Raw genomic sequence first — 72089 nt, 5'->3', positions numbered from 1 at the left:
TTTTTTGCAAATAGTCTGGTTAAATTACCATTATGCGCTCCTCCCTTAATATGATATTTTTCTCTCTTCTCATTCTTTTCTTTCAGGAGAATCACGTTGAAACAGAGATGGAAAGCTCTGGAACCCTCACCATGTCCTTCGTCTCCGCCCTCTCTTCCTTCGCCATTTCCGGACATCGCCAGCGTGTGTGAGCAGAGATTCTGGCCGTTGATGCATGAAACGCAAAGCTCGAAAGTCTTCCTCTTTTCCTTTGCATTAAGTCGCTATTGATCGCTGCCTGGGAGGGGTGTCCTATCGCACTCAGAACCTTGCTGCTGTCATCGAAGAGCTGAACTAGTCGGGATCTCCCTTCTACGCGTTCTTCTTCCTTGTAACTGTTCTGTCTTCTCTTATTGGTGTTGTCGTCGACCAATGCTGTGGAGGCCGTGGATGGTCTAAAACATTCTTCCTGTTCTTTCTCTGTCTATGCAAGCACTTTGGGCTTCCTTGTCATTTTTCCATCCACTGCTAGTGTTTTCCTCCTTTCAGCTCGTCTGCATAGAGCCTTTTCTCATCTTGCTTCTCTATTCAATTTTCTTAGGATGAGGAGATTTGGAGGACTAGAAATTTAATTCACATTAAAAGATGAATTTTTAAATATTCTAAAAATTTTAAGTAAATGAATATCATCTGGATTGATTTTTTAATAAAATTATCTTTATCAAATATTATATTTTTATGTAAATTATTTTAATAACAATAATATAATTATTGAATATTTGCTAATTAATTTACTTCAATTGGCGAAATTACCCTTACCAAAATTTGATAATTTTTGTTAATCAATATGTGCAAGAAAATATTGGGTTGATATGAAAAACAATTCTCGTGAGTTTGATGTTTGAAACAAAAATTTTATTTTAATATTGATAATTTCCTTGCAAGTTTGAAATTAAATTTAAAAGGGACTTTATATAAAACACTAGTTACTAACGATAATTTCCTTAATCATTGGCCCCTTGGTCAATGACTAGTTAGGTTGAATTTCATAAGCCCTATTCTCACATTTGTTATTCATGGGTTTAATACTTGCATTTGTTTTCAAGGCTCCCTATTGCATTTGGTTAATATTACTCTTATAAACTGTGTGTCTATATTTGTTTTGTAACCCAAGCTACGTTTGGTTACTTATTCTCATGTACTATATATCCACGTTTGTCTATGTGACATAAGCCATATTCGATTATTTACCTTTATAGACTATATGTTTATATTTTTTTAATTGTTCTAATAAATTTCTATAATTATTAATTTGATTATTTGGTAGTTTTATATCCCATGGTTTTTATTTAATACTTTATTTATAAATAGTTATTTCATTTATGTGCTTGCTTAAAATCAAGTAATAATAACATTTGCTATAATAGTTCAATAGTTTAAAATTTTATTTAAAAGTTTGTAGAGTTATTTTATTCTAAAGTTTATTGAATTTTTATAAAAATTATTGTCTCTTTAACTTACATAATTGGTTCAAACTTTTCTTTTTATTTATATTCAATTCTTTATTATTAGGATGTTATTTACTGAAAAATTATTTTTGATCTCAAATATCTTAATTAATGCTAATCCTCCTATTGACCTTGAGAAAGTGTAGATGTGTTGGGTAAAGAATTGATCAAAATTTTTCTTTTGATATAATTATAAATGCTTATGTATTTGATTTTTGGATAAGTCAAGTTAGGTGATCTGCATAGGTTATAACTTGAGCTTTTATTTTAGTATATATGCTATTTATTGATTGGAAGGAACTAAGCTCCTTATTGATATAATATTTTATAAATATTTTTGTATTGTAACATTTTTGTAAAATTCTATTTGCAAGGAAGGTTCTATTAAAATTTCTACAAAAAATGTTGAAATTTTGTTATAATGACTAATATTAAAAATATTAAAATTTCAATATAAATCGAATTAGATTTTAGAAATGAAATGAATTTAAAATTAAAAACTTACAGAAATGTATAATATAATTCACATCTCATATTAATTATTCTCCATTTTTTAAGTGTGACATTTATCTTCCATTTCCTTAACAATACTTGCTTGATTTCAATATTGTCACTATCGATGGATTCAAAACTCAAGAATGTTAAAGGGGTGGAGTGTTTGATGGGGAAAGAAAGGTCAAAACATTTTTTCAGAAGAAAAAAAGATGAGTTGGATGCCACATAAACATGACACGTCAACATGATAAGTCAACTAACGGTTAACCTTTTGTTTCTATCAATTTGGGGCGACAAGACACCACTTTAAAAGACGTCGAGGGCAACATTGTATTTTAAAATACTTCGAGACACCAACTGCATTTGCGAGAAAATTTTGAAGGCAAATTTGTACATCAACTCTAATATTAACCTCAAATTTCCAATATGAGACGTGCGTCAAGTTCTTTGCAATTTGGTCATGACAAAATCATACATTTGTTGTGCTCACAAAACTTGAGACTAGAATTGGAAAAGCTAAGATTCATAGACAGATAAATGGACTGCATTGGAAATTGCAACTGACAAGAATCTCCATCGTGCATATTGGATTATCAACTGAATGTACAAACAACTCAATACATCACATATCCCTAAAATATTGCACCATTGCATGTATGGTTTCTCATCAAGTCTCTAGACGAGAGTATTCAGCCCCAGATTCCAAGGAACTAAGCCGTAATCCTCGACCGACCTTTTGCTATTCTTCGAGCAATGACTCTTCTGCCACCCTTGGTTGCCTTCCTGCTCATTTGAAAGGAACATAATGTCATCTACATCAGCGCAGTCCTCCACCCCCAACATAAATATGCACATCCATTATGCATATAGGTTTACAGTTTTGTCCTTGCTCTATAACCAAGTACTCAATGAGTATGCCATAATCATTTCGTAAAGGCAAGGAGGCAGGCAGGCAGGCCCATCCTTTGGCCTTATGGCACCTACTCAGATTGCCAGGTCATAATCTGTAGTTCCATGCTCCATTTTTAGTCATTAAAAATTTTCTCAAATTATTTTATGCCTGTACAACAGGGACAGAAACCTAAACTACACACCAAAGGAAGTGATACTCAATGTCACAATTCAAGTGACAAACCATATCCCATTGAGGCACACTTTAAATATTCTGTTCAAGCAAAATGTTTGCATACCCTAGATAACTTCCATGTTACTCGTCTATGCCAAAGCGTCTAATGATGACGTTATCAACTAAACTTCTACGGTTCTCTCATATTACAATCAGGTAGAAGAAAGGAGCATAAGAGTTTATATCAGTCTTCTTTCTTCATGTTAAAGGAGAAAAGGAGACATATATGTCAACAAATGAGATATTTACCGAGCGAAAAAGCCATGATTCCTCTTTCGCCGGATAAGGCTGGGTTGGAATGTCCTTTCGGGGAATAAAAGCATTGGTTTCTCTGATGAAGAAGCATCCCCTGCAGAACAATTAGAACAATTTAATCCAAAAGGAAAAGGAGGTAGAAATACAGATTGATTAGAAGAGCTTGACTGCTTGATAAAGATCACTAGCAACATGCAGGCAACATTTAGAAAAGAAAATACATGCAGTCCTTGGTCAACCACAACTGAATGATGGGAAAACAAGATATGCACCAACCAGGGCTCAAAAATGAATCTATAGAAGTTAGTCCAAAAATATGATCCTTCAATTAATCAAATTCATCATAAACTAATCAGGGTACTTTAACTCTCAGACAGCTGAGATCATATGTATCAAGTTCAAAGGGACCACCTTGTTCCCATACATCTTCGTATGCAAAAACTATGTAGGATGTTTAACAAAAATAAAAGTAGCACATATTAACAGGAAAGAAATGATTTCTCCCTCAAGGCAAATGAAAGAAACTGACATGACTGGCTAGTGTTGATTTGCAATGACCCTTTGAATCCATTAAAGTAACTACAGCAATGGAAGGAAAACCTTTTAACATAGGCCAAGGAATTATGTGATTGTATTTAAATCTATACATATTATATTGGCTATTGATCTACAATCTACATCAAACCGCATACTATTTCCCTATCCCTGTTCTTTCAACTAGAAAAGTTAAACTTCCAGGCACATTAGTGTTAACTCTTAAGATAATTATATTAAGAGGAATAATGTGAGCAAAAGTCTGAACATTCTGACTCAAATAAGAAAACCTCTTCAAATGATGCATACTCATTTGGCACTTCAGAACTCTATTACAAAGTCATTTTACAGAGTTCATCCAAAAACAGTACCTCATTATTTCCCTCTTGTATCTATTGAGTTTTAACTTAAAAAAACATCTTTACTCGTCTATGCTTCCCTGTACGTGCAAACAACATAAACAAGATCACAAAACGAGGAACTGAAGTGTGCCACTTCTTCCGATGTTTTTGTCCAAGTGGTAGGAATTTAAATTATTTAATAGATATTTGTCCAAAAAAAGTATTTATTAGATAACAGCAGAACAATGTATCTTATTATAATAAACTCAGCTTTTAAACCAACAAGTCAATGGTAAAAATTGGCATAGCACAATGAACAAATTAAATGCTCAAAATGAATTTTGCTGAACAAAATGCACTGGATATGCTACCATGGCTTCATAACCCATTAGTAGTTAACCCATCAAACTTAACGAATGAATAATTACAACTGAAAAGGTGGTTGAGGTTAAATGGTGGAGCGAAATGTTCAAGGGAATGATACCCCCATGATTCACTGTGATAACTGCTAAGTGCTAACTAAGCAAAGAGATGTCAGAAAATCCGGTGCTCCACTAGAGAACTAAACATGTGGAGCTGAACCTCAAGTTTGTCAGAAAGAAGATAATCGCTTGCTAGCTGAAGTGACATATATTGCTTTCCACAAACACATGGCAAACATCCTAATCGAACCTTTCACCAATAAAAGCCTCCATTGCTTCAGAAAGAAACTAGGAGCAGAAACCTACAAAAATTTTCAGTTCAAGAGGAGCGAATGATGGAGGATAAGGATAGCTCAATCAACCAAGTTTGATTTGATGGAGAACGTTATAGGATGATAGCATATAGAAGTTAGAGAAGTTAACATTGTCAGGACAGTCAACCAAGTTGGTTAAAGTAGTTATTTGCATAATAGGTTATGAATGTGCGCGCGCGCATGTGGCTCTGCTACCTGAGAATCAATCAAGAAAATTGAATTGAATAAAAAAAATAAAAAGAAAAAAGAAAAATATTTTGCATGCTATTCAACATTCAATATTTCCAACAAGTAAAGATAACTAATAGCGTCAAAGAATGTAAGCGTACCATCAGGTAAGAAGAATCGGAGAGAGGAAAGGCCACAAGGGTACAGGAACCTATCAGGAGCGAACTTGTTTGGCGATTCGGCCTCATTTTGTGGAAGTTGGAGAGAAGTAGGGAGCTTGGAGACGGAAGGGAATAGCTTGGGAGCGATTTCAAGGGCAGGCGATGCAGCCTGGTGATTCGAATGCAAACTTCGGTGAAGCAACAAGTTCGAAAACCGCTTCAACAAAGAGATTACACTATTAAAAAGGGCTTTCGATGCCATTTTTCACACTGAAATTTCAGAGCTTCCCCCTAAGCCCTGTTGAACCAGAGCAAAGCGGGGAGGAAGAATTTTCAGGCCGGGTCCCACCTTCCTTAGTTCGGTTCCTAATTTTTTTTTTGCCCGCTCGTAGTCCATTGTGAAAGCTTTGAACGTTCATGGTTTTTCGGCCATCTTCAACTTTCATGCACACTGCATAGCTTACAGTTTTTTTTTTTTAAAGGAAACACAATCATCCACTAATTCAAAGCTTTCTTCGTAGAGTTTTGTTTTTAGTCTTTAGCTTTTTTTTATATTTTTAGTTTCTATAATTTTAAAAAAAATTAGATGAGTTTTATTGTTCAGATCCCTGTAATTTTTATTTTTTAGTGTTTTTAGTCTCTATAAATATTAAAAACATTAAAAAAATTATAAATTATATCTTTTTTTTTTTAAGAAAGAATAGCTTTATGCTTATAGTCACAACAATTTAACCATTTGGAAAACAAATAATAAAAATGGGATGTAAAGGAAATTAAAATCTTATATTTAAAATCAAAACAATTTTTTAACTAACTCTCACAATTAGAACTGCAAGGAGTGTATAGGTCCTGCCTAGTTTTGATTAGAATCAACAAAATGAAATTGGAAGATTTTATCTTATTTACCTTTATTATTTATTTTCAAATACACATTATTATTTTGGTCTATGAGATGTAATTTTCAAATACTTCCGTTGTTTTAAATTATAAGATAATTTGAAATACAATTAGTATACCAATAAAATATAATAATGATACTTTATAAACCTATTTTTTCATAACAAAACTATAAACTTTCAAAAATACTTCTACACACTTAATCATTACTCCTTTCGGATCACAATATATGGCATTTTTTAGAAGCTTTACTTAATTTAATACAAGGCATTGGGTAATTTTTATACTTCTTCCGTTGAAAAATGTAAGGCATTTTTAATTGAATCTCAACCCCTAATAAAGTAGTTATTTACTTTCAAACTAACCATATTTTTTTATATTTACCCCTATTAAATACCTTATAATAAATATAAATTCATCATTAATAAGAGCATTTTCGAAAAAAGACAATAATTATACCTCAAAAGATTAAAAATGCTTTACATTTTTTAACATCCAACTCCTCAAAAAATGCCTTATATTTTTAACAGAAGGAGTAATTGTTTTTCCAATTGTGACTGTACTTCATTTAATCTTTTTTAAAAAAGGATGTATTAAAATTTTAATTATCATCATTAAAGCACCTATATAGAGTATTTAATGTGGGTAAAATTGAAAAAATTTAAATTTTTTTTTAAGAAATTTAAGTTTCAATTAACATTTTAAGCACCATGAATTAGTTACTAATACCTTATATTTTGGCCTAGAGGAAGTATATTATACTATTATTTTAATTCTCTTTCCACTTAAAAGGTATTATTGAAAAAATATCATTAATAAAATTTTATTTTTATCAAATTATCTTATATTTTAAAATAAAAAAAATCCTTCAAAGTTGTCTTATACTCCCTTCAAATTATAAAAGCCTTATTTGATCCAAAATATAAATTATTAAATAACTTTTATAATTATTATTTTAAATATACCCTTACATTATTTATTGCTTCTTTTAAAAAAATGATATATTAAAATTTTAATTACCATTATCAAAACACTTTATAGGATACTTAATGAAAATAAAATTAAAAATATAAGTTTTTTTACAAAATTAATTTTTCAACTTATATTTTTTTAAAAAATTTTAAATTATTGACTAATATCTCATATTTTACTTCGAAGGGAGCAATTTGGCACAAAGGGAGTACATATCATATTTACCCTTCATAACAAAACAAACGACCAATGGGGTTGAAGTCTCTGGACCAGTCTATCACTGATTATCATCCGATTTTATTCCTCACAGGCACGCAACAAAGAAATTCATATTCTAAAAAACCATCGATCCAAGTTTATCTATATTCAAACAGATAATTATATTGAAATTACACCTGCACAAGTTTTGCTAGTAATAACTTACAAGCAGACGAAGTGGCATTTTTAAAATATGCCCTACATATTACAAGAAGCATTTGCTTCACATAAGAAACAACAGGGGCCAAAGAAACAGAAACAATGAAGACGATGAAAAAAATTATACACGAAAAATAGTTGTGCAGATTGAAAATCAACTACTGAATTGTTGTGACTATTCCTTCCTCCTTCCATCTTCGATTAAAAAATGATGAAAACAAGAATAAAGAAAGAATTATCATAACTCCCAAATGTACAGTACTTCTCAGGTTTTCATTGTTCACTCGGAAGCAAAGTAGAGATCCAATCAGAAGCTGCCGTTTGGATCTCCGATTCAATATGAGGAGAAAGAGAGAGTGGGGTTACTGCAACCTGTTCCTCCAAATCCGATGCAATAATCAGAGTAAATAAATGAATATAGAAAATAAAAATATAGTCTCTAAGTTTTTTGTTCGGCCATCATAGTTTACAAGACTAAGACACCCTCAATTTCAATGTCCAGACCCCAAAAAAAGAGTTGCATTGTTCATAACTGGTATATATCATTGACTTGCTATGGATTTTACATCTTATGTATATTGATAGCTTGATTTTCTTGAAAGCATGGCATCAGATTCTCTGATAAAATAAAACGTAATGTGTGAATATTTTTAACAAAGCATTACATAATTGAGTTTTTCAAAAAAGTTTCCCAGCATGTTTTGTTCTTTTACTAGAAAACCTAATGGTAAATGTACAAGGATATTCAGATATACAGTTCAATAAAACGTCAAAAAATGATAGTAATATATATATAACATCAAAAGTTAGTTAAAAACATAACCCCTATAATTTTCATTGTAGAATTTAGATGAACAATTCAAGATGGTCCAATGCTAACACTTACAAATCCACTTTCAAGTGCTCTGTAATCCAGATCATCTTCTAGATCCTCCTGCTGCTTTTCCAAAAACTGCAAATACAAGTAGTGTACGATTAAGCTCACTTCAACAAATAGCAGAACATCATTTAATTGCCACTAAAAGCAAAAATGTATCAAGGTGAAATAGCCACCAGGATCACGTGACGTGAAGATTAAATTCTAGAAGACCATAATTCAAATGAATCTTTCGAAGATTTCAGATATCATTGAAAACAACTTTACAGCCTTGGAATAACCTCTTAACGAATTGATATATTACATATTCAGCACAGAAAAAACAGATCAATATCACAATAAAAGGATTCTCCCATGATGAAAAAGCTAACGTTCAATGAAGGATTTCGGTTTTTCCTCCCTCCTATTTACCTCTAATCTGAAATATTTCTTCACTCTGCTGAAATTAGGCTTTCCTGCAGCTCCAACTGATTCAACAACCTCCAAATTCTCTTTCTGTGTAGTCAATCTGCGAGCTGCACCCTGAAGCAACCAAGAAGAGATTATGATATTTGCACCAGGAATGCACTACAATCCCGTAAGATAACTAAAACACACAAAATAAAAATGTAGGTTACTCACAGCAGCAGAAGCATCTCGGCCAAGCTGCGCCAGCTGAAGGCCAAGGCCTTGTTGATTAGCCATGAAATGACCAGAAGGATAACGACGACTTGAAACAGCTTGCCAGTTTAGAGTGGATCTCCACATACTTTGCTTGGTCAATTTGAAACCCTGTCAATTAAGTAATTAACATACATCCATGTAAGACCATGAACTTTTGAGTAGAGTCAATCAAGAAGCAAAAACTATCATTCCAGAAAAGAATAAATGGAACATAGGTTTACAATGATACTACTCATAAAAAAATGCTGCCAACCAAGAGTAGCCATAACCTCATGAATCAAAAGCAGAATGAACAAGGTATTATGTTCAAGCTGTCCAGCTTGAAAGACGAAATTTAGCAGGAATTTGCAAGATCCATCCATCAAGATCGAACATAAATATACAACAACAACAACAAGCCTTTATCCCACTAGGTAGGGTCGGCTACATGGATTGCAAGACGCCATTGTGCTCTATCATTTATAAGATCGAACATAAATATACCATGTAAATAATAGCCTTAGGAAACAAACAGTTATGTGGAATGATAACCCCATCTCTAAGAAAACTACATTCAAGAAGTCATCTAGAAGACCACAACTCAAAAACACAACTTCTATATATTAGGTACCCATCGATTATGGTACCTTAACTTTTGCTCAGACCTTATAACATTATTTCAACATCATTTTGACAAATATCAGAGGATATGTATTGCGTGAGCTTCTTCAATCTTCATCATGCTCTTGTTAATAGAAGAAGCTTCAAACTAACACAACAACATCCATATGTTATTGCACTGCTGATTTCTCGGGAATAGTCTGATCCTTCCTCTACCATATCTTGAAGGTTGAAGCAGATAACAATGTTGAGAATTGAGATACATTTTAATTGATAACTTAGTAAAGATCCATGCAAACATCATATTGCAACTGGTGTGCAGGTTGAGATTTTTTTTTTTTTTAAAAAAAAGAAACTCATGATAGATTTTATGCACAACATAATCTCCAGACGTCACAATATAAAGAAACTAGTTCAAATGAGAAAAATTAACATTTTCGTTAAAAAGGTCAGGAATTCAGGCAAGTGAAAAGGTGAACTCGTACCAGAAGCAAAGAAACAGGGTAAATATCAATTAACGACAGCCAGCAGCAAGAGGATTAGAATTGGGAATTGAGGGAAGCTTAGGGCTCTTCTATCAGTTATTTAGAACTATGATATAATTGCTCAAGTAGGGATATATTATCCTCACTGGAATCTTAGCAAGATATCTCGAACTGTATTTACAATAATTTGAATTTTTGGTTATTTGAATCATGGTTGATGACAGTTCACAGCATATCACTACAATGAGGATCCTATAGCAACAAAAAACTGCATCACCCAGTGCAAAATTGAATATAGTGCATATAATTATATTATCCATAGTGAAAATTAGATAAAAGACTCGTGTTTAAATTAAAAATATATAAAAACATATCCCAAATGCAAACATGATAACAGGCAACAACTATGCAGAGGATGAAAGTCCATTGTCAAGAAATGATCTCAACCAGAAAGATTTTGAAAAACACATGGCCTAAAACCAAGAGTACAGAATTTTCACAATAAAATTATCCAAATCATGATAAAATTCACAGACCTTGTTACCCAAAGGAGATGTTGGAATTTCTATATTCAAAAAGAAGCTTTTGGGAAAAGTTCCCTTTCCAATATCCCTTATAGCTGCATTTATTATTGGTAAGCAGACTGCTACTGCATCCTTGAAATCTGTTTCTTGACTTTCTTCCTTCTTCCTATAACAGGATATGATACCGTTTCATAATCTCTGATAGAAAAATGCAGTTCAGGCTAGATATAACCTAAAGAAGGAAAAAATTTTAAACGCACCAATTCAATGATATTGACAGTGATGGTGCACCACAAAGTAATGCCTCTCTAGCTCCAGCAACAACACCTGAGTAGAACCTGGAGTACTTAAAGTATAAGATAAACTAATGTCTCCGCCTTAGGGCTAAAATTCCAAAGGATCATATACACACCATGCATCAACTATGGGATGAGATAAACTTACATGTGATGACCACAGCTTGACCCCCTATTAATTCCACTAATAACCTGAAATTCATATTAAATTATAACCACTTTGCTGGTGACAATGAGTTTGTGCATCATGTAATCATACGTAGAAGATAAGGGCTAACCAGCATAGGCTTTGACCATGAAAACAACGACCCTGATAAAGCTAGGGAAACACAATCCACAGGAGTTCCTGATTATAAAATATGAAAGAAAATAAACAATCTGCGAATGTAATGACAAACCTACAAATAAAGATTATGCCTATTTTGGGGAAAAAAATAATATAAAGGCAACTAAATTTTGAGTAAAAAAATAACAGCTAGATGCATTACTGTCAAATTATTGGTATTACTATTATAAAAATTAAATTTTCATGTACAAAGATTCAGTAAAGCGAATCCACTTCATTTAAGCTCCGATTTCACATAATATTGTAACAATAATACATGGCTAGCCACCAGGGAGGTGATATGCTGCAAATTAACAAACAAGTCATATTCGTTAAATTACGTCGATCTCAAGCAAATTCAAACCTTAATAGAATAGAATCCCATCACAAACCCCCTTATGTATTTTTAATAACGGATACCATGGTACGAAAGCCCTAAAATAACCAAAAAAATAAGTACAAGTCGTACCTGAAATTTCAAACGCAATGACACCATCAATTTGAGTAGAACTCGCTTCCACCGTTTCTCTGAGAGTTACAGAATGTCCTGCCGCTGATTTATCCCTAAAAACAAGCATTTAGACATTATCAAATTACAAAGGTAACCTGGATTCGATGACAAACAAGAGATGGGAGTAGAATATTTCCACAATTGAAGGAATGGCGAGATATTTAAAATACATTTAAAACAAAAGAGAACACAGGAACCGAAAGAACATGTGGGTAAAGAGAAACAAAATAACAATCGAGTGAACAATCCAAAAATCCAAGCACACAAATAAGAAAAACAAAGTAGATAAATGGCGTATTAGATCGAAAAATGAATCCAGATTAGAGTGAGAGAAAAAAAAAAACCCACGATTGGGGAACGCAGATATGGACATTGTAGAGGCCCTCGCGAACAAGAGCTTCAACCAGGTAAGTAAGGCCAGGGGACTCAATTCCTTCACTATTGACGACCAGGACAATAGGCTTCGAATTATCAATGAGCTCCGAGGAATCTGGACCCGAAGTAGAAGAAGAAGGTTCAGCAGTTTCAGCACCGTTCTCAGATTGGTCACCTTGTTCGGCTCCTTTCCTGCTGAGTAGGACCTGTTGAAGATTCGAGACGAGGCCAGGGGGCATCATGTTGTTCTTCACAGAAGTAGACGTCATGAAGAATGAGAGATTCTTCGAAACAGGAAACGAATGATGAGAGAAAGGGAGGGAATTTTAGGAATATGGAAGATTCAAAACCCTAAGGAGAGAAGAAAGAGCAGAAAAAGGAAGGCAATAAAGCGATGAAAATGGAAAGGGTAGGGACTGCTTGGAGAAATGGAGAGATAGACCGGTTCTAACGGCGTTATGTTGTGCGGAAAGAATAAAGAAAAGACATCGATGAGAAAGAAAGCTTCAAAGCGCTAAACAGTGCGAAAGATTGCATGTAAAAATGGGATCTTTAAGAGGACAGTCATCGTCAATCTTGAATTCCCAGCTAATGAAACGCGTCAAAGCATGGTTTCTTCCGATTTAGGTCACAGTTACACTTAACTTTTCACCGCAAGATTTGTCCAAAAAAAAAAATAAATAAGGCAAAAAAGTATTACATTTTGAAAAGTACAAATCCCCACACACAAAAATTAATTACTTAATATTTATTAATAATTAATATAAAATTAATAATTAATTTTTTATACAAAATTTTAACATAATTCTCTCTTATATTTTTAAATTAAATCAAAATAAGTGTATTTAATATGCCAATAATATTAATAATAAAAATTTATTATAAGATAAATAATATATAAAAAATTTACATTTCTTAATTTAGTTAGAAATAAATACTTTAAATATATAAATATATATTGTGCCAAAAAAATATACAAATATACTCTCTCCGTTAAAAAATATAAGATATTTTTTAAAAATTTAAATATTAAAAAATATAAGATATTTTTAATCTTTTAAAATATAATCATTACCTTTTATTTTAAAAGTATCCCTAATAAATAAATTATTTTATAATGAAACACTCTATTAAATAAAGATAAATATAAAAATATAGGATTAGTTTGAAGCAGTGTTTTCAGAACCGGACCGGACATTGAACCGAAAAAGTCAGCGGTTCACGGTTCGCATGGTTCAACCGATTGGACCAATGGTCTAACCGGTGACGTAATAATTAAATTAAAAAAATTATATATGTATATAATAATTTAAATATAAGAAATACATATGAAATTGCTATTTAACTTAAAAAACTTAAATATTTTAAGTTTATCACGACTTAACAAGCTATATGATACACTATAATATCAAATGATTAAAAAAATTAGTCATTTTTTTAAAAAAATTTGATAAAAAATAAAAAAAAGTTTTTTTTGAACAGTCCGGTTTTTGAAAACCGGATCCGGTTCCCGGTCCGACCACCGGTTCGAAACGGCTCAACCCGGCTCAACTCTGAAAACGGTTTTTTCCTTTGAACCAGACCGAAAACCAGACCGGTCGACGGTCCGACCGGCCGGTTCGGTCCGGTTTTTAAAACAGTGGTTTGAAGACAAGTAACTATTTTATTAAAGTAATATTCAATTAAAAATGTTTTAAATTTTTTAACAAAATGCGTACGTTTTTTTCTATGTTTTTATATATATATATTTTTTTTTTGTAATGTAAAAAACGATCGAGAAAAGTTTGAACGTTAAAGGTAAAATTGATCACATTGAGAAAGCACTCCCAATTAAATTAAGCAATGCTTGAATTTAATTTAATAACATATCATATAACAAATAATTGTATAAAAAATTATTAATATGTGTAAAACAAGAGCTGACATTATGAATCATAAGAATTAAGACATGCATTTCTTAAAATAAGAGCTCTGTTTTTGCGGCCTTTGAAAAGTAAGCAGTTGCCATTTGTATAAACCTGCTTAATGACATGAATGATTCATTATTATTCATTATTGATGACGTTGATATTGATGAATGGGATAATATATATATATATATATATATATATATCGCATATAAACGCCGGCAGAAACTTTAGTGACGCGTTAATGAAAACGAAATGAAAAATATTAAAAAAATATAATTTTTAATCTCTATGATTTCATCAAATTTTGTTTTTACTTTCTGTAATCTTTTATAGTGTTTCCAATCTTTATAGAGAGTAAAATCACTACAAAATAAAAACTATAAGAGTTGAAAAACAAATATCATCCAATATTTTTAAAATTATAGAGATTAAAAATATTAAAAAAATTATAAAAACTAAAAATTAAAACTCAATGAAACAATAAGAATCAAAGATTATATTTTTAAAAAAAATAAAATGAAAAATGAGGAAGGGGAAGGGACTAAAAGCAAGTCAGAATGATATTTGCCTTGAAATTATTCTTAGAACAAGAATGCTTACCAAAATTGGACAGAAGTTATGGTTGGATCATCAGATAAACTAGAACCGATAATTTGGGCTAGTCAGGCTTATTCAAATTGGATTTAATTTAGGCCAGACTTATTTAAATTGGGCTTGATATATCATACCTTATTAAAAAAGCTCATATAATCAAGCTCAACCCTAACTTTTTTTGCCAGGTTTAGATTGGCTCATTAAGCTTGGGTAAAATTATTAACTTTATATACATATAGAGTTAAAAATTCCAACAATTGAGTTTATTTAGGTCGGGCTCAAATAATATCGGGTTTATTCGAATCAGACTTAAAGTATCTTATCTTCTTAAAAAAATCATATAACCAAACTCGATCCTAATTTTTTTCAAATAAGTTCGAACTGACTTATTAAATTTAACCCAAATTATTGGCTTTAAGACAAATAGCCTTGTTCGTAAAAGGAAAAGAAAAAAAAACAAAGGTGGGTGACAAAAAATATACACCAAAATACGCAAATGATAATGAAAGTACTACCAAATATTAGAATTACCATTGAGTCCTGAGAACTTGTTTGCCATTTTTATTTTTACCAAAATGACATATTTGCCCTCTTTGACTGTCATAGGGAGTGACTATTTTAATTATGCTTTTGAATAGAACATATTAGAAAATAATTTTTTTTTCAAATTTGTGATTTATAAATATAATTTTTTTTACCAAAGTAATTTATAAATAGATTAGAAAATGACTATTTTCTTTCTAAAAGTAACTACTTTAGTTACTTGATTGATAAATAAATTTGCAAAAAAATAAAAAAGCAATTATTCTCTATACTGGTTTAGTCAATAATCCAATCAAAGTAATTATTCTCTATTTTGGTAAAGATTCTCAAGAAAAATATACAATTTGTTTGCATAAAACTTTGTATGTACCGAAACAATCTAAAAGAATATAATATAATCGTCTCAGTGAATATTTCATGAATGAAGGTTATAAAAATAATTCAATCTCTTCATGTGTTTTTATAAAGAAAAGTGGGTCAGAGTTTATTATGATTGCCGTTTATGTGGATAATTTGAATATAATTGAAACTCTTAAAGAGCTTCAAAAGGCATTTGATTGCTTAAAAATAGAATTTAGAATGAAAGATTTTGGAAGAATAAAATTCTGCCTCAATTTACAAATCAAGCACTTAACAAATAAAACTTTTCAACTTACATTGAAAAAAATATTAAAGCAATTTTACATAGACAAAGCACATTCATTAACTACTCCAATGATTGTAAGATCTCTTAATGAGAAAGAAGATTTTTTTTGCATATAAAGATAAAGAACTTCTTAGTCCTAAAGTACCATATTTTAGTACTATAGGTGCATTGATATATCTTACTAATTCAACATGACTTGATATTTCATTTCTTGTAAATTCATAAGCAAGATTAAGTTCTTCCCTAACAAAAAAGCATTGGAATGAAGTTAAACACTTATTTCAATATTTTTTAAGGACAATTGATATTTGATTATTTTATTTTAATGAATTTGAATCACAACTTATTGATTATGTAGATGCAGAATTTTGATTAGATTCACATGAAGGTAGATTATAAACTAGATATTTGCTTGCTTGTGGGGTATAAGAATATGTTTGCGCTCAGCCAAACAAACTTTAAATGCTTCATCATAAAATCATGCAAAAATAATTACAATTTATGAGATAAGTAGAGAATGTGTTTGGCTAAGGTTAATGAACTATTATATTCAAAATGTGTGTGGTTTATTGTTGGGAAAAAAATTATAACAATATTATATGAAGATAATACAGCATGCATAACTCAATTGAAAGGATGATGCATCAAATGAGATAAAACAAAACATATTTCTCCAAAATTCTTTTTCACTCATGACCTTTTAAAAAGCGGTGATATAGATGAACATGTTAGATTTATTATATTAAGTATGCTTAAGGATAGTATACTCTACCAAAATAGTTTAAGCCATTTGGTTAGATACTTCTTAAGCTTTATATATCATAATCCATTTTTTAATTTTTAAATGTTGAACTTTTTTTTACACTCTAATAATCTAATTACAAATTTATTCATGTGAAAATCTTATAGATTTATTTACTAAGATGTTGCCAACTTTCATATTTGAAAAGTTAGTATATGGTACTAGAATGTGCAAATTTAGAGACATAAAGTGATAGTGTCGTTAAGGGAAGTAAAGTAATATTGTTACCAAGGGGAGACCATAGGAAGCAAATATGATATATTCTTTTCCTTTTCCAATGTTTTGTCCCACTAAGATTTCCTAAAAAAGTTTTTATTAAGGCAATTTTAAAGAGTGTTTAAAAATATTGTGTACTTTTTTTTCTTCACTAGGTTTTTGTCTCATTAGGTTTTCTTAGTAAAGTTTTAATGAGATACAATATTTGTTATGAACATCCAAGGAGAGTATTACAAATATTACGTTATGGATATCCATAACTCATAATTCTTAGAATTTCTTTATCCTTAATATCCTAATGAATGGCTTAGAAGAAGTTTCTTATAGTTAATAACCTATAACCTTTAAAATATATATAATGCACAATTATATGTCTTTTTATATTTTTGTAACATTAGGATATGACTTAAATAGTTAGAGGCTTATAAATAGAAGTCATACCCAAAGCATATTTACCTAAGTGAATAAGAATTTTTTTTCATTGTTTTCTCTCCGATTTCTTATCTTGTCTTATTCTTCTCTACTCTTTATATTAGTTATATTTTTTAATATTTTTTATTTGTGATCTAATTGTAATTCTTTCCTAAAATAATTAATTACATGTGGGTAGTGTGAGAATCATCAAGCATAGGTGTGGAACTAACCATTGAACTATCTTGACATGCACTTTACTAATTTTCAAAATCTTATATTTATTGTCATCACTTATCAAAATATTACCACTTATTCTTAAAGTTGTGAACAATGAAAGATTTCATGGCTGACTTCTTGTAATAATTATATGTTTTATTATTATTATTATTATTATTATTGTTGTTGTTATTATTAGTAGAGGTTAGATTTTCATCTTCTAAATGTAGAAATAGAAAAATATGAAAAGAAAAAACTAATGGAGAAGACAATTACAAAAATATGTTTTTTTATAGGACATGAGATAATAAGAAGAAAAGTAAAATGAAAGATTAGAAAAAGAAAATAGTAGGTACAATTTTTATCTTATCAAACTTTTGCCTCCATGCTTTCAAAAATTATTTAGGAGAATTTCATATTAAGACCATGGATGTGACTAAATTAAAAATTAGAACAAAATAAATTTGAAAATACACAACAGGCTATTGGGATTTAAATAAAAATAATTTTCATAGTAGTTGGTTAAAATTTCCTTAATAGAAATGAAGAAATAAAATGTGAATAAGTGCGTAACACGACTTGTTAAATATGTAACATGATTTGTTAAATTTCTAACATTACTTATCAAATTTATAACATTATTTGTGAATTTATCAAACCTCAATTAAATCTATAAGTTGTTAAATATGTTATCTTAACATGTATTTGTTAAAAATATTACATTACTTGTTAATTCTCTTACATTACTTAATAAGTTCATATATTATTTGTTAATTATGTAACTTATGTTAAATCCATTATGACATGTTAAATTATTAACTTAATTTGTAAAATTTACTATGTTACTTGTTGTTATTGTGTAAGGGATTTAATATGACACGTTAAATTATTATCTTAACTTGTAAAATTCAGTATGCATTTAGGAAGCAATACAAGTGATTTAACAAGTTATCTTATGTATTTAACAAGTCATGTTAAGCAATAATTCATAAGAACTTTAACATGACATGTTAAATTATTAACTTATAAAATTCCTTATTATGAATTTAACAAGTAATGTTACATATTTAATAAGCCATATTAAGTAATAATTCACATTCTCTTGTTTCATTTCCATTAAAAGCATTTTAGTCATTTGCCTCATAGAATTATTTTCATTTCAATCCTGATAGTTTTTAGTGTATTTGCAAATTTCTTTGATCCTAATTTTTAATTAAGTCATATCCATGGTTCTGATATGAAATTCTCCCAAATTATTTCAAAAGATACAACACTTGTTTCTAAATTTGTCACTTCTTTTTCTCCTAGTTTTCTTTTAGGGAGACCCATTTTGAACCTCTTTATGGAGTTTTCTTTGAGATTTTGTAGGTCGTCAGCAAGGTGTAAAATCCAAGTCAAAATTTTTTAGGAAAACAAAAATAAAATCTCTTTAAATTATCTAAATAATATTTTAGTTTTTTAAAATGCTATAATTCTTTTAAAGTCTTTAGAAACTTTTTTATCATTAAGAAATTAATATAAATGATTAAATTATTTTTAATTTAAATATTAATTATCATTCACAAGTTTTGTTTTCAGATTCACAATTTTTCTTCTTGAAATCACAAGAATTCAATAACAATTCACAAATTTATATTTGAAATTTGGATAATCCTAAAGTGTTAAATATTGATTATCATTTATAAGTTTTATTTTAATATTCATAACTTTTTTTAAATCATAAGAATATAATAACAATTTATAAGTTCACATTTAAAATTCTGAGTTAAAAATAATTTAGTCATTGATAGTAATTTTTTAATGATAGAAAATTTTTTATAAACTTTAAAAAAATTATGACATCTTAAAAGACTAAAATATCATTTATATAATTTAAAAAAAATTTATTATCATTTTTTCAATTTTTTTCAATTAAACTGAGTAAGGGTCGGATTTTATGTATGATGGTATCTGATCTAATTCTATGTTACTGAAGTAAAAAGTACTTAAAAAAGGTTACCCTCTCCACTAAAAAAAAAAAAAAGAAAGAAGCCTTCCCTCTTCCATCATCGCTATTCGTTGTTAACATCCCATAATCGTCAGTGCTTCACCCTCCACTTCCGCTCATCCTCATCTGCCATCTCTACTTCACTTTCATCATCGACTATGACGTTATATTGTGATTTGTGAACTTTCTTTATCAGTTTCAGGTTCTAGTTCTTTCTCTTACTGTTTAGGATTGTGCTAGTACTCTTATTTCTGTATCTGTATCGATCTTCCTAAGTTAACTTGTTAGTCAAATGTATTATATCTAATTTCCGTTAATTGATAATTTTCTTGACATTCATTTCGTGTTAGCCATTAGGGTCGACAAATTTGTCAGGGGCGTGAGCTAATTGTAAAGTATGATGGGTGTTTGTGAGTCAAGGGAGATGCCGAACTACTTTTCTTGAAAAATTATCTGGCTTTATTGTGTAATCAACATTCAAGATAGCCTAAGGGGATAGATTTGGGTTTTTTGTATTTTCAGAGTAATACCCATTGGGCGTATAATTGAAGTATGTGATCATTTATGATATACCAGAGACATGTAGGAACTTTCACACTTTGTTTCGGTTCATTTTTCCTTTTGGAAGCTTGAAAGTGATGAAATTCTTCTATAAAAAAATTCTTCCTCTCTCATTGTCTTAAAGAGGAGGTAGAAAACTGTGGTTCTCTTTGAGGATAGTCTCCTTCCTTTCTTTGGTGATCATCCATGTCATTAGAAATAGAGCATCTGGGTAATTTTGATGGCAGATATTTTCAGATATATTTAGTTCTTGATTTTTAAGCACTTGAAAAAGAAAAAAAACCCTGTAATTGATTGCTGTAATCACATTTTACTCAGCTGCCTAAAAGTCATCACTAGAACAATTATTTTGCAAGTGAGATTTTATCTCTGCATCATAGACAAGTAATAGCAGTGGCTTGAATACGTTGCTTCAGAATCACAATGTGGGGATAATTATCTGGTACTTCCCTATTGAACATTTCCTGTATTTTGGACAGTCCCCCTAAATGGAATTTAATGAAGATCCTGGGCCAATTGATAAATCTGTACTTTATGATCAAGATAATCATGTCTCTTCAGCAGTTTGGGATGGGCAGGTGAGTGAGTTTCTTGTTACTACTTATATATATATATGTGTGTGTTAGTATGCATACCATGAGATACATATTATTCATACCAATTCCCCAATTGCATATTCAGATCATGATTTTATTAGATGTGCATAGGGATTGGACGGGTCTGCTACATGATTGAGTTTCTTTCCTATTATAGTTTTGATTCCAGTACTTTATCTCATGAAGATACTGTCATTTTCTCATTTATTTTCCCTTCCTTCTTGATAAAATTTCCTCTTGTATTTAAAAAAAAAAAAAAAACACAGGAACGTGGTGTTCTTAGATGTCATGAACACACCTCAATGCTTGATCAGTGGAAGCTCACTCCTAAACAGATTGAGTTGGTTGAGAAGGCTGGTTTTGGTTACCTACGTGTGCTTCCTGCTATGAGTCTTGACAATGCACTGATAGCTGCTTTGGTAGAGCGGTGGAGAAGGGAAACAAATACCTTTCACTTGACTGTTGGAGAAATGACAATAACCCTTGAAGATGTTGCATTGTTGCTTGGATTGGCAATTGATGGAGATCCGGTCATAGGTCCGATCAGTACTCCAAGTTCAGTTTGTGAAAAGTTGCTTGGGAGAGTACCGGAGGATCTGAATGGTGGAATGGTGAAACTTACTTGGCTGAAGGAGTTCTTTTCTGAGTGTCCTGAAGATGTGCCACTGGAAGAGATTGAGCGCTGTACACGTGCTTACCTTCTATACCTAGTGGGAAGTACGATATTTTCGACAACAACTGGGAACAAAGTCCCTGTAATGTATCTTTCTTTGTTTGAGGATTTTGACAAAGCTAGGAAATTTGCTTGGGGTGCTGCTGCATTGGCATTTTTATACAGAGCCCTTGGCAATGCCTCTCTTAAATCCCAGAGTACCATTAGTGGCTGTTTAACTCTAGTACAGGTCACAAACATCATCCTTTTTTAACTTTTGCTTTATTTATTATGTATTATTGTGATTTGTTCTGCTAATGATTCTCATTCTTAACGCTGATAATTGAGTTAGTGTTCTTTTCAGTGTTGGAGTTATTCTCGCCTCAATGTTGGTCACCCAAAATTTAATCAAGAACCAGAAAGTAATTGCTTCCCCTTTGTACTTAGATGGAAAGGGAAAAGTGGTTCAAGAGCTAAATGTAATGTAGTGACCTACAGAAAGGCTTTGGATTCTCTTGATCCTTGCAACGTAAGTTTAATATGGGGTTAATATATTCATCAAGGTGACGATACTGAATCTGCCTTACTGTTTGTATCCAGGTTCGGTGGCTTCCTTATAGGGATATGGACTGTACAGCTATACCAGAAGATATAAGAGCCAGTCTAATGTTACGTGCATCTAGAACAATGCTATTATGTTTTGACAAGGCAGAAAGGCACCTTCCAGATCGCTGCTTAAGGCAATTTGGGATGTGTCAAACAATCCCAAAGGAAGTGCAACAGTGGGAGAGAAAGAGTCGTATAGTGGACCATGGGGTGGACTTGTTGGGGAAAATGGATCTGGCACTCAAAGAATGGTCAGAGCGTTGGCTTTATATCATGGGAAGTGATGACAGTGTTAATGAGGATGAGTACATGCAGTGGTACCAGAAGATTACTCGAAGATATATCGGAAGGGTTACATCATCTCTGGAGTCAGAGTATCAGAGAACTGTAAGTCTGTGGGAAACAATCAACATGTATTTGTCTGTTGATTGTAGCTTTTAAAATGTCCAGCACCAAAACAAAATCAGTCAGTGTCACACTCATAAAATCAATTCAACTGCGTGTTGCTTTTAACTCAAGACTAATCAGATGGTTTGGTTTTCAGTCTTGTAATGAAGCGAACAGAACCATCCGAGGATTGCATTTGCATGTTAGTTCATAATTTAACATTTTTCTCGCCCATGTGCGTGCATACATTCACGTCTTGTTATTTTCTCTGTGAAATAAAACTTCGAATTACACAATTTATAAGCTGCAGGTTTGAGGCTTATCAGCTAAAAGTTGTTTTCTATTAATTTTTTTGTAAGATTAAGCATTGATTAACAAGTAATTACTTAATTGATCTTGATCATATAAAGAGATTAGGACCATCATATATGGGTGGGCTATAATTTTTTTGTCCATCGGTTGCTTCAGTTTGGTCTGCATCTTATAAATGATTAGACTGAGCTGAGGGAAACTCCTGGTAGTTATGTATTATTGACAACTAAATATATTTTTTTTTCCCCAGGTTACTGCAATGAGGGAAATTGCAAACATAGCAGATATAGTGTCCACGGAAGGATTGGATTCTTATAATGGAGAGTTGCTTGTTGAGGTTAGGAATATTGTACATAAATGTTTGGCAGAGCAATTTGAAGACTTACCGAATGAGAAAATGAAAAAGAAGGGAAGTCGTAAACGTAGGCAGAAGGATTGCCTTACTATAGAGTATGAATAGCATGATACAGACAGCGACAATCACTTAGGCTAATTTTGACTCTTGTGCATTGATGCTTTAAAATGAGGTTGGTGAAGGATACAAGACACATCCCTAAACACCACTAGAAATATAATCCTTTAGAAGAAGGATGAGATTTATTTATAATTATGAAATTTCTGACATCGCAGTGCTGATAGAATCTTGTTGCCGTGTAGCGATTGTAAATCTCCATTTGGTCATTTTGTTGTATCCATTTGGATTTGAAATTGGACGAAACAAACGTTGCTTAACAAAATGAGTTATGTGATACATTTGTCTTTCGGAAACACAGATTTCATTCAATCATCGTTACAATAAGATGAACTCATTCTTCTGCTTTAAGATACATGAATATACTTGATGTTCTCCCCAATATTTGTGCAAAAGGACAAGGGCTTGGTAACAAGCCTCATTTTAGTCGAATGCTCTTTAGAAGCAATATAGATGGGAAAGAATCCTCTTAGCATTGAATGAAGTCATTTGATTTTTTTTTTTTTTTTAAATCGAGTAACCACAACTTGAGAGGAGGATTTCTGACATTCTTTTGTCAATCTCCCATTGTCACAAGCACAATTGCAGTTGTAACTTGTAACTGCTGTCTCTTCTTAAATAGAATGTCTTCCCCCTCACTTCTTTTGAGAGGAAAACCTGCTCATAACAAGTTAAAGTGCAAAAAAGAAAATCAATAATATCAAGGTATATAATTAAATTTACAGGAAGTTGAGCTATTCAATAGTACAACCTTAGACTTTGTGCAATGCATGAAATCCATTTTTAATAAACAGTTGTTCAATAAAAAAGTTTGAAAACATGTTCATGAAATTAAGTATACTTGAGAGTAAATGCTCTGATTATTAGTAACAAAGGGATGTTCTTCATTATAATACATGTTTTATCAAAAATCCTTTTCGATCACTAATTTCGCTTCAATTGCAATCCTAATTCAAATTCTGCTTTGTTTAAGAATTTTAGATTCAAACAAAGCTATGAGTTCAACTACATGCTACAGTTGACTGTGAGCAGAAGCTAGCAGCAACGCAATAATAATCACCAAGAACGATATGATGTACCAAACTTTAAACGGGGTCCTTCCTCCCACATGTATTCATGATTTTCACAGATTAAAAACAGAATAAATTAAGGGTTGAATCCAAAGAAATTAAATATGAAGGGAAAAGAAAGTGTAGCATTCTCCTTCAATTTGTATAAAAAATTAGACCAGCCCTAAAGGACAAATACTAGAATAGTTGAGTAATCTAACAAGTGTAAATATTGCAATTATTATTAAATTCTAACCATGACTTAAAGTTTAACTACCTAAAAATGACATTCTACAAAAGAAAACAATGAAAACGGCAATCAGCAAACGCTATAGAATGCAACAAGCCAAAAACAAAGATTTTTATTAGAGACATATCAGCGAAATTCAATTCTTGTAGAAGAGTCATGATGAATTGATGATTCAAGCACATCAATGGACTTGAAGATATGACAAACAAACTGCTTTATACTTGAAGATTTTTAATTCATTGTATATGGAAGAGCAGGGACAGATCTAGAACAAAGTTTTTTTTTTTTTTGGGGGGGGTGGAAATAAAAAACTACATTATAGTGGGGGTGTAAAATTAATTTGACCATTTTTGACAAATAAAAAGCAAGTAATTTTTACTTTCTTTTTTTCTTGGGTATCATTTGGTGGGGTGCTCCCCCCAGCCCCCTAACATAAATCCGTCTGTGTTAAAGTAAAACATTAATTCATAAATTATGTGTACCTTTTTTTAGATATAATAGGGAGATGGATGCAACTATGCATTAAAGTTGAGCTTATAATTAACGAAAGAAGCTAGACGTACCTGTAAAGGTAATCAGAGGAATTGCCTGTGGCGCTTTTCTTTCCGCATTACAGAATCATCAACACATGCATCCCTCTTTCTTTTCCTATCCAGCATGAACTCTGTCTCTGAGGCATATATTGGGCACACTCCACATGCTTTAATGGGGACATCAGAATCGATGAACTCAATATCATCATCCCAATATGTAGCAGAGAATTTACATGCAATCCTGCCATGATTTGGGGTAAATTTCTGATACCATAGAAAAACATTATCCGAAGTGTAGCCCCTCCGACGATAGAAAGTATTTAAGTATTGGGTTTTGAATTTGAGGTTGTTATCATCAGAGTAATTACAGCAAATGGTCAGGCCCATTGGGGTGGGTGGAAGAACACAACAAAACACCATGCCTCGTGATTGTTCAAGATTACAGGTAAATTCAACAGTACCTGAAGCCACTGCCATCTGTTTATATCTGATCCAATTAGGAACTCTTCTTCCTGAGTAACAGACGCTATAACATTTAAAGTTTTTAGCAGCAGCTGAAATAACTGAGCAGTGAATTAATTTATCAATAAAGAGAAGTGAAGGCTCATCCAACTTTGCACAATTTTTGAAATCAAAGCAACGTACATTCTGCTTGAATTCATGTTGAAATCGTGCCGACCGGAATATTGTCTCCAGTGATATGCAGTTTGTGGCTTCTAAAAGTTCAAGAGTGGGAGGAAGTCCAAGTATAGACCTAAGCATCCTACAATTCATCAAGTAAATCCATCGCAGGTTTGAAAGATGCTGCACGGAGGCTGGCAATATCTCCACCCTGGATCCTGCCAATGATAATGCTTCTAACTCTGTTAAGGCACTGATATTGTCAGGGATTTCTGACAATCTACTACAGTTGTCTAAATATAAACGCCTTAAACCACGCCAGGCAGCAAGTAGGGTCTCTAGCTCCGTTTTGCGAACCACTTGGTGGAAAGTGTCAAGTCGAAACCTCACAAGACTTGTCAAGCAACACAACTCATTTATGGGAAGACTACTTAGTCTTGAACCAGTGAGACAAAACTCTCGAAGTTTTGTAAAATGCCCAATTGCTGGCAAACGCAATATTTCGATTTTACTGCTCCATAGATCTAATTGTTCAATGTTTCCCAATGACAAACAAAATTCCTTGATGCTATCACAGCCATCAACTCTAAGGTCAGAGAGAGATTTTAAATGTGCCTCACTTTTAAGACTCTCTAACTTTGAGCAATATGATACATCTAAATTTACAAGTGCTTGAGATAAGATAGAAGAATGCACACTGCGCAGATTTTCACAGAAATCCAGGTGTACTGTCTCAAGCTTGCGTGCCATAGAGAAATCAGGCAACTCTATTAATTGTTGGGATCCGCTTAGATTTATTATCTTTAAATTTGGAAGATCCTATAACAATGAAATGATAAAATTACATAAAAGGTCCTCATAATTTAATTAGATTAAAGATGAACAGAATACTTTTCAGTATATGTATGAAGTACCTGTACTCCATCCCAAAGGTTTTTCACATTGCTGTATTCCATTTGAAGTTCAACAAGGTTCTCTGGACAAAAGCCTAATGGCAGAGACTTCAAAGGATAAACATCCCAATGAAAGTACCTCAAGCTCTTAGGCAAAAAATCAATATCATGGGGAAGCTTTATATGAGATGTCATTTGCCATCCACAACTGGAATAGAACTTGATGATTCTCAACTTTCTCATTTTGGTGAATGTGTCAGCTCTCAATCGCACATCTTTAATTTGAGCCACATCCATTGTGATGCCTTGAATTTTCTTAGTGCCCTGACATAAAAGCAAATTCAAAATGACAATAAAGTTATTAAAAACTGGTTGAAAAAAATAAAAAGAAAAGTCAATGCGTCTTTCTCTTACCATGCTATGTTTTAATAGATCGAAAATTTCTTTAGTGTCATTCAATCGACTACGTTTTTCAGGATGCTTGGGAGATTCCTCACGAACTATTTGCTCACCCACTTCTTGCATCAAATCGTGGATTTTATAGACCCTTCATCTGAAATTTTTACAAGAGCTTTGTTGACAAGATTTTCAATTCCACTGAATGCTTCAAAATCACAAGCTTCTAACACACTTGTAACCTATCTTTTTGTTCTCCAAAAAAAAAAAAATGCAATGTCTAAGAATATTTGCTTGTCATTATAATCTAATCCATCATAACTTTCCTTCAATATGTTTTGAATGTCCTGTTTTGGATACTTTTGGAGTTTTCTAAGCTCACTTTCCCAATATTTGTTACTTCTATAAGAAAAAATGACAACCCAAAGCTTCTAGAGCTAAAGGAATGCCTTTAGCATAGGCAACTGTTCTCCCTGATAGCTCTTTATATCCAATCATGGGATGACTTTGTTTGAAGGCATTGAAGCTGAAAAGTTTGAGTGATTCTTCAAAGTTCAATTCCTTCACTTCATGTATATATTCTTCATCAATCCCTGCACTCCTAAGAACATGCTTGTCTCCACTTGTTATATAATAACTCTACTACCCCATCCCAACCAAGTTTCTTCTACTACAGATAGATCATTTAGTTGCATTGGGTTGTCCACGTCATCAAGCACGATGAAGACTTTTTTTGGCTGTAGCCTCCTAATTGTAGCATTCACATGGAGACTTATTGGTTTAGTAGCTTATAAAGAAGTTCTTGACTCAAATACTTGAAACCATCAATCTTTTCTGATTTTGCTCTCACATTTTCTAAGAAGCAAGACATTTCGAATTGAGAAGAAAAATGGTCATATATTTCATGAGCAAGAGTTGTTTTACCTATTCCTCCAGTGCCCCAAATTCCAAGAAATCAAACTTCTTGTGGTTCAATTTTCACAAATGATCCAACCTTAGCAAAATTCTGATAAATTCCAGCAAGATTTTTAAAGTTTCCAGACTTCTTTGGATACTTATCTGCCCATTTTTTCATGACATCGTTGACTATTCCAACAATGAGTTCAGATTCATTTCTAGCATATAAAAAGAAAACATAAAAAGAAAAAGAATAATTGATTAACCTTCACAGGATAGCTTTTCTGGAAACACTAAGAAAACTCCATAAGACATTTTATGAAATGATACATTGACTAAGAAAACTTGCCGAAAATCTGATGAATAGTGATACCCAGACAAATGAGCAGTTTTAGTCAAAGTAGATCTCCAAATTTGCAGCTTGTCCATGTCATCCTTGAACTTCTTTTCATGTTTGGCAAATGCATCTGAATAAGAGCCTCTTTGATGTCTGATATCTAAGGATCGATATTGTAAAAAACAGGTATTACAATCTGTTGATTGGTTTCCTTGCATTCCATGATCTTGACAAGCTCTTCCAAACACCACTTTGAAGAAGCATAGTCTTTAGAGAATATCACCAATGAAATCATTGATCCTTCTATTGCTTCCACAAGTGCTGATGATATTTCTTCTCCTCCAGCCTCTCATCCACATACACTTCAATATGATTTTGGTGCAATTCCATTTTTAGATGGCTAAGAAACCCATGTCTGGTGTCTGAACCTCTAAAGCTTATAAACACATCATATTTTTCCCGATAAACTTGGGAAGAAGAAGCACTAGCCGCCATTGATTTTTCCTCATAAACAATAAAAAATAAAATTTTTAATATTAGATCATGATTAAACACAATAACAAATTCTGAATTTGGAGGGTGTGCTTTTTGACAACATGGGTGCAAGAAGATGCTTCCATATTAACTGGAATAGAACAAGGCATTCACACTAAACAATGGATGATATAAGTGTATGCTCTTCCGCTGACAAGTGACAATTTTGGTACGTAATAAAATGCTTTCACATCCGGGATGGGGTTGCCCCCAAAATTGGGTGGGTTCGGCTTGATATGAATGGATTAATCAACCAAATAGGAGATGCAACTTGTGGAGGGCTCGTCCATGATGAATATGGCATCTTGAAATGTAGTTTTCTGGAAGAAGTTGGGGTGTTACCACTATAGCTAAGCTTATGAGAATTTTGGAGGGTTTGAAACTTTGTTGGGCTCAAGGTTATAGGAAAATTAGAGTGTTCGCTGAATCTACGGAGGCTTTAACTTCATATTGACTCTCCAAGACAGAAGACACCCGGCTTTTGAGTTTGACATAAGAGGACTTGATTTATGTGTGATTGAAATCTCACTAATTATGAACCAGCAAGTATTGGTAATAGCGACAAGGATTGTGGTCGATCGCTTAAACACAAATCATCAAATTCAAGTGCATGTGAATACAAAAAAAGTCTTTGAGATGGCTACCTTTGATTAGGCTCATTAGTGTTTAAATCTAACCCAATTACATAATCAAATCAAATATATATGTATATATATATATATATAATCTCACTTATAACCAAACCTTTAGAGAAACTAATGCATTTATTAAATGGTTTGCATAACAAACACAAAATATGACTAAGGAGTTTATCTTCTTGTCAACAGTGGGAACCTTATGAATTGACTTATGCAATGGGCATCATCTCCTTTGCTTCTGATTCTGGTTTTTTTGGCTTTAATTTTTCTTTTGCCCTGGGTTAAATAAAAAAGAAAAAGAATGTCTTAGATTATTGGGAGAATTACTTTGATATCCCATATAACACAATTAAATACTACAAAACTTATTGACAACTGAGTAAAAGAAAATGTCATTTTCTCTCATGAAGTTGTTAATGAATCTTATGACATTTGAATGTGTTGTGTGAAACTTGTATGTAATTCTTTTTAGATTATTTGGAGTAATGAATTATGAATAAAGATTATGAATTTTTAATTATTTGATTGAATTGCTTACTGCATATTTAAAACATATTTCCTCTTCTCTTATTTATAAATCATTTTCAGCATTTTTATCAAAATCAAGAAAAATTTTAAATTTCGTTAACATTAATTTGTCTAAAAATTCAACAAATTTTCAACTTTATCTCTTATTAAATATACCTATTTTAAAATGAAATAATCTAGCATTTAATAAGCTTCCCAATATTTAATAGGGACAAAATAATAAATATAAAAATAACAATTATTGATGTACCTTATAAATAAGATCAAAATGAACGTTCACTCTCTACTCTATAAATAGGACTAGAAGAATATGTTAAGTCTAAAAGTTTATTTCCTGTATCATGCTAAAATCCAAACAAATAATATACAACCAAATAAAAAAAAAACTTCTTGTTGCATCGGAGTAATAAAAAATTATTATAAATATTATATTATGAATATCCATAATTTATAGTTCTTAGAATTCATTTATCCTTAATGTTTTAATGAATGATATGAAAGGAGTTTCTTATTGTTAATTTTATAACCTTTAAAAGTTACATAATATACTATTATATGTTTCTTTATGTTTTTGTAACATTAGGATAAAACTTGAATGCTTAGAGGCCTATAAATAAAGATCATGTCTAAAGCATATACAAGTGAATAAGAATTCTCCTCAATTATTTGTATTATCTTGTTCTCCTCTACTCTTCAAATTAACTATATTTTATAACAAAAATAAATTAGATTTAAGATCTCATACGATGCACAGGACATTAATCCTATATTTGATTTAAAGGGAGTGAAAGGGTTGGGCAAAGTAAAGATTTTAATGAATTTAGTTTTTTTTTTAAAAAGGATAAATGATACAAAATTTTAAGGGAGGAAAAATGTATGAGTAAAGAAGTCAAAAATTAATTTAAAACTTTCAACATGGTATTCTTAAATTTTTAAATCAGACTCATTAAAATTAAAACCCATTAAAATCCTCTTCATTCCCCACAAACTAAACGATTTATAACAATTAATAGAAGTTAAATATTGAGTAAATGTTGATCTTATAATTTTACAAAAATGATAATCACTGTAGAACTACAGTAACATTCTGACAGTAAATACAAAAGAGGAATATTTCAAATATTTTTTTATTAAAAAATATAAGACATTTTTAATCGAATCTCATCCCTCAATAAAATAGTTACCTACTTTCTAACTAATCCTATCTTTCCATATTTACCATATTAAATACTCTATAACAAATATAAAGTTATTATTAATAGGGGCACTTTTTTTAAAAAAAGGCAATGATTATACATAGAAAGACTTAAAAATGTTTTAATATCAAACTTTTTAAAAAATGTCTTATATTTTTAAATGGGAGAGTAGTATTTATGCGCCTTTAAGTTTAAAATCATATCAGATTTGGGTGAAACAAATTCAACTCACCTAAATCTTTTTTATTATAAAAAAATATGAAAATAAAATTTATACAATCTAAAAGCACTAATTAATATCACATCAAAGATATATTTAATGGGAGGAGGAGTACATATAGCCGGTTCAACCACGATCAAGTGTGCAGTCCGAAGATAGAAGATAATCGCAGGATATAAGAAAAGGCAATGAACCGGGAAAAAACCCGAAGAATTGGCAGTTAAAACGCAATGCAAGAATCATCATAGACAAACATATTAATCGAAGGCACGCAAACAACAAAGAGAGAGAGAGAGAGAGAGACTAATAACAACCTATATCTGGAACTGGAATGAACATAACACACAGAAACGAGGAGGCTGAATCCTGTGAAGCTGTGATGGCAAGGAAAAGAAAATATATAGAAGGCGTATTACAGCTTTCCAAATTTTAGATCCAACGATTGAGGGGATTAGGTAGCGAGACAATAATTTTGGCCGGAATTTTCGAAGACGTTACAGTGGAAACAGGAAACTAGACCTGGAAAATTATTCGAACTTTAATTTCAGTACGCGCTTTCATTTGAATGGACAGGCTTAAGTAATTGTGGATATACATACAGTAAAATTACATTTTTTTCATCCTTTACTCCGTTAATCTGCATTTCTCTCCTTTTTTCTTTCTTTTCTTCTTTTAGGGGATACAAGTACACAGCATAACCGTGTAAAAGAGATAAAAATCAAGTCATGTTTAAAATGATAAAGTTTTTACATTTAGGTAAGAGATTATCAAAATTTTAATGTTGAAGTTATCCTAAGATGGCTAGTGGACAAGCACGTTGACACGTTTGTTATTTTTTTTATAAATATGATCAAAAGTGATCACTTAGTTTTTTATAGTGAGATTTTTAATTTTTCTGATAATTTCAAAGAGTGGGTGTCCTTCAAAATAGTTATACTCAATGTGTGATAAGGTTTTCATTTAATCAGAGTAGACATTAACTTTCAAGAGTTTAATATTTTAACAAATATCAGCTGCCATGATAAGTAATAGTTCAAGTATTTAAAAATTTTTTTAATTCAATTATCTTTTTCATTCTTGACAATATCTCCACATGCAGCCACACCATTGATGTTGACATAGCTATCAATGTCAAACCTAACCATTGATGTCAAGCCATTATTAATGCCATCTTATTATTCATATGGATATATTCAAAAATATAGAAACTAACATTACAAATGATATAAACTAGATAGATTTGGAATAATAAAAAAAATTATGAAAACCTATACTAAAACATATTAAAATTATAATTACCAATGTTTTTATTCTCTCTAAAACAATATTTTCACCCTACCTTAAAAAAAAAAAAGAATATCCTCTAGAATCAAACTTTTTCATCATGTCTTCAAATTTCAATTGCTTATTATGCGAAGCGAATGAATGAGCCCTTGAACGTCTTTTCAACATTAAATCTACAGTGACTGATATAATTTCTAATCTATAAAGCAATGGTCGAGAAATTAGTAAAGGATGGAAATGCAAAACTGGCAAGTTGCTTATGCGACTTGATCAGATATTTTTGGAAAAATAAAATAAAATAATTAATATTTTTCTCCTTGTACTTTCACATAAGGTGTTTATAGGACAGATCGAGATTGTAACAGCAGCGTCCCATGTCCCGTAGCAAAAAATGAGCGCAGTTAAATTTTTTGTCCTATATTCCTTTTTGTCCCAAAAGTCAACCCATCTTATTTAGGATCAGAAGGTGAAGCATGGGAGACCTGGATAATAATGGTGAGGATACAAAAATATTAAATACAATATCTTGGAAACTATTGACTTTTTGCAAAAATAAGTACAAAATACAAGATTTCTTGGTTATAAGTTAATTTTATGAACTATGATTTTTCTGGGTACAACAGCGAAGTTTATTTTGAATTAGGTTTTAATATGATTTTTTTTAAAAAAAAAGGTTGACTAATTTGAGCCTTCTAAATGTTCTGAATTAAATGTTGAAATGACATTCCTAAAAGCATGCCATGCCATGCCATGAGTGACAAGTGACTGGAGAGTTTCCGTGCGTACATGTTACAGGAGTTGCACACTAGATATCAATGGGACTTCTTTAATCTGCGAACAATAGATGATTGGATTAGCTGGAACTTGAAACAGGGTAAAAAACCAAAGTTTCAAATGAACAATGGATTATTCATGGTTCTATGCTGGAATATCTGGAAAAGAAGGAATGAACGGATATTTGAGGGGAAAAGTCGCTTCAATGAATGTATTATTGCCCAGGCGAAGGGCATGATGAGTTGTTTGGAGAGGGTTCAAACAAAGACAAGTTCCATTAATTGGCACGGAAATGGGATTCAGAACTGTGACCTACGATGGAAACCTCCAGAGACAAGTTGGGTGTCACTCTGTGTTGATGGTGCTTTCTCGATGACGCAACAGACTCGTGGGTGTGGCGGTCTGCTGAGGAACTCGGCTGGGCAATTTATCACAGGGTTTAGCTTACATTTAGATGAAGGTGACCACTTATCAGCAGAGCTGTGGGCTATTTTAATAGGCTTAAAGATTGATTGGGATGCTGGAATTAGGAAAATCGTGGTGGAGTCTGATTCAGCAGAAGCCATATCATTGACAGAGGTTACCAACTATTCTATACATCCTGACTGTCATATAATTATGGAAATTCAAAGCATGATCCACCGAGCATGGGAGATTAGAATTTGTCAAATTTCTCGTGATGCAAATGTTGCTGCAGATCATTTGGCGAAACAAGCTCTTGATGCGTGGCCTGGATTGCACATTCTTAGCTTTCCCACGGAGAGTCTTAGACGTTGCATGGATAGCACTTGTACTGTAAATGAGTCTAGAGTTTAGGCTCATCTATTTCTTATCAAAAAAAAGAGTTGCACATTGGTTTCCAGTTGGTATTTTTATCATCTTTCAAATGCTTATGGTCTATTTTTTTTTTCCTCTCAAATTTTATAGGTGGACGGCTTGGAAGAGGCCAGGAATATTACCAAAATAGAGGATGCTTCACTAAGCTAATATCTCACATGGAGAGTGGCTCTGGATAAAAACGTGCACTATCGGTATCTTTATTGAGTTTATGCAATTATATTTATATTTACACTGAATAAATAAGCTACTACATATTAAAAAATATATATGTACATTATATTTGGGACAGAACGTCTCAAATTTGGCCTTGAGTTCTGTTCTACTCCAAACATTTTTGTTGTCCTATCCTATTTTTTTAAGTCAGGATGAACCCGTCTCAACATGATCAGGAGGAGAACAAGTATAGATTCTTCTACTTTTACTTATTTTATAATTAAGTTTTTATAATTTAAATGTTTTTAATCAAGTCCTTGAGCTCATCAATTGGAAACCCATAACAATCGATTATGGGTCTAAGATCAAGGTTTTGGGAAAAAAAAAACCAAATACTCACAGTTTTTCTAAACTCTATTTGACTTCTAAAAATTTATTTGGAAGAAGTAACAATAAGCCCATTTAAGAATCAATTGTAACAGTTCAAAATTATTAGAATGCCTATTTTACAATTTTACCCTACATTTTACTTATTAATATATTTACTTTATAAAAACAAATGTTTTTTATAATAGCGAGCACATAACTCAACTAATAAAAGGTTATACTAGCTTAGCTAGTAGTCTTGAATTTGAATTGTAGGTATATAGTTGTGTTAAGTACTTGTTGGGAGAACGTTAATGTCAATGTGTTAAATTCCTGCATGCAAGCCAGAAGTTGAGCCATGGTCTTTTAATCGAACTTGGATCGAAGTCGTGCCTTGTAATGATAAATTATAATGACTTCATGCTTCTCTTGAATCTCAAGAATGGTCATCATGACTTCATGCATCTTTCCTTCAATGGATCAGCATCAATTCCTGCTATCATCACAATCACGGAAAGGGGTAAAAGTTAGAAAGGGTCATAAATCAAGGAGAGAATTGGACATCTATCACCATCTGAATATCAGCTTTTGGACTCTTGCCTAACTTTTTCAGTTCACTAACCCATTCTGCCTATGTTTTAGAGTGAAGATTTTCAGAGTTAATATTTACTCATATTTTATAGAGGCTCTATCATTCATTGAATGCAAGTCTTCAAATAGCCACCCTTTCACCACAATATCAGGAATATTAGAGATCTTATTATGAGGGATTGAAAGATCATTTTTGATTAAGTTTACAGAGAAGCTAATAGATGTGCAGACTTTCTAACCCATAAGACTTTGAGAGAGAATTTTGATGTTAGGATATTCGACAATGTGCCCATCAACTGTAAAAGTCTTATAGCTCTAGACATGACTTGATCTTGGTCTTTTTAATTTTTTTTTACCATGGTCTTGTATTCAAAAAATAGAAGTTCCATCCACTGAAGTTTAAAAGACCTATATTTATAGATAATGACCACCATCAATGCTTGTTCTTTTCTTTTTTCTTGTTTTTTTTTCCATCACTTTCTCAACCACCTTTTTATATACAATTATCTATTATTCATGAATTGGGTAGGACCTGGTAGCAAAGCTTTCCCAATGAGCATATGACACAGATATATACTTAGGACTCAAACTCAAGACTACTAGTTAATCTAACACAACCTTTTATTAGTTAAGCTATGTGCTCGTTGATTTCTCAACATTTCCTTTCAACAATTTCTCAAAAGAAGAAGTTAATAATGGATAAGTCATTGAGGAAAGAAAAGCAAGAAAAAAATATCATTTAAAAACTCTTGAAGAGTTTTTATATCAAAGAAGGTCCCTACAAATCTAAAATTTCACTATACTCCCTTGATACTTATTTGAAAATAAGATTTTATGAGAAAATATCTAATTACTCTTAAAGTTTAATAATTTAATAGATTATTATTAATTGCATATGGTTACTTATTAAAACTTAAATGGATGCTTGTTCATGTAAGGCCAACACATATATGTACAATTAAACATTTGCTATCAATTATAATTACTTTTTAATTTTGAATGAGTTGCTATTAATCACATATGTTACTTAAAAAAACTCAAACGGATGCTTGTTTATGCATCCATAAAATCTTAAAGCTAATTAGGTATTTTCTTGCAACAACTTATTTTCATATAAGTATCTTGAGAGTGCAATGAAATTTCAGATTTGCAAGTTTCTTCTTTAATATAAAAGAGTCCTTACATTCAATAAATGACATGGTTTTGAGTTTTGTTACTTACTTGCAAGTAGAAACTGTGTTATCGACAGTGTTCTTAAAACCGAATTGGACCGATTAGTTCAACCGGTCGAATTGAAAACTAGTCCCAACTCTACTCCGATCACTATAGAAAATCAGGAAATTTGACAACAGGCTAAAATTGGTAAAATTGATGAGAAATAGATTGAATATGACATATTATTTTCAATTCATATTTCTAAATTATAATTTATATATTTTTATATCTAATCAGCATTATGAAATAGACCAATGCGAGAAATATGTATGAATTATGTATATATTTATTTTTATTTCCAAGTTATGAATTATAAATTATAAAATAATTATATATATTTTGGATCAAAATGATATAATATTGATGGATATTATTTTTTTATTATATATTATTTTGTTGGAAATTTAAACATTCATTTTTATTACTATATATACTTATTTCTTCTTTACTTTAAAGATATAATATTTAAAATATATTAATTTATTCATCATTAATTAAACCACGATTTAAATCACAGTGAGACTATTATATTGTGAATCAATATTTTGACCAATTTAATGGCCAATTTTAATAATATTAGTTATTGATTAAAAAAAGTCGAAACTTGAAACCGTGTTCCTTGTCCTATTGGCATTGTTCTGTTGTTGTCATCCGATAGTTCGTGAAACTTTCATTCAAGTTATGGAGTAACTTGCCTGCCCTTGCCTTGACTTCTATTACTTTTAACATGAGGCGTGCGTGAAGCAATTAAAAAAAAAATCTAAATGATGGCCCAGTTAATTTTTAATTCTAAAAATTTATGCATCAAAATTCTTATCATGTGATATTAAATTATTCAATTAATAGTACATACGGGGGCTACCAAGATGCAAAACCGTACCTTCATTTCTGACCTATGACATTGCTTTGTTCTTGTGGGTTATAATTCTTAATTCTACTTAAAAAACATAGTTCAATTTCTCTTGATAATCCATTTATAATTATTTAAATTAATATTTATAATTTATTTTTAAAATTTTTTATTAAAAATCTAGCTGCATTAAATCTCTTTTTTGAAAGTTAATTGTCATGTCAAAATTTCTTCCTTGAAGTCCAAAAGACTTTTGTAATTTTTTTTTGGGTGTGAAGACTTTTGTAATTATATATAATGATCACCATAAATGCTTCATATGCTTTCTTCTTTTTCACCATTTCCTTTCAGCAATTTTTTTTCTGAAAAAAAAAGAAATTAATAATGGAGAAGTCTCCAAGAAAATAAGCAAACTTGACTTGTCATAGAGTAACTAGATCAAATGAATGCCATGGTTTTGTTGCATACTTGAAATCGTGTTACCTTTTTTTTTGGAGAGAAAGTTAAAGTCGTGTTACTTGTCCTATAAGCATTGCTCTATTGTTGTCCTATCATTAGATAGTTCATGAAACTTTCACTCAAATTACAGAGTAACTCACTTAGACTTAGTGGGTCTGCCTGCATTGGGGAGAGAGAGTTGAAGCTGTGTTACTTATCCTATAAGCATTGCTCTATTGTTGTCTTGTCATTGGATAGTTCATGAAACTTTCATTCAAGTTATAGAGTAATTCACTTAGACTTACTGGGTCTACTTGCACTGGGGAGAGAGAGTTGAAATCATGGTACTTGTCCTATAAGCATTGCTCTATTGTTGTCTTTTCATTGGATAGTTCATGAAACTTTCATTCAAGTTACAGAGTAACTCACTTAGACTTAGTGGGTCTGCCTGCATTGGGCAGAGAGAGTTGAAGCCGTGTTACTTGTCCTATACGCATTGCTCAATTGTTGTCTTGTCATTGGATAGTTCATGAAACTTTCATTCAAGTTACAAAGTAACTCACTTAGACTTAGTGGGTTTACCTACATTAGGGAGAGAGAGTTGAAGTCATGTTTCTTGTCCTATAAACATTGCTCTATTGTTGTCTTGTCATTGGATAGTTCATGAAACTTTCATTCAAGTTACAGAGTAACTCACTTATATTTAGTAGGTTCGTCTGCATTAGGGAGAGAAAGTTGAAGTCGTGTTACTTGTCTTATAACCATTGCTCTATTGCTGTCTTGTCATTGGATAGTTCATGAAACTTTCATTCAAGTTACAGATTAACTCACTTTTATTTAATGGGTTCGCCTGCATTGGAGAGAGAAAGTTGAAGCTGTGTTACTTGTCTTATAACCATTGCTCTATTACTGTCTTGTCATTGGATAGTTCATGAAACTTTCATTCAAGTTACAGAGTAACTCACTTTTATTTAGTGGGTTCGCCTGCATTGGGGAGAGAAAGTTGAAGCTGTTACTTGTCCTCTAACCATTGCTCTATTACTGTCTTATCATTGGATAGTTTATGAAACTTTCATTCAAGTTACAGAGTAACTCACTTTTATTTAGTGGGTTCGCCTGCATTTTGCCTTCAAAATCAATTTTAACAAAAATTACCTTACACTTATGTTACATATTAAAATTAATTATGAATTTAAATTTATGTTTTCTTAAAAATATTCAAACACCTATTATATATGCCAAAATTAATTATGAATCCAAAACCATAATTTTTTTAAATATCCAAACACTTCTTATTATGTCAAAATCAATTATGAACCAAAAAATATTATTTGCAAAATAATTTATATAATTTTTGGATAAATTTTTAGAAATGTATAATTACAAAAATGGATTGAAAAGTAGGTAGTAGTAGCTTATGAGATAACTATAGTTTTGGGGTTTATAGTTAATTTTGGCATGTATAGAGGTGTTTGGATATTTTTAAGAAAACTATGATTTAGAGTTCATAATTAATTTTGGCATATATAATGGGTGTTTGGATATATTTTTTTAAAATTAGATTCATAATTGATTTAACATATAATATGAGTGTTTAGATATACTTTTACAAAACCATAGTTTTACCTTTTTTTCAATTCCACTTTTCAATTTTGCTTTTCAATTCTAATCAAAATCATGCTTATTAATTAATTTTATAAATCAATTGTATACCACATAACATAATTAATTATATTTCAAATCAATCATATTAATTAATTTTTTTCATAATTAATTATATCCAATTGAAATTCAAACACACCCTATGTCTTTCCCTTGAATTCTATTATTTTGATAGGAGGATATACATGGCTAATAAAAAATAATGTATGAAAGATGGCGCCAATTTAAACCATTAAATTTTAACCTCCAGTTATTTTTAATTATGTAAAATTAAGTTTAAAAAACCATTTAAAAATTATTAATTTTAAAAAATTCTATGCACCAAAATTCGTATTTGTGATATTAAACTATACGATTAATAGTACATACAGGGGCTACCAATATTGAAGTAATAGTTTATACATGTCTAGATGCAAAACCATACCTTCACTTCTGTGACCTAAGACATTGCTTTGTTTTTGTAGGTCATAATTCCACTTACACAATATAATTCTGTTTCTCTTGATAATCCATTTTAATGACTTATATATTCAATGACATAAATAAGGTCTTGAGTAGACAAATAAATGTCATTCAACCCATACAGCAGTATTAATTAGACAAATAAATGTCTTTTAACCAAATGAGTAGAAGTGAGGCATACCGTAGGATGAACTCATTTCCCTGCAATGAGATACGAGAAATAGACTTGAATTGATGATATGCTCTTCCTCCATTTATCTCCACAAGTCTACAAGCAAAAGACAGAGGAAGTAGTTAGGCTTCAAACATTTTAGATTTAAACAATGTTATAAGTTTAATTGCACCGCATTATAAAAACCATGTGAGCATAGCTTATATGGATTCAGGCCCTAAACCATTTTTATCCTAAAATTGATTATTTCTCCAATCTTGATCTTTACTAATAAGGCCTTTGACGGGCCTGGAAGCTCTTTCTTATTTTTTTTATTTTTTTAAATTAAGTTTGATATTATAATATTTTTCAAAATACCCTTCATTTAATATATTAAAAAGAGAAGTAATGAAAATTAATTATAAAGAGAGAAAGGGTTATATTAAAATTGTTATATTTAATAAAAACTTAATATATTCAAAGTATCTTATATTTTGAAATGGAAAAAATTCCTTCAAAAGTGCCTTATAATTTATGACGGAGGGAGTATTACATATTCATTATCTAAAATATAAATTATAATGTTCTAAAAAAAGTTATATAAACCCCAATTTTAAATTACAAACACATATTTTAAAGTCTATTTTTAATAACAAAAAATTAAATGTCAACCCAAAACTTCTAAAGCTAAACGAATGCCTTTAACAAAGGTAATTGTCCTTTTTCATAGCTCTTCATACCCCACCTTGGGATGACTTTGTTTAAAGGCATTTAAGTAGATCCATCAATTAAGGGTGAGCCCGTCGGGTCAACTCTTTTAAGCTCAAAAAAATTTAAGGCCAGGCCAATTTTTTGAGATGTAAAATGGTAAATTGAACTTAAAAGGGATGGCCTTTATAAGCCAAAAAATAAAAGGTCGATCCTTTATGGCCAGGGCCGGTCCTTTAGGCCCTCTTATATTTTTTTTAAAATTTAATATGAAAAATAAACACTACACACTAAAAGTAAAAAGATTAGAAAATGGAAAACCTTAGCTTGCCTTATAGTCGTTTGATTTCTGTCATTCACATTTTTTGCATGGTTTTGAGTTGAAGGGTAACTTATTATTATTGATTTACTTTGAATATTTCTGCATATTTTAAATATATTAAAATTATATTTTTAGTTTATTATTTGTTGCAGATAATGATGATAATGAAGGAGATATGAAAAGCTTAATATCTTTACAACTGATGAGGCTTTACAAGAAGAATGATAAAATTTTATTAATATTGATGACAATAGAAATTATCAAAATTTAGCTAATGATATTAGTAAAATTTAATTGTTATCAAAATTGATTTTGTAATGTTGCTACTTTTTACTAGACTTAAATTTGTTCGTTTGTGCATTGTCTTAAATTTATTTTTCTAAACTTAATGTTATGTGTAAAAAACATATTTAAATCCGTTTTTAAATTCTTAAATTAAAAAATGAAAAAATATATATAGGGTCACATCTCTAAGGGCTAGGGCCAAGCTGGCCAAAATGGGACCCTAAAGTCTAATCGGGCTTAACAAAGTCAGCTTGTTTAGGCCCTGGCCCTTCAATTACTAGCCCTTTAGGGTTGGATCGGCCCTAATTAATACCTCTACATTTAAGTAGAAAAGTTAGAGTGATTCTTCAAAGTTCAATTCCTTCACTTCAAATATAGATATATGCGTATTCTTCATTGAGCCCTCTACTTATGAAAGCATGCTTATTTCTACTTGTTATAATGACTTTGCTACCCCATCCCAAGCAAGTTTTTTCCACAATAGCTAGATCTTTAAGTTGCATTGGGTTGTCCACATCATCAAGCACAATTAAGACTTTTTCCCAATGCAGCCTTCTAATTGCAGCATTCATATGGAGATTTTCTTAGTTCAATAGCTTAGAAAGAAGTTTTTGACGCAAATACTTGAAACCATCAATCATTTTTAATTTTTCTCTCACTTTTTCTAAGAAGCAAGAACTTTGAAATTGAGAAGAAAAATGGTCAAATATCTCTTAAGCAAGGGTTGTTTTACCTATTCCTCCAATGCCCCAAATTCCAAGAAATCAAATTACATGCGGCTCAATTTTCATTCAAGATCCAACACTTGTAAGATTCTGATAAATTCTAATAAGGTGTTCAGAGTCTTCAGACTTCCTTGGATACTTATCTGCCCATTTTTTCAAGACATTGTTGACTATTCATCAATGAGTGCAGATTCATTTATAGCATATAAAAAGAAAACATAGAAACAAAAGGTATAATTAATTAACCTACACTGGATATATATATATATATATATTTGGGAAAAACTAAGAAAACTTTATAAGACACGTTATAAAATGATATATTCATTAAGAAAACTTTTTGAAAATATAATGAATAGTGATACCTAGATAAGTTAGCAGTTTTAGTCAAAGTAGATCTCCAAATTTGCAGCTTGTCTATGTTATGCTTGAACTTCTCCTCATGTTTGGCAAACGCATCTACATAAGAGCCTCTTTGATGTCTGACATCTGATGGATCGATATTATAGAAAACTATTATTATAATGAGTTGATTGGTCTCCTTGCATTTGATGATCTTGACAAGCTCTTCCAAGCACCACATTAAAGAAGCATAGTCTTTTGAGAATATGACCAATGAAATCATTAATCCTTCTATTGCTTCCATAAGTGCTAATGATATTTCTTCTCTTCTCTCCAGCCTTTTATCCATATACACTTCAATATGATTTTGGTGCAATTCCTTTTTCAGATGGCTAAGAAACCCATGTCTCGTGTGCGAACCTGTAAAGATGATAAACACATCATATTTTTCTTGACAAACTTGGGAAGAAGAAGCACATACAACCATTGATTTTTCTTGATAAATAATAAATATAACTATTATGAGGGACTAGTGATGATGTATATGTAGAAAACAGCAATCCAATTTATAAGGGAAGAAGGTTTCTGGGTATATAACTTGGTTAGAATTTAGAAAAGCAAGTTGGCTAATTTCAAATGGTAATTTGGCTTCTGGGGTAACTTCTACGTTTCCTTCATTGTTATCACTTTTATTATTTATTTTCATACTTGAGATGAAAACTATATAATACACAACTCGATTTCTCTTTATTTCGCTCGCTTTGTTGTGGATGTCACTTATGAACAAGGATTGGTGAAGTCAAACCTATGTGGATTATTTCAAGAGAATAAGCCAGCGAAGCATGTTCAATTTGGGCCTCCTACTTTAAATTTTACCAAAGACAAAAGGTGTTTTAGTGGCGGTACAAGTACTACATATTGATGAGTGAATATTTTCAACTCTATGCAATTTTGTTTAAAAAAATTAATAACTGTTGGGTTATCCACCCTTAGTAGATCAAGCCCATATAAAAGTCCAAATTGGGGAATAGGGCTCTTGTGACAATTATGAAAAATGTTTGGGTTTAAAATGTAATTTACTCAGGGCCTTAAAATGTAATATTCTCTAACCTTTAAATTTGAATCATGATTAATTAGAGAAACTATCACATGTTCCCATAAGAGGTGGTTATGGGTGCAATTTCAGTCGGTTCATTATTCTTTGCATGAAGAAAGAAACCGAATGCTCTCATTTTTCAGTCTACTCATTTTCTCCTTACAACTCATTCTCTCAGAGAGTGCGTTTGTTGTGTATCCGAATGAAGTCCAACCGGTGTAACTTTATCCCCGTACACGTACGTGTGAATTAACGACACAAGGTATGTTTTTCCTCCTCAATTTCTTTTAATGGTATTAGAGCTTTCATCTTTCCTGGGTTGTGTTTCCTATGTCTGAAGAACCTATAATGATTTGCTTAACTATATACACACAAATCTCTAAGTTTAGTTTTTTATTTTCTTACTGTGTTTACGCTTCGATCTTTCTCTGTCTGTCTTTAAGATTATTACTACCAAAATGAATGTGTTAATATGCTTCTTGGTTAATATGAATGTTCCATATATGGCTATATACGTTTTGCATGCAATCAACATTGACGAACATAACGACTGAAAACAAACCAAATAATGGGTCTTTGAAAAATGATTTTTTTTTGAACGTGTAGAGCTCAAAAAAAAAGAAAATGACACTAATAACACATAAAATGGAGACCGGATGGAGGAGATATGGCCTCTAGAAGTTTTGAGTCTGTCTAGAGGAATCGGGTGGGGTAAGATGACGACAAAAATGATGCTTTATTTTTGTCCTCGTCAAAACAACACGTCGTTTTGACGTGTCATAAAAAAAAGGAAAATGGTTTTTGGGCTACGAGCTTAGAAGCCCCAACCCAAAAAGGAAAAAAAAATGTAAAGGTTTTAGGCTTGGAAGCCCAACCCAAAAAAAAAATGCAAACAAAAAAAAAGGGTTTATGGGTCCACGAGTTAGGTGCTAAAACTCGACCTAGTTTAAAAAAATAAATACAAATATATATTTAATTTTTTAAAAAAATTAATTAAAAAAAAAATATATAAAGAGGACATGTGGCGCGTGGGACCTATTGAATAACTCTATCGGTGTGTGGTTGACCCTGCCATGAAGCTGGCGATGTGTGGAGAACAATGGTATAGTGCGTGTCAACATAGGAGGAAGATATAGCGGTGCGTGTGGTGCACGCACCTCCTCCGAGAGTGGCAATTTTTTTTAAGAATTTCTTGATCGAGCATCTTCTTAGGGCACGTGTGGGACCAAATTGGGACAAAATTTGTCTTAAAAAATCCTTAAATTTGAGATTTTCATTTTGATATATAATTTGCATATTTTTTAAGATAAAAAAGAATTTATTTTTCGAGTTATCTAATGCTTTTTTATGAGTTTAAAAAATTTCTAATTTTTTTCCTTTCTTATTTTATTTAGGAAAATATAAAGTAAGAGGCTTCTAGCAGCACTGATAACTCAGAAAATTATTTTGTCAGCATTGAGTATCTATATGAACCAGAATATAAGCCTCTTATTGAGGATTTCGACCTGAAACCTTTCGAAGAGCAGGAGGAGGAATATGAACCTTAAAGTGGGGATTCTGATTCTGATCCATAAGAAGATCCCAATATTGATCTTGAAAATGTGCCGGAAGGACCTAATGAGGTGCACATACTGTTGGGACCAAAACATGAATCAGAGAGTGATGAGAATGTTCAAAATGAAAATGAAGATGTCGAACAACCTTTCACACCCTCAGTGATCATAATTACAGCAAAAAGAGAAGCTAAAAGAATAAAAAAATTGGATCAAGTTTCTCCGATAGTCAGAGCATATTCAAGCTTCATAACGAAAGAAGAACAAGCCGCAGTTATATGAGAAATTTTCAAACAACTTAGGAAGGAGTTTGTGCAACATAACAAGCAAAACAAATTGTACTCTGGAAATCTCTATGGAATAGAGCCATCAAGGGGATGAAAGTACAAGAAAAATATAAAGACATAATTAAGAGTTGTCTTTTTTAGGTCTATGCCTTAAGCATTGTTCTGTTTTTCCAAGAATTTGCTTTTTTGATGTATTAAGACCTTGATAATTTATGAAATATATGAAGCATGTTGTTTTATGTTTAATTACTTTATATATACTTTATTTGAGTGGGAGCTTTAAAGTGATAAATCATTTATGAGCCATATGTAATGATTAAAATATTTGTAAAATTCTTTATAGACGATAGTGATTTCATTAGAATTAATGTGATGAGAGATACAAACGTAGCCTCCTAATCGTTGACCTAATAGAGTTGTTATCACTCCAATAAAGAATAATATAAATATAAGAGATTGTATGTTTCTCATAAGTATTTTATTCTTATTTTAACATAGAAAACTATTGATGTGGGACAGTTTTGTCTCAGAATTAAGAATAGCAACAAAAAGCATTATCGCTGAATTAAATAAGGGTGACAAATTAAATGAGGATAACTGGGATATTTGGCACCATAAGGTGTCATATATTTTGGAAGAACAAGATGCTGTTGAGCTATTGACTAAAGTTATGGCCGAGCCTGAGGCAGGAAACTCGGCTCAGCATAGGAGAGACCAAGAGGCATTTGAGGCATGGAAATAAAAAAATAGCATCGCATGAATAACACTTCTAAGTGCTATGGCAGACAATCTGATGTGCGAATTTGAGAAGCCCTTCACTGCCTAAGCCATGTGGGCTGCCTTAAAAGAAAAATTTGGTGGTACCTCAACCACCAAACTGAGAAGGCTTACAATTAAATTCGACACTTATAAACTAAAGTCGAATACTCCCATGCGGCAGCACCTTAGAGAGATGGCCAACATGATCCGTGAACTTAAAGAAGCCAGGCACAATCTTTCTGATAAACAGCAAGTACAGGCTGTAATTAGATCGCTCCTATACAGTTAGAAGCATATGAAAGTTAACTTAACCCACAATGAAAACATCATTAACTTTAATGATGTGGCTAAACACCTAAAGCTAGATGCTAAACGTCTGGAGGCTTACAAGTCATCTGGATAGACTTCCCTTATCGAGGAAGGTGGTCCTTCAAATTCTAAGCTTAAGAGAGGCAAAAGGCAATATAAAAAGGGTAATAAGAGTGGCCCTAGAGTAAAGAAGGACAAACAACCTTTCAAGAAAAATGGCAAGAAGAGTGGCAAAAAGAGAATTAACCTTAAAAAGGTCAAATGTTTTTCCTGTCAAAAGATAGGCTATTTTGTAAAGGACTGTCCTGAGTAAAGTAGACGTGATCAGGTACTTGTGAATTATGTGAATTCACATTTTTCTTATGTTTCTAGTAATATTTTTCTAACGGAAACTGTTTCCTCTTCTTAGATTGTAGATTCAGGCTCCACAGACCATGTAAGCAAGGATCGTGGATCCTTCATAGAGTATCGATAGTTGTTGAATCACAGACCACAATGTGAGGATCGAGGTAAAAGGCATAGGAACTTGCAAGTTGATCTTGCGAGGTAGAAAAATCTTAATTCTCCATAATGTTTTACATGCACCAGACATTCGACAGAACTTAATTTCAATTGCTTGCCTTTTAGAATTTAGGTTTGTAATTAATTTTCATGACAAGATTGTTGACATTATGTACAATTCAACTTTTATGATTGTGCTTTTCTTTCAAAAAGGTTCTTTATAATAGATATTGTTGACTAAGTTCATTTTCATGATTGCTTTACCACCTCTTCCAATAATGTTGATATGAATATCTGGCATGCTAGACTAGGACATATTAATCAAAATAGAATGATTAAGCTAGCTAAAGAAGGAATGCTAGGTCCAATTACAAACATGAAAATGTTCTTATATGAAAATTGTCTAATTGGTAAAGCAACGAGAAAACCTTTTGGTAAAGGTGTTAGGGTTGAAAATCCATTACAATTAATCCATTCTGATATATATGGTTCTATGAGTATAAGGGCAAAACAAGGAGCTTGGTATTTTATTACCTTTATCGATGATTTTTCACGTTTTGGTCATGTCTATTTGATATCACAAAAGTCTGAAGCTCTTGAGTGTTTTAGACGATACATTAATGAGGTTGAAAATCAAATGGATAATAAAATTAAAACATTATGAACTGACCGAGGACGTGAATACTTGTCTGATCAATTTAAAGAACTCTGTGAAGAAAAAGGAATAATTAGACAACTAACTATTCCTGGTACTCCGCAACAGAATGGAGTTGTTGAAAGAAGAAATAAGACTCTTCTAGACATGGTTAAGTCAATGATGGCACAAGCAAATCTTCCAATCTCGTACTGGGGGGACGCTTCACTGACTGCAGCCTTTATACTTAATCGTGTGCCCTCAAAATTAATTACTTCCACACCCTATGAGTTATGGACAAAACACAAACTGGATTTAAATATCTTAAGACCATGGGGGTCAACTGCATATGTCCATAATGATTCTCATAAATATGAAAAATTAGGTCCAAGAGAGAAGAAATGTATCTTTATAAGAAACTCTGAGCAATCAAAGGATTATATTTTCATTAGTGAAAATAATGATGGAACTGTAACTGAATTTGAATCTAGGAATGTCACATTTTTAGAAAATGAGTTTCCTAGCAGGGGAGAAATTGATTGAATTATATCTCTTTATGAGACACAAGAGCAGCATAATATAGAACATATAGAAAGGCTTGAATCATCACAAAATACTGATTTAAGTGGGAGCTATAAAAGGTCTTCCAGAAGATCTAAAAAGAATCAAAATCTACAAGAGACCCTACTTCAAAAAAGTAATAGAGAAAGTATGCCAAAAGGATGCTTTCAAATTGAGGGTGAAGCATTAGTGGTAACTCCTCTAGATGATGATGAGCCATGTTTTGTAAATGAAGCTTTATCAGGACCTGCTAAGGATAAGTGGAAGAAAGTAATGAATAAAGAAATGGATTCCATGAGGACTAACTAAGTATGAAAATTAGTTGATTTACCACATGGCCAAAAGGCTATTGGGAACAAGTAGGTTCTCAAAATCAAAAGAAAAGTGGATGGATCAATTGATAAATATAAGGCTCGCTTAGTAGCAAAAGGGTATACACAATAAGAGGGAAAAGATTATGAGGATACATTTTCTCTTATTGTATGCTTCAATTCTATCAGACTAATTCTAATAATAGTAAATAGTCTAGACTTAGAGTTGTACTAGATGGATGTAAAGACTGCTTTTCTAAACAGTGATCTGGATGAAGAAATTTATATGCAACAAAAATTAGGTTTTATTCAAAAAGGAAAAGAAGATAAAGTATGTAAATTAAATAGATCAATTTATGGACCAAAAAATCATCCAAATAGTGGTATTTAAGGTTTCACAGAGCAATAATCTCATATGACTTCCAAATGATTGAGGAAGACCACTGTGTTTACATCAAGAGATTCAATGGAAACTTTATAATATTATCTCTTTATGTGGATGATATTTTACTAGTCGAAAATAGTCGGGATTTGATAATCACTATTAAAGAATGGCTTTCGTGGAATTTTGAAATGAAAGACATGGGTGAAGCAAAATACACTCTTGGAGTTAAAATCTAAAGAAATCACTCTAAGAAGCTTCTTTATCTATCATAAGAGAATTATACAAGGAAATTCTTGAGCATTTTAATATGAAAGATTGTAAACCCATGGATACCCCAGTAGCTTCAGATGTGAAGCTTAGTCCTGATATAGGTCCTAAAATTGAGATAGCCAAAAGGAAAATGGAAAGAGTTCCATATGCCAGTGTAGTCGAAAGTTTGATGTATGCAATGATGTGTACAAGACCAGATATCTGTTATGCCGTAGGACTTGTGAGTCGCTACCAATCTAACCCTGGAGAAGGACATTGGAAGGCTGTAAAGAGAATCTTAAGATACTTAAAGGGTATTGTTAATTATGCACTGTGTTATCAAGGGAGTGATCTACGCCTGATAGGATACTTTGACGTGAATTTAGGCAGAGATGAAGATGAATGAAGATCAACTTCAGGCTATACTTTCTTACTAAACAATGGGGCCATTTGTTGGAGCAGCAAGAGGTAGACATGCATTGCCCTACACTCTATGGAAGTTAAATTTGTATCGTGTACTGCAGCAGTGCAAGAGGCTATATGGCTTAAGAGATTTATAGAACATCTTGGGTTTGGAAATAAAAGGACAAATCCAGTGTTAATTCATTGTGACAACACTGCAACCATAGCCTATATCAAAGATCCTAAATATCATAGCAAAACCAAACACATAAACATTAAGTACAATTTTGTAATGGATTATATAGTGTAAAAGGTTATCACTGTTCAATACATTTCTACGAAATGTATGATAGCAGATCCCTTAACAAAACCCATAGCCAAAGAGATATTTGAGAAACATGTAAGGGCTTTTGGCATGGCTAAATTGACTTGATGTAATATATTAGTTATATTAATGAGAATCTTCATTACTTCCACATGTGTACAATTGAGAACATACAAAGTCTAGTATGTCGTACAGGTTGATAAGGTTGACTCTCACACACGAGCAACTACCTTTGACATTGAAACCAAATATGAGGCATTAGTGTTCACCAGCAAGACAACAAAAAATGTTGATATGGTAGAAAAGAAACATAAATCATATGTTGCCTCGATCAAAGTACAAGTCGAGATGAGATCCGTAAGCATACTTGGATCGAGTTATAGATCCCCATATCCATGATACCTGTAGCCAAACAATAAATTCTTCTAAATTGATGTCATGTGAGATCAATAGAAAAGAAGAATTTGGGTTTAGGTACAATAAATATCTAACCTTAAGTTTGTATGGTGCTAATAATAAATGAAAACGACGTACGCTCTTACAAGTAAGAGTAACACCATAACATATGTTTCATACCACATGTGCTTAAGAATCGCAATGGGAAGCAAGTGAATAAATCCCTACTTCATTGCTGTGTGAGTCCCAAAAAGAAAAAAATCTTTTCATTTATGTCCTTTGACTTTGACATTATCATGGAGATATGTGACAGTGTCTGCTACTTTAACATACACCCTATAGTCATGATTGATGCGACCTAAAGGTTTCATGTTAGGAAAGCAACTGTTTCCTATTAAAGTGGTATATGGGTGAAAGGAAGATTATCTTAAATATACACATCTATGCTCATATTCAAGACATGTCCTTTATGAAATAATTTATGAATTTATATGTGTGGATACTATGCATATAAGAGAGACTATCTGAGTCTTGGATTGACTTAAGAAGGATTAGATTAGTCATAATGAGAAAAAGTGTATATTGGTAAATCTAAGACATTAAGGCACGAATTTAATCAAGAATAAATTCAACTTTAGAGTTATTTGTGCTGGTCCTTAATAGAATTTCCTAGTACAAACAACTGAAACGAAGACGTTAAGCCTATGTGGTCACGACAAAGCACCTAGTATGAAGAGAGGAAAGAAAAATATATAGGACTGACATTATCTTCTCCACCAAGTGTGAGTGGGGGATGTTGGGTTATCCAAACAAAGTTTGACCGATGTAACTTTGTTCTCGCATACATACGTGTGAATTAACGACACAAGGTATGTTTTTCCTCCTTAATTTCTTTCAATAACAAATGGAAAGGAAAATATTTTTGCATTATTTATATTAATCATATCAACATATTTAACCACGAGAAATTATCTGCATTTGTCAAAATGAAAAATCAAATGTGGATTAGATATTTTTTTAAAGTCAAATAATCCATTATTTTTGGATGCAAATGTCTCAAGCAAAGATTTGTTGACTTGATGATATTTTATTTCTCTAAACACATCTAAAGTGGTGCATGCAAGTTTGACTTATTCTTGCATTTTCACTTGTTACTAATTTCTCAACCATTTCTCTATAGGTTAGATATATAATTTTTTTTAATTGCACATAAGTATTATTCTATTGAAGCCAATTTTATTCAAGACACAATTAGATATTAAATTTGTCTACTTCTATCAATGATAGTTCAAACATTCATTCATTCATCATCTTATAAGATATTGGCTCTTTTTATTAGATCTAATCCAGTTAGTGATATCCAAATTTTTAATACCTAAATTAGCTGATATGATTTCCCTTCACACCCACATGGAAAGGAAAAGTGGTTCGAGAGCTAAATCTAGTGTGGTGACCTACATGAAGGCTTTGTAATCATCTGTTCACACACAAACCATCAAAATATGAAGACATATGCTGATAAAGGTTTTTTTTAATCAACATATGCTAAGAAAGTTCAAGAGCTATTTTGTAATTTCCCTTTTCTCTTGTCACATGTCATGTATGTAAAAGCCCTGACTCATTAAGGTTTCATGATCCCTTGTTCACACACTTTCTTCTCTACACGCCTCCTGACGTTTGTTTTATTTAATTTTAGTGTACATAAAGAACCAAAATTGATTCTTTTTCTTTATTGGAGATGAAAATATGCAATCCAACTTTAGTTGATCTCTCAGATGAGATATATAGCTTGTGAATAAAGGCATAAGATGAATCACACAATAAGATGGTGGTACATTCTTCTTAAAAAGACAGAGAGAGAGAGAGATATATACTTTATTCAATCATCACACGATAAGATGAATTCATTATACTGCTGAGACTGAGATCCAAGACAGATATTTGATGATGGTCTACTGAGAAAGGAAAAGGAAGATTGCTGAAGAAAAAACACCTGTGGGGAGAATTTCTAAGAAAGATAAATCATTTGACTTTCCAAATTCAGCCAACAAAAGCATCAAAGGAATATCTATAAGTATGAATAACAGTGATGGCCGTTAGAGACAACCATGACAACTAAAGCATAAAATGATGGTTGAGTACTCTTCATGCAGGAGATAGATGGCACGCAATGATTTAGCAATACACCTTTCATCAAAACCTCCATATCTTGCACCAATTGAAATATCTTCCTAAAGATTCTTAGTACAAACAGATACGTATGGAAGCATGCAAGTATATGATAGATTATTCAGAAAATATGCTTGCAGGCATGTATGTGTTAGTATTATGTGAGACGCAGATCATTGCTTTGCGCTTTCTTTTTCTTCTTCCTCTATAATTTTTCTTCAATGTGTTCATAACTGGATTAGCTGATGTGAACCAATCTTGTATAAATACATAGTATAAAATATTTTTATTTGTCTTCCTTCAAAAAATTAGTCTTGAAAAGAAAGTTGATAATTATAGCTAGTTATCCCTTAGAGTTTGTCTAAAATTTAATGCTTTTCTCCAAGACTACTCGCAAGTGATCATTCCACATTTATTTCATTATTGAAACTTGATGAAACAAAATAAAAGTACAAACTTTTTGCATCAAAGAATGAAAGAAGTGGAAGATGCCGATATGCAACTAAAGATTTATTTAACTTGATAATCCAGAGTAAGAAAACAACTAGCTATATAAGACATGCACTTACTGCTAAAGTAATAGAAATTAAGTATGGAGAAAAATACAACATTAATGCAGCACTTACCTTCTCTTTGGAGATGTGAAATTGATGAGATTGTGAAGGAGTGAGGAAAAAACATAGTTCTCAATCATAAAGCCCAGAACAAAGTTCATTTTGGGCTGCCTTTTGTACTACTTCTGAAGTTGTTTAAAGAAACCATTTCCCCACCAGAATGACTACAAATAACGGTAAAAGCATGAAATGGAAAAAAGGTAGGCAAAATTTAAATGATAAGGAAAATATTGCTGAAACTCCATAGTCTATACAATGAAACTAGTTTAAAAGAGAAGTACCTACTGCTACATGAGTCATTTAGAGTTCTGCAACAAGAGAAATAGCATTGGAGTTCTTTGAATAGAAACTTGCTCATAGCAGCAAGTTAAAAGGAAATCAAAGTCTGATTTGGATTTAAAAAAAGGGGATTAAATCATATAAATAATAGGTTTAAATATATTAGAGAGTATTCACTCTGTTTAAAATACAGAATAAATATTATTTCATCGTGTGAACTGAATGTATAACGGAAACTATATATTTGGATAAAATAATGCTTGAAAAAGGTACCCATAACAATTTCACAGGAATCGCATTTTGTTTCATCCAAAGTATAAATTTTAGCTATAGTTGATTCTCATAAGCATAGCATCCAAAAGCCTCCTAGAATGTATCTAAGCCGACTTTATGTTGTGGAATTATTTGATGTCTCTTTTCACTGTGGTATGAGTTCCATTTGTGATGGACTCCCCATTCTTTGATCTTCCCATTCTTCAAGTCACATGAGAAGACTCCACAGACTTCAAATGAGACCTTTGGAAAATAAGTGATGTCCTCATCATTTCTTCTTCTCTTTTTAATTACCGTTAAAATGCATTTATTGTAGTACTGATCATACCATAGAACAACATGATCTGAGTACAATTCTTTGATGGCGGAAGGACCTGATCTTTTAATTCTTTAAAAATCATCAAAGTAGCATAAGAATATCGAGTAACATGGTACAGAGGTGAACCAGGCATGAATAGAGAAAAAAGAAAAATCTAACAAATCATCAACAACCGAAGAAAGTTAAATAGTGATAGAAGCCTCTGTTGATCGATTACATCCGAATCACTCTGGAACTTTGCTACTAGGTAGAAAAAAAATACTTTCCTTAAACTTGTTAAATGCTGCTCCCTTCAATAAGGGATAAGCATTGTCCATTACATTATAAAGTGAATGCTCGTTCAATATCAGAACTGTCTCCAGTAAGATACAATTATCTAGAAATAAATATGTCAGCGATGATGGAAGTGCTAGTATAGCCTCCCATAATGCCGCAAGGAAATCCTCCGAAGTGTTGGAAGTTTTTGCCCAAATGTAGCTGATAAAAAAATTATCTCCAATGACATGCAATCATCCAGAGATAAATGTTCAAGTGATGGTGTAAGTGTTGGCATGGATCGAAGCATCCCATAATTCCGCAAGGAAATCCTCTAAAGTAATAGAAGTTCTTGCTTAGATGTAGTTGAAAAGGAAATTGTCTCTAGTGACATGCAATCATCTAGAACTAAATATCTCAGTGATCGTGGAAGTGCTAGTATAGATCGAAGCTTCTTACAATTCTTCAAGGAAATCCCCTGAAGTAATGGAAGTTCTTGCCCAGATGTTGTTAGAAAGGAAATTGTCTCCAGTGACATGCAATCATTCAGAGATAAATGTTTAAGTAATGGTGGAAGTGCTGGTATGGATCGAAGCCTCCCACAATTCTTCAAGAAAATCACCCCAAGTAATAGAAGTTCTTGCCCAAATGTAGTTGGAAAGGAAATTGTCTCCAGTGACATGCAATCATCCAGATCTAAATCTCTCAATAATGGTGGAAGTGCTGGTATGGATCGAAGCCTCCCACAATTCCGCAAGGAAATATTCCAAAGTAATAGAAGTTCTTGCCCAGATGTAGTTGAAAAGGAAATTGTCTCTAGTGACATGCAATTATACAGAACTAAATATCTCAGTGATGGTGGAAGTACTGGTATAAATCGAAGCCTCCCACAATTCTACAAGGAAATCACCCCAAGTAATAGAAGCTCTTGCCCAGATGTAGTTAGAAAGGAAATTGTCTCTAGTGACATGCAATCTTTCAGAGATAAATGTTCAAGTGATGGTGGAAGTGCTGGCATGGATCGAAGCCTCCTACAATTTTGTAAGGAAATCTCCCTAAGTAATGAAAGTTCTTGCCCAGATGTAGATGAAAAGGAAATTATCTCCAATGACATGCAATAATCCAGAACTAAATATCTCAGTGATCGTGGAAGTGCTGGTATAGATCGAAGCCTCCCACAATTTTGTAAGGAAATCCTCTGAAGTAATGGAAGTTCTTGCCCAGATGTAGTTGGAAAGGAAATTGTCTCTAGTGATATGCAATCATCTAGAGATAAATGTTTAAGTGATAGTAGAAGTACTGGTATGGATTGAAGCCTCCCATAATTCCATAAGGAAATCTCCCTAAGTAATGGAAGTTCTAGCCTAAATGTACTTGAAAAGGAAATTGTCTCCAGGGACATGGAATCATCCAGAACTAAATATCTCAGTAATCGTGAAAGTGCTGGTGTTAAACTCTAGAAGTTCAAGTTATTTCATCACATTTTCCTTAAATTCTAATCCATTTTAGTTCAATTATATATGTTTTTATTGCCCAAATTAGGAAAATGTGCATTTTGTTCTAGGCTTGTGTTCTTAGCTTTAATTTGATATTTTTAGCCTAATTTTATGTTATTTTAATTGAAGTTTTGATTAGAAGCATTTCTGAGGCTTTGTGGAGGTTTTTGGAAGGCTTTTGGATGAAGAAATCAAGAGCAAAATGAATAATTTTTGCTAGTTGTAAAAACAGTACAGAACTGCCAAAGTCGTCCCAAAGTCGTGACTTTCGTTCGCGACTTTTGCCATTGTCAGAAAAACGCTGCATTTCATTTATCAGAAATTAGTTGGCTAGGATACATATAAGCTGAGAGCTCAACCCAGAACTCATTCTTCAGACTTTTAGACACTTTTGGAGCTTGGTTGTGCTAGGGTTTAGGCATTGGAAGAGTTGGGATCAAGAGATTGAAGCTTTAAAGACATTTGGAGCTTATTTTCTTTAGTTTTTCTATTCCTCTTCCCTTTCCTCTCTTGTAATCTAAAATGGGTCTACTTATTTTGTATATTTGTAGCTTGTGGATGATTATGAGTAGTTAAACCCTTTGTTCTAGGATTATTTGGAACTCTTGTATGGATTAATACTATATTTTTCCTCTCTTTTTGTGATTAATGATATATATGTATTTATTTTACTCTTTTCTTAATGCTTCTACATGATTGGCCACCATTTAGATGTTGGGTTCACTTAATTGATGCTTGAAAGGGCTAGGTTGAGTGTAGAACTTGGGTAATATTGTGCAAGAACTTGATATTTGCATGTTGAATGGATGGTTTTGCTAGTAAGATAGAGATATACTTGCTAGCCTTGCATAGCCACATTAGGATTGGTGTTTAAAATTGAGTTTTATTAATTGTAACAAGAAATTGGGCAATTAATTTAACTAAACACTTGTTCATGACTTGAGAGAGCTTGTCCAAGTATTTTTTAGAACCCTAGGTTAGCACTTATTTTATTAAAAGCATTTATTAGAGGAGCTAATTTTGGTATTATAAAATGCAAAGGGGCTAAATAATCCTAGGTCCTAAATTGTGTTGGAAGTTTGTGAATCACTCACTTTTTTTATTTTCTAGTGTTAGTTTCATTTGCAAAATCATTTTTACCTAACTATATGTAGCTCAACTTGATCAAGTTTATTTAGTCTTTTACTTGATCATTGCTTTTGGACAAATCCTCGAGGGAACGATACTTTACTTTCATTATATTACTTGCTACAACCCGTGCATTTGCGGAGAGCAACAGCTGGTATAGATTGAAGCCTCCCACAATTCTGTAAGGAAATCTCCCTAAGTAATGGAAGTTCTTGCCCAGATCTAGTTGAAAAGGAAATTGTCTTCAGTGACATGCAATCTTTCAGATATAAATGTTCAAGTGATGATGGAAGTGCTGGTATGGATCGAAGCCTCCCACAATTCCACAAGGAAATCCTCTGAAGTAATGAAAGTTCTTTCCCAGATGTAGTTGATAAGGAAATTGTCTCCAGTGACATGCAATCATTTAAAAATAAACCTCTCAGTAATAGTAAAACTGCTAGTATAGATCGAAGCCTCCCACAATTCTTCAAGAAAATCACCCCAAGTAATAAAAGTTCTTGCCTAAATGTAGTTGGAAAGGAAATTGTCTTCAGTGACATGCAATCATCCAGAAATAAATGTTCAAGTGATGGTAAAAGTGCTGGTATGGATTGAAGCCTCCCATAATTCTATAAGGAAATCTCCTTAAGTAATGGAAGTTCTTACCCAAATGTAGTTGTAAAGGAAATTATCTCCAGTGACATGTAATCATCCAGATCTAAATCTCTCAGTAATAGTGGAAGTGTTGGTATGGATCAAAGCCTTCCACAATTCTGCAAGGAAATATTCCAAAGTAATGGAAGTTCTTGCCCAAATGTAGTTGAAAAGGAAATTGTCTCCAATGACATTCAATTATGCAGAACTAAATATCTCAATGATGGTATAGATTGAAGCCTCCCACAATTCCACAAGAAAATCACCCCAAGTAATAGAAGCTCTTGCTCAAATGTAGTTAGAAAGAAAATTGTCTCTAGTGACATGCAATCTTTCAAAGATAAGTGTTCAAGTAATGGTGGAAGTACTGGCATAAATCGAAGCATCCTGTTGTGAAAGGATACCTCATGCAAATATGACCAAGCGCCAATAGTGTCAGGGACTTTGAGGAAGGAGATGGAAAAAGGGACTTTAAAGAAGCCACTGCATCCTGCCATAAATAGATCTCGTAACGAAAGCAAGACATCAAATAAGATTTTTGGCTTTGAGCTTTGATTCATTTGTCTACAATCAAGATTGGGCTCTCCAAAAAATCTCAGGCAAGGTAACTCATTCACGGGAAGAATCTCTAGTCCACAACAATCTAGTATGACCCTTCTTAACTCCTTAAGACTTCCAATTGATGAGTGCAATATTTTGACATTTGAAGATACTAAATCCCAATCTGTCATTTCCTTTGATGCCAACTGTGATTCCTTTTTGACACTAAAGCTGAAACTAACATCAAAGTTTCTATGAGATTTGAAACTACTCTCCCTATGTATGGTCTCTTTGAAGTGAACTAGATTTAAAGCAACAATCATGGAAAGAGATAAGAAATGTCCATTGACATTACAAAAACTTTCCAAAGAACAATCATCCACCCATTCATACTCCTGTACTATCGGGAGATCAAGCAACTGCATTGATCTGTAGAGATTTATTCTCTTGAAAATCACAAAATCTTGAAACAATTAAACAAGAGAGATCATATGAGAAAATTTAAAAATTTTCATGAAAGTTAAGAAAAATAGAGATACAAAAACATCTACTTGCATATCCTCCCATTGATTCTTAGCATAGTTGTTTGGCACAGAAAGCCCAACATGCTTTTTAGGATGAAAACTGGAAGGCGGAGAAGCTGAGGGGTATCCATGCCACTCCAGAGACCTTCACCCGTTAGAGAATGACTCATGACTTGTTGGACAGGGCACATGATAAGTTCCCACTTAGAAGGGAGAGTGGAATTTGAGAAATCTAAGATCAGTCATCTTTTTTAAAGTGTTGGCGCTGTGTTGTAAATATTCAATGTGACAGGCATGTAACACCATGCCTTTAACTACACAACGTCCCTGAAAAATAAAGCACATTTATAAAAAAAATTAAGTAAATGGCATCAAACTAGCTGCTGCTTGTACAAAAATAATTTGAAGGTAGAAGTTAGGACACATTTCTCTTACCATGTTATCCTTTAACACTTTGTGCACTTCCTCAATGTCCTTCAATCGACTATGCCTGCCAGGGACTTTTGGACATTCTTGACGCACTATTTCCCAACCCATTTCTTGAATCAAGTCATGCATTTGTATTGTGCTACCATTTGAGATGGTTATAAGAGCTTTATCCAAAAGACTATCAATTCCACTGGCTGCAGAAAAGTAAGTAGCGTCAAGTAGCCTCATGACATGATCTTTATGTTCTCCCTTGAAAAAGAATGCAATGTCCAGAAATATTCCTTTTCTTCATATTCTAATTCATCATAGCTCACTTTCAACACATTTTGGATTTTCCCTTTGGGATACACCTCGAGTTTTCTCAATTTACTCTCCTATATTTCTACACTTTTAGAATGAAGACTTGAACCCAAAACTTCTAAAGCTAAAGGGATACCTTTGGCATAAGTAATTACTGCCTTTTTTGAAAGTCGTTCATATCCATTTTCAGGAATGCATTTGTTAAAGGCTTTTAAGCTGAAAAGTTTAAGGGATTCTTCAAAGTTCAATTCCTTGACCTCATGTATAGCATGAACTCCTCCACTAGTAAGCACATGCTTGTTTTGGGTTGTTATAATGACTCTGCTACCTATTCCAAAGCGAATTCCCTCTCTAACCAGATGGCTCAGTTGCTTTGGAGTGCTCACGTCATCAAACACTACAAGAACTTTTTTCCAACTCAATCTTTCCCTGTGCCGAGCTGATTTTCCCTCAAGTAGTTCAGACAAAAGTTTATTTCTCAAGCAATCCAATCCACGCTTGTCTATTGATTCTTCTCTCACATTTTGCAGGAAGCAGCAGCCTTCAAATCGGGAAGAGAATTTGTCAAATACAGCCTGGGCAATGGTTGTTTTTCCTATGCCAGGCATGGCCCAAATTCCAATGAATTTAACTGATCTAGCCTCCATTTCCAATAATGATTCAATACATGCAAGGTTTCGATCAATTCCTACCAGGCCTGTTGATTCACTAGGGTAGATTTGATCCAACTTTTCCAAGATACCTTTGACAATATCCTCAATGAGTTCAACTTCGTTGCTGGATTAGATAAAGAAGGGGGAAATTAATTAAGGACTTTCTATGTAAAACGGTTGTCAGAAAATTAATTAATATAAGAAATCCCATCCACAAAATGATGACACCCTCTAAGGCCACATTCCTGATATCAATGTTACTGCAATCGGCATCAATGCATTAACATCTGATGCAGCGAATCACAAAAACACCCAGCAACGTTTTTGACTTTATTGGATATTATTAGAAAAGAACTCCTCAAGGTAAATGCAATTGGATACTCCTGAATGGAACGGAACTTTTAGGATCCAGTATGGAATTTTTGCAGAAATGTATGGACAAATCAACAGCCAAAAATTCTCATGCAAAACAATCTCTAGGTTCTACGAAATAAAGATAAAATAGAAGTTCTGGGTGTAAATTAAGCAGCCAGCTAGAAGGACAAGTTAAAAAACGCGCTTGAGAGAAAAGAAAAGAGAAGACTTACTTATATTTGGATGAATCATAGCCAGATAGATCAGCAGCTTTCTTCAAAGATGATCTCCAACTCTGCACCAGAACCTCCTGAAACCTCAATTCATGTTTAGCAAATGCATTTGCACAAGTGCCTCTTTGATGCCTTACATCTGAAGGATCGATGTTGAGGAAAACAGGTAAAACAATTTGTTGGTTCTTTTTCATGCACTCAATTATTTTCTCAAGCTCATCCAAGCACCACCTTGAAGAAGCATAGTTCTGTGAAAATATGATGAGTGAAATTTTCGATTCTTCAATTGCTCCAAAAAGTGAGGATGATATTTCATCTCCTCTGTTCAGATTCTCATCCACAGATTTTAATTTGCTCCTGACGTAGTTCCTTCACTAAATGGCTCAGAAAGCCACGTCTGGTGTCCAAGCCTCTGAAGCTGATGAACACATCATGGAAGGAAGAAGAGGAAGAAGCCATTATTGGAGAAGGAGGAGGTCAAAACTGGAAAGTGTGTGTTGATTCTTGAAAGATTTGAACTTCAATGTGTAGGATTCCCTCAACAGGAGAATGCAACAATCGGTTTCTTCTCCAGAAACTGCAGCAAGTCTTTCTGCAAGAAAACCATTCGAAGTAAACGCAGAAGTAAACTAAAGAAAATAAAAGGGAATATGTAGTTCTCGAGATCTTAACCACCAACTTGAATAAAATTAGACAGAGCTGTTAGGTAATGTATAGGATTATTTCTAATCATAATACCCGACCAGAATCAACCTTGTGAACTAATGGTGATTGCAAGAAGGTTGATCTGGTTATTACGACGAGTTTGCTTTTGCAACTTCTGGGAAGTTTCCGTCCTTTTGGGTATCTCATTAGAAATATTGTACTAACATGATAAATTGAAGCTTATCTTTGATTGATTGTGTGACTGTGAGTATAGTAGTGACGGTACATATAGGAGCAGGATACAATATTATTTAATAGATTAATGAGTAAACAAGACCTTAAATTATTGTTTGAAAATTATCCTAAATTTTGAACTCTTAATATATATAAAATAAAATTTAAATTTTGTAAATTTATAATAAAATAAACCTTAATTATTAACTTTTTAATACCGTTACTATTCACGCAGGTACTGTTAAAGGTTTATTTTCCTACTAATTTAATCTGACTATTACAATACCTACGTGAATAGTAATGACATTAAAAAAAGTTAACAATCAAGTTTATTTTACTATGAATTTAAAATTTTAGAATTTATTTTGTACATTTTAAGAGTTCAGGATTTAGGATAATTTTTGAGTAAGAGTTCAGGGTCTTATTTGTTCATTAACTCTTCTTTAATATAATTACATTTTTGTTATTTATTTAAGAGAACTAAAATCCATTTTCTATTTTCCGTCTTATTAAAATAAATCTATTTTGGATGGATGAAATCATGAAACCAAACGGACTGTAATTAAGGCTTCAAAGTTCAAACGAAGCAATGCGCTCTCACAATTATTAGAGTAGCATCTACCAAAAAATTTGAATTCATTTTGCTCTCTTAATTTTTTTAATACAAATTAATGATGAGTACTTTTATCAGCGAATTATTCATTCTTTAAAATTCTGACAAAGGATGAAGAAGCTTGTTAGATTGCCAAAATAAAAAAGAACGCATCAATTGCGGTGCTGTCGGATGTTCCAACATTAACATGTTCAAGAGACGTGTGATACCAATATTTTGGCTATGAAAGGTGTATCGAATTCTCTTTGCTCAATTCTCTTTACATCATTTTATTAGAATCAATCATGTTTAAAATATTATTGAGCATTAAATATGAATATCTCTCTTATTATATATTTAAATATTAATTTATCATATTATAAAGGACCAGCTTCTTTCATTAGATCTAACGTCCACTTTTTATTGGCTTAGTTGTTTGGTCGTATTATTTGTACAAGGAAATCACATTATTGATCCATTTTGAATTGGTTTTATAAATTGCATACAACGGCAAACAAATGTCCAGTTCATAGAAAAATTGATATTTGTCTACTTCTTTTTTTCTTGGTTGACGAACAATGATTTCTATGTCTAAAGCACTATAAAATTATAGCAGTGCAGACGTCTCCGTTCCGTGAAAGTCAAATGAAGACCACGATAAATAATGATTTCTGCTCATGTCCGAGAGAATGTTGTGTGATGTCATCATTTCTTTGTCTAAAGCAATAACAATAAAATCCAAAAAAAGAAAATATTAGGAAAAATTGCCATGGAAAACTTCACCATGTATTATCTAATAATTTAAAAACCGGACTGGGATGATTGAACTATTAACTGAAGCTATTAACTGCTTGTTTGGATTAAAATACTGTTTTTATAATTGAATAAGATTGGATTGAAGTTGAGTTACTATTAAGCCAAAAATCAAAGCGTTTTTTAGAAAAACTGAATATTTTTAAATATAATATTTAAAAAAGCTTAAAAATTTAAAAAATTCAAAAATTAAATCACACTAAAACTGTTATTTTTGGACAACTAACATGTATAAAATATGATTTGAGATCATTTTCTATAAAAATATTGACAATTATATATGCAAATATAAATACTTTTGATTTTACTTATTTATAATTTAATCAATATTCACCAATATTGGACAAATTATAAAATTATAGTTTGTAATATTATTAATTTATAGTCATGTCATTTTATTAATATACTATAGATTTTTTGTATTTATTTTATATAGCATTTAATATTATTTTTATTTAATTATTACATCACCAATTTGGCTATTGATCCAATCCGATTGGATCATGTGAACAGCTGACCTTTTTGATTTACTATCCAGTCTAATTCTAAAAACATTAGTATTAACTATTACCTGTTGAAAAGGAGTTGGAAGAGATTTAGGATTGAAGTTCTTTACAGGCAATAATTGTTGGGGACTAAATGATAAAAATACCCTTATTGATATAAAAAAAAGAAGCAAAAGTCGAGCAAGGTCATTCATTGTTAATATTTTGCACAAGGTCCTTTATTATTAATAATTTCTTATCAACACTTAATACAATGTTCTTCATGACAATGTATTAATTTAGAATGCTAGAAGTAAAGGTTTTCAATTATATGTAGAATTCTTTTGCTATATGCATTTGGATTTCAATTATATGCTAGAGAACTTTCATTTATTAAAATACATCTTTTAATATTTTGAAAATTATTAACTTAGATGATGTTACATGTTGTTATTCAAATATCACATATGCATATTTAAAATTTTTTTTTATGAAAATATCAAAGAATGTTCTGAAAATGCAAATAGTTATTTTGAAAATGCATATGAATATTCTTAAAACACAAATAATTATTTTGAAAATGCATTTAAATATTCTAAAAAAAGAAAATAGTTATTCTGAAAACTTTCTCATGTTTCATGAAAAGATCTGTGGATATTTAAAAAGAATATTTATTTTAATCCTATTTATAAAATTCTTCAATTATTATATTTATTTTTTTGCTCTTATTAAATGTTTAAAAGGTTATTAAATGTTATATTAGTATTTTATTTTTAACATGTGTACATTTAATAAAGATAAAGTTAAAAAGTCATTAAATTTTTAGACAAAGTTAATGAAATTTAAAATTTTTATTAATTTCAGATAACTTTTTTGAAATGATTTATAAATAAGATTAAAGAAAGTAATACTAATAAAATCTTGAAGGAGAAAATTAATTAATGATAGTTAGGCTTTTAATAAAATATTTTAAAAAAATAAATTTTAAATATTGATCCTTATAATTATAAATAAAGAGTGACATTTAAAATTATAATATTACATTTTAAATCAAAATTTTTAAATTTATAATCATTTGAAGCAATATTTATAATTTACTTTAGCAAAAATCTAACTTGTCATTATTTTTTTAAAAGTTAACTGTCATTCCCCCGCAATTCCTTGCACCAAAATAATTGTATATAATGACCACTATATATAAATGCTTTAAGCTATATATATATATATATATATATATGAGTGTGCGCTTTATGCTCTCTTCTTTTTCACCATCACTTTCGCAAGTCTCAACGACCTCTTTTTCTTTCAGCAATAGTATTTATTTTTGCTCAAAAGAAGAAATTAATAATGGAGAGGTCACCAAGAAAAGAAGCAGACTTGAATGACACGGTCTTTATTGTTTGCTTTGAAATCGTATTCCCCGTCCGATTATTAGCATTGCTCTGTCTTTGTGGTCACTCGTCACTTGACTGTTCGTGGAACTTTCATTCAACTTCCAAAGTAACTTGGCCATCGTTTCTTCACACAACAGAAATATGTGAAGGATTTTTTTTCTTTTTTTAAAAAAATTGGTTAAATGGTGGCTCCAATTTAAACTAATTAAAATTTTAAAAAAATTATACCATTTAAAAAATTATATTTCTTTAAAAAACATGCATTAAAATTCTTATTCTGTGATATTAGATTGCATAATAAATTACATATAATTGCAATAAAAAATGAAATAATATATATATATATATATATATATTCCCTCCTGACCATAATATAAGATATCTTTTAATAGTTTTGTTTAGTTCAAAATATAGGATATCAAATAATTTTTATATTTATTTTTTTAACTATACCGCTATTTCGTTTATTACTCTTTTTCAAAAGAATCATAGATTAAAATCTTAATTACTCTTATCAAAATTCTTATATAGTATATTTAATAAGGATATAAATGAAAACATATGGACATTTTTAAAAATTTAAAATTTCAACTAACATTATTCATAAATTATAAATTAGTTAATTATGATGTATATTATGATTCAAATAAAGTATATGTCTATATGTAAAACCGTAACTTTATTTATGTCACCTTAGACATAGCTTTATTTTTGTAGGTTATAAGTCCACTTACACAACATAATTCAATTTTTCTGGATGATCATTTGAATTTCAACTTTGGAATTAAGGTATTATCCAACAACACAAATAAATGTACATATTAACTTGTTTTTTGGATACAATAGGGAAAGAAAAACACAAACTCAAACACTACATATTTAGAGCTTCCATAAACCTTCTCCACATTCAAAGCAAAGGAAGCCAAGAAATCTGCATATTTAGAGCCAGTTTAGTTTCTTTTTTCAAGAACTGCTTTCTATTTTTTAAACAAATAAGAACATTAAAAAACTTATTTAAATAAGTGTTTTGGAAATAATTATTTTCAAAACTGTTCACATTTTTTGATTTTAAAACAAAAAAATGAAAATATCTTAAAATTAATTTCATTTTATTTTTATTGTTTTTTAAACGCACTGCATTTGATTAGTGAAAAATATAATATATTTAACCAATTTTTATCATAAACTATCACCATTAATCTCTTATAATCACTACTATCAGCTTATTTTTTTTAATTCTAAGACTATTTTTAAATTAACATAACCAAACATATTTTTATTTTGTTTTGTTTTGAAAAACAATTCTAAAAGTTATATTATAAAAAAAATTTTTATAACCAAAAAAAAAAACCAAACAAGCTTTAATCCCTTCACGATTGACATGCTCCACTTGCAAATCCCCGCTTAAAAGAGAATTGATCAATGCAATAAGCCTACTACTCACGTTAACCCACGTGGTAACAAATATCCTCCGTGTAACTTAACAGACACTCACGCCAAGGCTGCCTAAGCTTTTAGCAGTTCCATCACAGTTCAGATTCACCCAGCCCATTGGTGGTTTCTGCCAATGCATATAGATTCACTTGTTCATCAGGCATCTGTTGAAATTTTATAATATAACAATAATAAGTTTTATTCTATTAGGTGAAATCAGATTTAGTAAAATTTTATACGTCTTTAATAATTTACCTTTAAGATACAGAAATATGTTAAACTCTAATTCTAATATAACTTTGTTTTTTTTTTTTTGTTTCTTTGTACGATCTTTTCCGTGACATTTTATTTTGTTAAAAAAAACAGAGAATTAATTAAGGCCTTAATTAGGCAAATAAACGACTTTCAACCCATTTATATCCCTATCTCAACTTAATCCAATGATTTTATTTGTCTAATTAAGGTTTTAGTTAGACAAATAAAAATGTCTTCTAACCCACATGAGTAGTAACAGTTGGGCGTACAGTAAGATACACTCGTTTCACGGCCCTGAGGTACAAGAAATAGACTTCTTAATGCTCTTCCTCCATTATTTGTCTCCACGTTTACCACTGAATGAGCGAAGACAGAGGAAGTAGTTAGGCTTCAAACATTTTAATCTCAAATAATGAAACTCACACACGCACACACACACACATATTGTGAGACCATTTTCATAGATTAATAATAGAATAAATAATGACATGAAGCCAAAGAAATGAAATATGAGGTGGGAACAAAGTACAGTATTTGAGCGGATCAAAGCCTCCACATATATCTTACACCCATTAGAATATAATCGTGAAGGTTTATAAATGATAAACAAATGAAGTGGAATCACCTTTAATCAGTCAGGGATTCTTTATGTGAACAGGTATGAAAGGCGAAAGCATGTCCGACACCGATTTGAATAAAAAATAACTCGCATGTGCTCATAATTGGATCGGCTTATACCTAAGTCAACACTGTATAATATGTAAGCTATATAAACAAGTGAAATGCATATTATATAACATCTAAATTTCTTTTCCTTGTAAATTTATCTCATGCACAGCGTGTTTATAATTCCCCCAAGAAGAAATTAATAATGGAATGGAGAAGTCACCAAGAAAAGAAGCAAACTTGAATGACACGGTTTTGTTGTTTACTTCAAACCCTGTTGCTTGTCCTCTTGTTGTATTGCTCTGCTTTTGTGGTCACTACATATAGTTCGTGGAACTTTTATTCAAGCTACATAGTAACCCGCCCATAGTTTCTTACTATCTTCGCACAACGGAAACGTGTGAAGGATTATATATATATATATATATATATGTTCATGATATTACGCTGTACTTAATGACTATGAGATTATCTTGTGTGATTTTTACTCTGCCTATATATAAAAAAGAAAATCCCATATATTTTTTCTCATAATATATACATGATATCACAAAACGTAGGGGGTTTTTGATGCTTTGTTTAAAATGTTCTAAGATATTTGTAATGATGGAGCAAGGAGTTTGAGACCGGCTATAAGATTCAATATAGACTCAATGTTTTGTTTTACAACACATAGTTGAATAATGTATTTTTTTCTAGATGAATTCTAATTCCTAAATATCACTTGATTGTCTTTTATCAAACCAAAATGTAGGAAAGTATAGTGAATAATGAATTAGTGTGCCCATCTTTTGATAAACCCCCCTTGAATAAATGCCTTAACTTAGTTTATTTTGACAAAAAATTATAATATTTTTATATTTTTTTAATTACATGAAGTTTATGTAAATAAATCAATGATCCCATTACTAATAAAATAATAGCGCATAAACATTTGTTTTATGTAACGTAATGATAAACGGGAGGAAGTTATAATCTTATATTTTTTTCCGCTTTCGATGTTTTTATTTTATTTTATTAGTAATAGTAATTATTTTGTTTTCAATAATTATTTTATTGTCGGTGCCCCTACCATGTTCATAACAAATATTGATAAATCTTTTGATTTGTACAACAATACCCAATTTATTTGATTGTTGCTCGAGTGATGTCAAAGATCCATTGAGGGTAAGAAAATTTTAACTCCTAAAATTTCAATTATGTTGTTAGAATCAATTTTTCCATTCAGCATTTACAATTTTAATCATTAATTATATTATTTTTTGATGGGACGATAAATTAGAATCAAGTTCAAAATCTTTATAATATTAGTTATATTTTCCTAAACTTGATTTCATTTATGAATCTAGAGTACATAACAATTGAGATTTGAAAATATGGGCTTTTTATTAGAAACTCGCCAAACACAATTTTAAATGTTATTTATGGAGAAACATTATCCAAATATTTATAAAGTTCAATTTAGAATCAATTTGTATTATCTCTAAATTTATTTTATGAGTTAATTATTTTTATTTAATAACAATTCATTCTAGATGTTAAGTAAATCTCATTATTTATTTAAATTATTTTTAAAAATTTTCACATCTTATACATAACATAATTCATATACTAGTTTTTAATCAAAATACACCATTAATAAGTTTGTTATTGTCGCTAAATTAATATTATTTTTTATATTTTTTTATTTATTAGGATGTTTTATTTAAAAGTGAAGGTTTGATGGGTTTATTTATTAAAAAAATTATTTTTTTGAAAAAACTTATTAATTATCTATGAAAAAAAATTAAAATATTTTATATTTTTGAAGTGAAGGATAGCATATGTTATTTAGGACTCAAGTCTCTAATAGAATTACGTACATTGACTTCATAATAAAGTTGTGCACTTTGTTATTATCTTTTTTAAAAAGAATTTAAATTTAAATTTATTATATTATGAGAGATTAGTTTTTTTACTTTAGCTTATTTGAATGATTCTTAAAAATATATTCAAACCATATTTATTGAATATTTTTTTCAAAATCAAAAAATAATTAAATTTTTTAATTAAATTTTTGTTAAATATAAACTGAAAATCAAACATACAACTAATCCCCTGTTGGTTATCGGTGGAGATGTTTGGTCATATTATTTGTATCAGGAAATCACAGTCTTGACTCATTTTGAATTGGTCAGACAAATTGCTGACAAAGGCAAACAAAAGTCCAGTTGATAGAATTACTGATATTGGCCGAAATGATTGACTATGGAATAGGGAATGTCATGTCATGATTTGTTTGTTTCTTGTTTTTCCTCTTAGTAGACGAACAATGATTTCTTCTGTGTCTAAACTCTAAAGCACTATAAAAAGCCAAGCTATTACAGGTGCTATGCTATACTGTGACCTAAAGCACTGTAAAAAGAGTGTGAACGCCTCGTCTAAGTCAGACAAATAATGCTTTCTACTTCCTTCTCTTTGACCCCTACTCTCTCAGCCACGTCTTTTCCTTTCAACAATGTTTTGCTCAAAAGAAGAAATAAATAACGAAGAAGTAACCACGAAAAGAAGCAAACTTGAATGACGCGGTTTTATTGATTCCTTTTTTTTTTTTTACCAGCAGTTTTAATTGTTTCCTTGAAACCGCATTCTTGGTCCTATTATTAGCTTTGTTCTGTTTTTGTGGTCACCTGCAGGGATGTTCACGGAATATGATAGTAAAAGAACACTCGTGTCTTGTGTCTTATTTAAAAAAAAAATTAAATTAAATTTTTATCCTGTATTTTGTTAGGAGTCAATATGAGATTGAAACAAGATTAAAATATCCCATCATTTTGATAAATCAAATAATATAGTAGAAAAGCCTGGACTATATAATTCATTAAAATCTTAAATCACATAATTTATTAAATTTAAAATTAAAACAACATGAGTACATAAATCATAATAAATTAGAGTTAATTATTGAATTACATCAATTACAGCTACAAGTGTATAACATTATAATAGCAATTACAAATGATTTTTAAATTATAAGAGTAACATAATCGACAAACTGGACACAACATCAATTCATTGTTCTTCTTTCTTAGTTGAGATATGCTAAGCTAATTATTCTTTAAAAAATAGAGCCAGAAATGTGATATAAAAAAAGTTATTAAATAGATAGATATAAGAATAAATTATATTAATATAATTAATATATTATAAAGAAATATATTATCTTGTACTGCTTATTCTATATTATTAAAATTATCGATATAAAAACTTTTAATTTTAAATAAAAATTGAACGTATTAAAATTATAATTGATATAATTAATATAAATATAAATTATATTAATATAATTAATATTTTTAATGTATATTATCTAAATAAAAAAAATATACACAAAATATTTAGGACAGTATAGGATGTCTTGATAATAACCCTCTGTCTTGTTTCATTCTGAATCACTTTCTCATCCCATCTTAATTGTTTTTAAGCTGAGATGAAATCAGATCAATTGAAATGTATACAAGTTAAATTGCTTGATAGTTCGTGGAACTTTCATTCAAGTTGCAAATTATCTGGCCCATGGTTTCTTCACACAATTGAAATACGACGGTACATACAGTGGCGCAGTACAGTATTTTTAAATAATAATAATAATAATTAATAATGCCATGCAGTTTGTTGACCCTTGACTCGTCACTTTACGACTTTCATTTCACTGTGCTACAAAAAAGCGTGCGAGCTCTTTTTGGCATTTGGACAAAAAAATTAAAAAATCATAATTTTTAATTCGTACACTTACTCATATTTTATTATATGCTCTTACACTTTTGTTTCGATGGCCCAAGTTTTTACAGTTTTATTTTTTTAATATTTTAAATTTTTAAATGATCAAGATAAATAAAGTATAGAGACTTTAAAATGAATATAAAACATTAAAAAAGAGTGTAGGGACTCAAAATAATAAAAAAAGTACAGAAATTTATAACAAAGTACAAAGCAAAGTACATGGATTAAAAATTATTTTTTTAAAAAAGACAAAATTAATAGTGACTCTAAAAATTTGAAAACAATATACATACATTTTTGTTATTTATGTAAGAGGACTAAAATCCATTTTCTATTGTCCGACTTATTAAAAAAAATCAATTTTTAATGGATGAAACCAAATGGGTTATAATTATTTTGTTTTTTGACGAACACTAATTCCTTCGTCTAAAGCACCACAAACGTGGTGTGGACGTCTCCGTGTAAGTCAGATATCACCACGATAAATAATGCTTTCTACTTTCTTGTTTTATCACCCCACCCTCTCAACTGCCTCTTTTCCTTTCAGCAATAGTATTTATTTTTGGTCAAAAGAAGAAATTAATAATGGAGAAGTCACCAAGAAAAGAAGCAAACTTGAATGACACGGTTTTGTTGTTTCCTTGAAACCGTATTCCTCGTCCTATTATTAGCATTGCTCTGTTTTTGTTCTCACTTAGTTCGTGGAACTTTCATTCAAGTTCCAAAGTAACTCGTCCATGGTTTCTTCACACGACAGAAATATGTGAAGGATTTTTTTTTTAAAAAAAATTGTTTAAATGGTGGCGCCAATTGTAAAATTAAGTTTAAAAATTATACCATTTGAAAATTATTCTTTTAAAAAAATTATGCATTAAAATTATTATTCTGTGATATTAAATTATATGATTAATAATAGTGCATATGATTGCTACAAAAAATGAAGTAATAGTATATATGTCGAGATGGAGATGCAAAACCGTAACTTTATTTCTGTCGCCTCACGTGTTTGTTTTTGGGGAGAATTTTACCATAGGACCAAGGATGCTGTATAATAAATAAGGTCCATTAAAATATACTTCTTCCAAATAATGATATAAAATATTTTTTAAATTCAAAATATGAAACACTGAATAACTTTTAAAATTATTATTTTTAACTCTATGCTACTTCATTTATTACTATTTTTAAAAAAAAATTATGTATTAAAATTTTAATTACTATTATCAAGATTCTTTATAAAATATTTAATGATGGTATAATTAGAAAGAGGTAAAAATTTTAAAAAATTAAGGTTTTAACTAACATTTTTTAGAACAATAAAAAAGTTACCAATGCTTTATCTTTTAGTTTAGAGAGTCAAATTTCAATTCAGTTTAAGAGAATTGTAATAAAATTAATTTTAGAAAAGTTTATGTACCAA

At 31.2% G+C, this 72089-nt stretch overlaps 4 protein-coding genes and 1 pseudogene across 5 annotated transcripts; 1 reads left to right on the top strand and 4 right to left on the bottom strand.

Annotated features, from left to right (window-relative positions):
- Window positions 1–2389: 2389 nt before the first annotated feature.
- On the bottom strand, window positions 2390–5662 carry LOC129289685 (uncharacterized). The gene is made up of 3 exons (XM_054926494.1): window positions 5304–5662; window positions 3358–3457; window positions 2390–2765 (listed from the first exon to the last, which is right to left on the bottom strand). Exons 1-3 carry the CDS (start codon window positions 5563–5565, stop codon window positions 2693–2695), a joined length of 435 nt encoding a protein of 144 aa, XP_054782469.1. The 5' UTR covers window positions 5566–5662; the 3' UTR covers window positions 2390–2692.
- Window positions 5663–7535: 1873 nt separating this feature from the next.
- Window positions 7536–12780, bottom strand: LOC129289595 (uncharacterized). Its single transcript, XM_054926390.1, has 10 exons — window positions 12219–12780; window positions 11829–11923; window positions 11313–11380; window positions 11183–11226; window positions 10999–11076; window positions 10751–10904; window positions 9088–9237; window positions 8878–8988; window positions 8476–8541; window positions 7536–7961 (listed from the first exon to the last, which is right to left on the bottom strand). Exons 1-10 carry the CDS (start codon window positions 12512–12514, stop codon window positions 7863–7865), a joined length of 1161 nt encoding a protein of 386 aa, XP_054782365.1. The 5' UTR covers window positions 12515–12780; the 3' UTR covers window positions 7536–7862.
- Window positions 12781–19622: 6842 nt separating this feature from the next.
- Window positions 19623–23455, top strand: LOC129287833 (protein MAIN-LIKE 2-like). Of its 2 annotated transcripts, XM_054924080.1 has the most exons (6): window positions 19623–19775; window positions 20614–20712; window positions 20997–21632; window positions 21747–21911; window positions 21983–22375; window positions 22938–23455. In XM_054924080.1, the coding sequence occupies exons 2-6, from the start codon at window positions 20623–20625 to the stop codon at window positions 23145–23147; spliced, it is 1494 nt and encodes a 497-aa protein (XP_054780055.1). In that variant the 5' UTR covers window positions 19623–19775; window positions 20614–20622; the 3' UTR covers window positions 23148–23455. The 2 variants fall into 2 exon arrangements, with proteins under 2 accessions (XP_054780055.1, XP_054780056.1); XM_054924081.1 differs by lacking the exon at window positions 20614–20712.
- Window positions 23456–39946: 16491 nt separating this feature from the next.
- On the bottom strand, window positions 39947–50047 carry LOC129289456 (TMV resistance protein N-like). The gene is made up of 3 exons (XM_054926226.1): window positions 50022–50047; window positions 42443–42839; window positions 39947–40154 (listed from the first exon to the last, which is right to left on the bottom strand). The coding sequence occupies exons 2-3, from the start codon at window positions 42766–42768 to the stop codon at window positions 40016–40018; spliced, it is 465 nt and encodes a 154-aa protein (XP_054782201.1). The 5' UTR covers window positions 42769–42839; window positions 50022–50047; the 3' UTR covers window positions 39947–40015.
- An 8560-nt stretch (window positions 50048–58607) lies between these two features.
- Window positions 58608–61272, bottom strand: LOC129289455 (TMV resistance protein N-like; annotated as a pseudogene).
- Window positions 61273–72089: the final 10817 nt, after the last annotated feature.

The sequence above is a fragment of the Prosopis cineraria genome, unplaced genomic scaffold, assembly GCF_029017545.1.
Source record: "Prosopis cineraria cultivar Desert tree isolate PC_DT_omini unplaced genomic scaffold, ASM2901754v1 PC12, whole genome shotgun sequence".
In the NCBI taxonomy this organism is placed as follows: Eukaryota; Viridiplantae; Streptophyta; class Magnoliopsida; order Fabales; family Fabaceae; genus Prosopis; species Prosopis cineraria.
The sequence above is the reverse complement of the archived record's forward strand: the minus strand, read 5'-3'. Positions and strand labels throughout refer to the sequence as shown.

Excerpts from the sequence above, each read along its gene's own strand:
- LOC129289595 (XM_054926390.1), bottom strand. The coding sequence starts at position 12,514 with ATGACGTCTACTTCTGTGAAGAACAACATGATGCCCCCTGGCCTCGTC. Across the intron at positions 11,381-11,828 it reads CATTGCGTTTGAAATTTCAG|GAACTCCTGTGGATTGTGTT; the intron begins GTACGACTTGTA and ends TTTTATAATCAG. Across the intron at positions 8,989-9,087 it reads GCCGAGATGCTTCTGCTGCT|GGTGCAGCTCGCAGATTGAC; the intron begins GTGAGTAACCTA and ends TGGTTGCTTCAG.
- LOC129289456 (XM_054926226.1), bottom strand. The coding sequence starts at position 42,768 with ATGGATAAAAGGCTGGAGAGAAGAGAAGAAATATCATTAGCACTTATG. Across the intron at positions 40,155-42,442 it reads AAAACTGCTAACTTATCTAG|ACTTGTGGAGATAAATGGAG; the intron begins GTATCACTATTC and ends TTTTGCTTGTAG.
- LOC129289685 (XM_054926494.1), bottom strand. The coding sequence starts at position 5,565 with ATGGCATCGAAAGCCCTTTTTAATAGTGTAATCTCTTTGTTGAAGCGG. Across the intron at positions 3,458-5,303 it reads CCGATTCTTCTTACCTGATG|GGGATGCTTCTTCATCAGAG; the intron begins GTACGCTTACAT and ends ATTGTTCTGCAG. Across the intron at positions 2,766-3,357 it reads AATCATGGCTTTTTCGCTCG|GAAGGCAACCAAGGGTGGCA; the intron begins GTAAATATCTCA and ends TCAAATGAGCAG.
- LOC129287833 (XM_054924080.1), top strand. The coding sequence starts at position 20,623 with ATGGAATTTAATGAAGATCCTGGGCCAATTGATAAATCTGTACTTTAT. Across the intron at positions 21,633-21,746 it reads GCTGTTTAACTCTAGTACAG|TGTTGGAGTTATTCTCGCCT; the intron begins GTCACAAACATC and ends TGTTCTTTTCAG. Across the intron at positions 21,912-21,982 it reads ATTCTCTTGATCCTTGCAAC|GTTCGGTGGCTTCCTTATAG; the intron begins GTAAGTTTAATA and ends GTTTGTATCCAG.